Here is a 72,089-nt window from a genome sequence, read left to right on the forward strand (position 1 = left end):
ACAGATGCAAGCATTGTTAAAGTATTCTGACAGCTGTGGGTGCTGGCTCTCAGAATACAACAGGAGGCAGGGAGATTCCGCCATCCTCATCATTTAGAGTAGATGAAGAAATACACTATATTGTCAAAAGTATTGGGACACATGCCTTTACACACTCATGAACTTTAATGGCATCCCAGTCTTACTCTGTAGGGTTCAATATTGAGTTGGCCCACCCTTTGCAGCTACCAGGGCCGGACTGACCATAGGGCACAGCGGGCATATGCCCGGTGGGCCGACCTCCGGGCACATGTTATTTTATGTGTCCCAGCCAGGACCTAGACAGTGTCCCTCTCTCCGAGTCCGTCCCGAGCTGGCCGGCCAGCCGGCCGGCCGCATTACCGCATATTCTTCTGGCCGGCCGCCGGCCGGGTATTTCACTGCACTGTCCCCACTCCTAGTCCTAGGCACTAGTGGCGCTGGCAGCCGCCGGGCTGCGCTCACTGCGGCCGGCTCCGCAGGCGCACCCATCAAGCGTAGCTCAGCTTAGAACTGGAGGGGGAGGACTGGCTGTGAAGGGGGTGGAGCTAGAGGCGACCCCTTCTGCTTGATTCAGGAAGCGGGAGCCGCACCGAAGACACCGGCACCCAAGGCCTGCAACTGCAAGGTAAGGAAGAAATGGTACAACTTCATAAGACACTCTGCTCTGCTCCATCCCACCGCCATCCCTCTGCTCCATCCCACCGCCATCCCTCTGCTCTGCTCCATCCCACCGCCATCCCTCTGCTCCATCCCACCGCCATCCCTCTGCTCCATCCCACCGCCATCCCTCTGCTCTGCTCCATCCCACCGCCATCCCTCTGCTCCATCCCACCGCCATCCCTCTGCTCCATCCCACCGCCATCCCTCTGCTCTGCTCCATCCCACCGCCATCCCTCTGCTCTGCTCCATCCCACCGCCATCCCTCTGCTCCATCCCACCGCCATCCCTCTGCTCTGCTCCATCCTACCGCCATCCCTCTGCTCCATCCCACCGCCATCCCTCTGCTCCATCCCACCGCCATCCCTCTGCTCTGCTCCATCCCACCGCCATCCCTCTGCTCCATCCCACCGCCATCCCTCTGCTCTGCTCCATCCCACCGCCATCCCTCTGCTTTGCTCTGCTCCATCCCACCGCCATCCCTCTGCTCTGCTCCATCCCACCGCCATCCCTCTGCTCTGCTCTGCTCCATCCCACCGCCATCCCTCTGCTCTGCTCTGCTCCATCCCACCGCCATCCCTCTGCTCTGCTCCATCCCACCGCCGCCATCCCTCTGCTCCATCCCACTGCCATCCCTCTGCTCTGCTCCATCCCACCGCCATCCCTCTGCTCCATCCCACTGCCATCCCTCTGCTCTGCTCCATCCCACCACCATCCCTCTGCTCCATCCCACCGCCATCCCTCTGCTCTGCTCCCTCCCACCACCATCCCTCTGCTCTGCTCCCACCGCCATCCCTCTGCTCTGCTCCCACCGCCATCCCTCTGCTCTGCTCCATCCCTCCCACCGCCATCCCTCTGCTCTGCTCCATCCCACCGCCATCCCTCTGCTCTGCTCCATCCCTCCCACCGCCATCCCTCTGCTCCATCCCTCCCACCGCCATCCCTCTGCTCTGCTCCATCCCTCCCACCGCCATCCCTCTGCTCTGCTCCATCCCACCGCCATCCCTCTGCTCTGCTCCATCCCTCCCACCGCCATCCCTCTGCTCCATCCCATCCCACTGCCATCCCTCTGCTATGCTCCATCCCATCCCTCCCACCGCCATCCCTCTGCCTGATTCCATCCCTCTCACCGTCATCCCTCTGCCTGATTCCATACCTCCCACTGCCATCCTTCTGCCTGATCCCATCCCTCCCACTGCCATCCTTCTGCCTGATCCCATCCCTCCCACGGCCATCCCTCTGTCTGATCTCTACCCTTTCCATGAGGCAGTGGTGATGGGGGTGATAGGGATAACATCAGTAGCGATGGTGGTGGGGATAGGGATGACATCAGTGGCAATGGTGGTGAGGATAAGGATGACATCAGTGGCAGTGGACATTGTCATTCTTATCCCCACCACCACTGCCACTGTCATCCTTATCCCCACTGCCACTCATGTTATCCCTATCCTTACCACTACTCCCACTGATGTCAACCCTATCCTCATTCCCACTGATGTCATCCCTATCCTCAACACTGCCACTGATGTTATCTCTATCCCAACCACCACTGATGTCAACGCTATCCCCACCACCACAGCCACTGATGTCATCCCTATCCCCACCACTGCCACTGATGTCATCCCAATCCCCACTGCCACTGATGTCATTCCTATTCCCACTGCCACTGATGTCACCCTATCCCCACCACGACTGCCACTGATGTCACCCCTATCCCACCACCACTGCCACTGATGTCACCCCTATCCCACCACCACTACTACTGATGTCACCCCTATCCCACCACCACTACTACTGATGTCACCCCTATCCCACCACCACTACTACTGATGTCACCCCTATCCCACCACCACTACTACTGATGTCACCCCTATCCCACCACCACTACTACTGATGTCACCCCTATCCCACCACCACTACTACTGATGTCACCCCTATCCCACCACCACCACTACTACTGATGTCACCCCTATCCCACCACCACCATACAAAACTACATACAAATTTTGGGGGCGCCTGTGAACAAAAACCTTGATTTTACTACACGTGTAATATATCACCCTGCACACTGGAATGAGAGCAATAATTATAGGATCATTATTCATGGTAACTCTGAACTGATGACCTGTATGATCTTTAATAGCTTTGCCTATAGAAAATATAGGGTACTGAAATGTGTTGCTATTTTCGGGCATGCATAGTCTTAAGGTTTGACATGTTGGGTATTTTATTTACTTGACACAAACTCACCTTTTATATTTTACCCAAAAATTGGGTAATATATTTTTAATGTACCCTAAAATTACCTGTTATCTCTTAGCCTAGGTTCACACTAAATGCGGACTGCATCTAAATAGCAACCCGTCCATGCAAACAGATTTTCGCAATCAGTTTTCAAAACGCAGCGCGATTTGCAGAATTGGATTGCATGGGTGTGCAGGGTAAATATAACTAAAAAACATAGAGAAACCGGTAGTTGTTCATCATTGGTCATTTTGTTTAAAAAAAAATGGGCTGCTCAGCCTAAAATGCCCGGGCCTATTTTTTGTCCCAGTCCGGGCCTGGCAGCTACTGTATATCGACTTTAACTCTTCTGGGAAGGCTGTCTACAAGGTTTAGGAGTGTGTCTATGGGAAAGTTTGATCATTCTTCCAGAACCGCATTTGTGAGGTCAGGCACTGATGTTGGACGAGAAGGCCTGGCTCACAAGCTTCGCACTAATTCATCCCAAAAGGTGTTCCATCGGGTTGAGGACAGGACTCTGTGCAGGCCAGTCAAGTTCCTGCACCCCACTTTACCCTGCTAAGCTGCGAGTGGTGGCGCGAGACGGAGTGAAATTCTTTGAGAGCCCGTCAGCTGCGGCACAATGGGTGGAGGTGGAGAGAAAGGGCGCAGCGCCCTGACCGGTCTCCACGGCCGGGGGCTCCTTGAAGTCTGACCTGGTGCCTAGCTGTGACCTGTTTTTACTGCTGCTGATCCGGTGGTCCCTGCGATACCCCTCTATGGGCGCAAGCTGCCCTGTGTACCCGGACTACAATTACCACCTTTGTTGGTTTTGAACGCTGTTCTTGTGGAGACTGCTATTCCAGCTGCGTCTCCCACCGTTCTCCCCCCTATGGGTCCTGGTTGGACGGACTTTGCTGATGACCGACCCTCACTAAGCCATGTTGGCGGTGGGCGCTCTGAGGATCCCAGACCTTCTGTTGACTGTTACCCCTTGCCACCCCTGTTCTTCCTGATCTGCACCCCCTTCCTCACCACTGGAGATGACTGTTGCAACCTTGCTGTCCCGGAATGGGCCTCCTGCCCTGATGCCTGGAACCTTATCTGTGCCTGCTGGAGACTTGGACTGCCACTCACTATTCGCAGTGCCTGGCTGATGCCCCCCTCTTTTGCACGTGCCTTTTTGCCCCTTTTTGCTGTCCTAAGATGCGGTGAACTCCGTTGCTCTAAAATCATTTCATGTCCATCCTGCCCCTGGCTCTACAATGGCTGATGCTTTATGCTTTGTTTCCTGGAATGTGCGTGGCCTGAACAACCCGTTGAAGAGAACTGCTGTCCTCCAAAACCTGAAAAGACTGAAAGCGGACGTGGTTTGCTTACAGGAGACCCACTTAGCTGCTGATACCCCCCCCCCCCCAGTGTGGCCCCTGGCTTATATCCCCATCAGTACCATTCTAGTTTCTCTACGTATTCTAGAGGTGTGAGTCTGTTGATAAGGCGGGGGGTTAACTTTGCCTGCTCATCGGCCTATGCTGATCCGGAGGGTAGATTTGTGATGTTGGTGTGTACTATTGGGGGTTTGTCATGTGCAATAATTACAGTGTATGTGCCTCCGCCGTTTTCGCCTGGGGTAATTGGTTTGCTGGCGGAGAGGATTGCTGGCCTTCCGGCGGTCCCTCTGCTGGTAATTGGTGACTTCAACGCCACTCTGGACCCCCACTGGGACAGGGTCACCCCTCGCTCCGAGCCCCCTCAGTCGACCGGTAATGGGTCTCCCTTTGCTCGGTTGATGGGGGAGTTGGGACTGACGGATATTTGGCGGATGGGGCATCCGGGTGACCAGGTGTACTCTTGCTACTCGGCTGCACGGTCTGGCCTCTCCCGCATTGATTTGGGGTTTGTCAACCGGCCCTCTTGCCTCTGGTGGTTGGGGCTGAGTATGGGCCGAGATTGGTTTCGGATCAAGCTCCACTCCGAATCAGCCTGTCCCTGCCGTCTAGGTCGGGGAAACCCCTATGGAAACTGAACCCTTTCTGGCTCACGCTATTTCCTAGTCCTGATCCCATACCTGAGTTATTAACTTCCTTTCTGACAACTAATTTGGATACGGCTGAACTGGGGGTGGTGTGGGATTCTGCAAAGGCCTTCCTGCTAGGGCAGTTTAGTTATCTGATAAATAACATTAAATCTTCTACTAAGGCATGGGAAAACACCGTACTGGAAGAGGCTGGGTACACACTATCCAACTTTTGTGGTTAGATTTCCTTCAGATTTACCTTTTCTATGTAGTGCAAGGGCCTGCCAGATTGCATACAAATTGAAAGTGTTTAGGTTTGACCTCATATTATATGGTTTTGAAGTCTAAAGGAAAAAGTCTTCATAAAATCTTATAGTGTGTATGGCCCATAAGGCGGAGGTGGCTTATGTTAATGACCCTTCGGAGGAGTCTCAACGCTCCTGGCTGGCAGCCCAGTCCCTCTCTAAGACAGTGGTTTTACAGCGGGCTGAAAACAAGCGTTTCTTCCTACAGCAGAAACATTTTGAGGAGGGGGAGAGTACTGGTCATGTGCTGGCTATGTTGGTTCGTTCCCAACAGCCGGCGGCGTTTATTACCGCTCTGAGGGACCCTTCGGGTGCCCTGCTGAGTTCCACTCCTGAGATCTCTAGGGCCCTGCGAGAGTTCTACTCGGATCTATACTCCTCTAAGGTGTCGGCCACCAACAAGTGGTGGAGGACTTCCTGGACACCTGCGACTTGCCGGCGCTCTCTGCCCGGGAAGCGGAGGGCCTGGATGCTCTTTTAACTGCAGACGAGATACTCATGGCACTAAAGGCCGCCCCGCGGGGCAAGTCCCTGGGCGCGGATGGCCTGCCATCTGAAGTGTATGGGCAGTATTCTGAACAGCTGGTCCCCGTGCTCTTGAGGGTGTTTAATGACGCTCTCCGGAGAGGGTCCCTGCCTGACTCTATGTGCGAGGCCATTGTGGTCTTAATTCCCAAGCCTGGAAAGGATCAAATGCTAGCTGACTCTTATAGACCCATCTCCCTATTGGCCTCGGACGTTAAACTCCTAGCTAAAATACTGTCCACTAGACTGTCTGCGGTGGTACAGAGCATTATCCACAGGGACCAATTGGGCTTTATCCCCACGAGAGCTACGGCTTTAAATCTGCGACGCCTGTTTCTTAACCTCCAGCTCCCTGTGGATAATCCTGGCAATAGAGCGATCTTTTCACTAGACGCAGCTAAGGCCTTCGACAGCGTCGAATGGCCTTACCTCTGGGCGGTGCTGAGGCGTTTTGGAGTGGGGGACACCTTCATTAATTGGGTTAAATTGTTGTATGCCAATCCTAGAGCCAGACTTAGGGTCAATGGGGACCTGTCGGAACCCTTCTGTTTGTTCCGGGGCATTCGGCAGGGGTGTCCACTTTCGCCCCTGTTGTTTGCTATGGCATTGGAGCCGCTGGCGGCCTGTCTCCGGACTCATCCGGAGATTGTTGGCTTCCGAAGGGGCCCTCATGTGGACATGGTTTCTCTATATGCCGACAATACCCTACTTTATTTGGGGGAAACGGGGAGTTCGCTGAGCGAGGTCATGAATTTGATTGACTTTTTCGGTTCCTTCTCCAGGCTCTCTATAAACTGGGATAAATCGGTTCTTCTGCCTCTGGACCCCATCACGGCCCCCCTGCCGGAGAGGGCTAGGGATGTACGTGTGGTTGACCAGTTTAGATACCTGGGTGTCCAGGTGACCCCAGATTCGGCCGTTATTTGGAACTTAACCTAGTGCCCCCGCTTCATAGATTTCGACTTAAATGTACAGCTTGGTGTAAACTCCCTCTGTCGGTGGCGGGAAGGGTCAATCTGGTAAAAATGATCTGGGCTCCTCAGCTCCTCTATGTACTCCATAATGCTCTGGATCCCGAGACGCAGGTTCCTTCGTGTGGAATCCTTGTTTCGCGATCTAATCTGGAAAAAACGGGTGGCCCGTATTAGACTGACTACACTTCAGATGAGTAAAGACTGTGGAGGCCTGGCAGTCCCTAACCCCAGGGCGTACTTCCTCGCCTCCCAGGTTCAGCACCTGGCCGGTTGGGAATTGCCTGATCCTGCTGATCCCATCCGAGCTCTCCTGGTTCCCCCTGACTCGCCGTACACTGCATTTGCGCATTTGGAAGCAGGTTTCACGCACTTGCGGGTCTCGCTCCCGACTATCAGACTTCTCCTCACTTTATGGCACTGTGTGCGAAAAATGCTGCGAATACAGGGGTTCTTCCATAGTACCTTACTGTGGCGGAACTCCAACTATCGGGAGTTGTCTGGGTTGGAGGGAGTGGGGTGCTGGGAGTCGCGGGGCTTGGCATTCTTTGCACAGATTTACCGCAGGGACGGGGTTTTGAAGTCTTTTCAGGAACTTCAGAGTGAGTTTGACGTCCCTAGGCAGTTATTCTTTAGATATCTTCAGTTGCGGCATGCTATAGATGTCCAGTCACAGACGGTCCCCCTTAGATTAGAGGAACATACTCTGACGATAGATGTTTTCAGGTCTACTGACAGACGAGGTATGGTCTCTCGGGTTTACATTACTTTGCTGGCTGCCATACAGGACCCAGCCTCTCTTCCGGCCCGAGCCGGGTGGGAGAGGGACTTGGGCACTATTGATGGAGAGACGTGGGACCTCTGTCTCTCCTCGATCCCATTGGTCTCAGTGTCAGCGTCGCAGAAGGTTTCCCACTTATTTTTGTTTCATAGGGCATACCGCACTCCGGTTCAGCTGTTCAAATGGGGGCGTAGGGACAGTGATACCTGCCCCAAATGTAACGGGGACCAGGGAACGCTGATCCATATGCTTTGGAGGTGTCCCAAACTGTTTAGATATTGGGGCGAGGTTATTGACTCTATATCCAGAGTTTATCATTTCACATTGCCTAGAGATCCGATTGTGTGTCTATTTGAGGCGCTGGAGGATGAAGCGTTAACCCCGCATGCCCATACGGCGGTCCTCAGACTGCTCTATGTGGCGCGCAAGCTGATTGCTAGATATTGGATTACCTCCAGGGTCCCAACGACGGAGCAATGGATTGAACAAGTTAACAAATTGTTGATTAGAGAAAAAGTTACCTACCAGCATCGTGGGGCACACAAAAAGTTTTCCTCCTTGTGGCAACCATGGTTGGATGATCTGACCCGGGCCCCGCCCCAGCTGGTGATGGACAGGCTCTTGATGGGATAAGTACGGTATATCTAATGCTTGGGATATGTTCTGTTTTACATTGCTCTCCAGTGGTGCTGTCTTCCCCTTCCCTTTCCCACCCTTAAGCCCCGTACACACGTACCGATGGTCGGCATACAAATGTTCCTCTTTTCTCCCCGGGATGTCGGTGTCTGCTGAAAAGTGCAAAGACAGCACAAGGACAGCACAAGAATTTTGTCCGCCGACTGCAGAAGTGATGTCATGTAATGGTTAACTTTCCCTGTGTTTTCTATTTTCTGAGCATGCCCAGTCTTGCAAATCTGCGGTCTGTCGGCCGAATTGTGTACTGACAGGCGAACAATCGTCCGTTCTGGTGTCGGCATACAAATATTTTCATGTTTGCACGAAAGACTTTTGTCCGCGGATTGTGCGCAGACATCTGTCGGAGGCACCATACTAACACGCGTACAATCGGCAGATCCTTCGTCCACCGACGTTTGTATGCCGACGATCGGTACGTGTGTACGGGCCTTTAGTTTGTTTGTTAGTGTACTACTCTTGATCCTACACATTGTGTTTACCTACCTGTACGTGTTATGGTTATCTCAACAGTTTTGATGTGATTGGGCCACGATATTTGCAATGTGCTCACTCTGCTACTTTCGCACTTTTTGGTACCTGTGCCCTGCCTGTATGTATTGATCGATACCTTGAACCCTTTTGTATACCAGTTGCACTTTGTACCTTCTTCTGTTACTGTTTGCACTATGGAATCATTTGTGTGTTCAATAAAAGTTTATTTTCTTGAAAAAAAAAAAGTTCCTGCACCCCAAACTCCCTTATCCGTGTCTTTATGGCTCTTGCTTTGTGCAATGGTGCGCAGTCATGTTTGAACAGGAAGGGGCCATCCCAAAACTTTTCCAACAAAGCTGAGAGCATGAAATTGTCCAAAAATGTCTTGGTATGCTGACACCCTAAGGGCTCTTTCACACGGGCGTTCCTTTTTTTTTGCCCGATCAGGTCCTTTTTTTTTTCTTGTAACGGACACGGATGACACTTGTGTCATCCGGTCCGTATGTCCGTTTTTCATCCTATCCGTTTGCGGATGAAAAACTGACATAATGCATGTCTATGTAAATACGGATGTCTGCGGATGACACCACTGACATCAGTTTTTTTTTCCGTTCCGTTTTTTTGAAAGGAAGAAAATATAGGGTTCTCAAAAAAACTGAACTGAACTGACAAAAAACGGATGTCAGAGGATGATCATCCGATGACATCTGTATTTACATAGAGATACATTATGTCCGTTTTTCATCCGCAAACGGATGGGATGAAAAACGGACATACGGAACGCCCGTGTGAAAGAGCCCTAAGAGTTCCCTTTACTGGAATTAAGGGGCAAGTCCAACCCCTTAAAAAAACAACCCCACACCATAATCCCCCTCCACCAAATGATTTGGACCAGTGCACAAAGCAAGGTCCATAAAAACATGGATGAGCGAGTTTGGGGTGGAGGAACTTGACTGGCCTGCACAGAGTCCTGACCTCAACCCAATATAACACCAATAAATCATTGATTTATTTGCAATCAATCCCTACTGTTAGGAATAATTTGATAGTCGACAATTGAACAATATGCCACAAACAAGAAAGTGGTATTCAATTTATAGTTATAAGATACAATTGTAAGTTATCAATTAAATCTGTTTCCACCAGGCAATCCAATAAACCAACTGATCAAGTTTATGACCAAATCATCTTAGTGCTACTGAAGGTTACCAAACAATCAATTTTCTGCACTGACCAATCAACTCAGTAAATGGAATTCAATTTAAGCCAAGATAAAATTGATCAGAAGGGAAGTTTTGGTTATTTGGTTGGTTACCAATTTGATCAGATAATGAAATCAAAGCATGTTTGGCCACTTTTATACTAAGCTAAGAAGATGCTAGAGAAGGAACCTCCAAGTCCGTTTCACCCCAGTCCATCACCGAATCTTGACATATATATATATATATATATATACAGCCTTTGAGAGGCATAAGACATGCATCCCACTCTCCATCAATGTCTAGTTCTATGCAAATACCAACTTTCAGAAAATCTGTATATCAATGTGTGTTCTTTAGGAAAGCATCTTATTTTGATGCTGTAGAGCACTTATGCTGTAGAGCACTTTGGAATTATTGGCACGTTTACATATTTTTTGGCACTTTATGAAAGTGTGATCTATAAGTGCATCTATTACAATGGGTTGAGACAGAAGGTTTGTGAATAATAAGATTTGAGTTGATTTGCACTCTGGTGGAAATATATGTTTTAGCGCTGTACCTTGACTATTCGATGCACAAATTGGATATCTAGGGAGACATTTATGGTTAACTGCTTAGGTATTAGATGAAAAGTTTTTTACAATCTTATATGTAGCATGTCTTATATTGAACAGTCATCAACAAAAGAACCTGATAACTTCTATTTTTTAACTATACATTATTAGCTGCTGCTACAGGATATAATTCAAGCCCCTTTCTTCTAGTTCCAGTAATCAATGCTATCTCATCACACCAGACACGTCCTCAGCTGAAGACTGTAAAATACCTTGTGTACATGGTGTTTGAGCCGTGACTCACTCAGGAATTTGTGTAGGAGGGTTTAGGAAAAGGAAGACACAGAAAGGTTAATAGTTGCGCTATGTGTCCCATGGAAACCTATAGGTAACACGCAGCATAGGACATCGAAAAAAAAACTGTTTTCAGAAAATGTCACCGAGGTTCTGACTCGTCTTTCTACACTTTCAATGAATTTGCACATGTACAATGAACTGGAAGGAAATGTATTCAGCTGTGACTGGAAGGCTATAACACCCACAGGAACCTCCTTTCCAGAACTTTCTATCTCAGCATCCTGCCGTGTTATTCACAGGCCGTAATTCCCACAGGATGGGGACAAATAATTTGTCACAAGCCAAAATTCTTCCACAATAGCTGATTAAAACTGACAAGAAAGCTCTGGAATAGTCTGTAATGGAATAAATAAAGCTTAGCAATGCCTGACAACAAGGACTTTTACGTCAGTTATTGTGTCACAGTCTGGGGACAACTGAGTGATTAACTACATTTTTTACCTATTTTTATTTGGCGAGCCTATTCTTCTGTATGTGCTCTTAATGCGGTGGTGCATGAATAACTATGCGGATTGGCATGTGTTGGCCATACCAATTTGACTAATTTGTTGGCAACTTTGGAGCTTTGCACCAACATTCAACTACTGCAATCTGTTACCCAGCCCTATGCTTACTTAGGGTAGCCATAGATAAGAAAGGCTAGAAAAAACGAGATGACTAATATAGAAAACTCTTAAGAAATGCAACTGCTGAAAGGTCTCTCATGGTTTCTTATAAAAGATCTTTCAATAAACTTGCACAACAGTTTTCAGCTAAGCCTGCATGTTTATATACTGAGCAGATACAGGTTAACTTATCAAGTAATAGAGAATGTTAAAAAAAATAATTTAAATACCTTTAATTAAAAAGGTATTAATTAAATAACTTAATTGAAGGAGGAGCAAATCATTTTATCCAAAGACATATGATCATTTCCAGATCCAATAGTATCCCAGTCAGATCTGATGACCATTGTATCATAGCTATAGTTAGCATTCATTCTGCAGCTTTAGGGTAATATATTCAGTACACCTGGGTGCATTTAAAAACAGTCAAAAGGCCGCCTGACATAATTGTACATTTTATCCTAAATGGAAAGTAAACCTTAAGCATTACTTAAAAGAGAAGTATGGGTTTTTGGGGAAAAACAAAAAAAATGATTCTGCAGCTGTCCTCTGCCACTTCTAAGAGTGAGCACAGAGTGCACGGTTGTTAGCCTTCACTGATGTGCAGGGCTGTGGAGAGGGTGGGAGTAGCTGGCTCAGTCTGCCAGCGGTTTGCTGAGAGCCTGAGCCAGCTGCTGGTCCAGACATCTGGATGGATCTCAACTGTAAAGTCGGAATCTTGCCCGAGCCTGGACTGGCTGAGTGACTTTAGCCTGCTGTTGGCTGAAAACAGGTCACAGGAGTGCAGAACGAACTGCACTCCTGTGACCTACAAAAGACGTATGGCCAAAATAGCTTTGGCCTTACTTCCCCTTTAAAATGGACCTTTCCCCATTTTTCGAAATTTCACACTTCTCACAAACATCTCACAGGAAGACGACTTTTTTTTTTTTTTAAACAGAAGAGCGTAATGTTGTGCAGAGCATGTTCGACAAGAGGTGCATGATGTCACGCTATCCATCTTGAGTGACAACACTGCTTTTCCATTGATCCAGTACAGTGAGTGAGCGTTGTCAGCCTTAGACAGGAAATGTGACAGGATCATCAAGTGCATATAAAAAGAAAATTTAGACATTACTTGTTAAGTGTTTTTGCATGGCAAGACCACTTACTGTTATCTCATATATATATTCTTATTATTATAGCCAAATTTACCACCCTAACTCCTCCCACAGTTTTTACACTACATAGACAGAAATATACCAAAAACGTGCGGATTGTTCCCGATTGGTGTGCCATTACTTTGTGGAACATTTCGCCAAATGGTTCACGAAATATCTGAGTTTTTGTGGCGAAATTGGTCCCATAGGAATGAATGGCAGAATGTTTAAAACTAGAGTGGGAGCTGAAAAATCAGGACATGATTTCTAGGGGCTTTAAATAAACAATGCTATAGTGCTTTACTGAATATAACTTAAATAGATTTCATAAGCTTCCCTATCCCTTTTTTGAAAGTTTCATGTAGCGTGGAGAGGGATTAGGCCCCTTTCACACTGGTGGACCGATCGGGTCCACCTGTCAGTTTAGGCAGACCCGATCTGACCTCTACACTCCCCTATGGAGGGACAGATGTAAAGAGACATATGTCCATTTACACCCGCCGACATCCGATCCTATCCGCTAAAAACATATAGATGGGGATGCTTTCCCCATCAGTCTAGAAGATTGGATGGCAGTTGGGTGTAAATGGACAGGCAGTCCCTTAACATCCGACCAGCCACAGAGGACAGCATATGTGGAGTGGACACGGACCAGCAATCTGCCTGCTCAGTGGATAGATTCCCAGCTGAGTAGACAGACTCCGCCCTATGTGAAAGGAGCCCTAGAAAACCTGTTATTTGTTATTGCTGTCTGTGTCTCTGGTAGGGAGATTCACCCTCTCTGTATGAGTGGCTTACCGTAATCACTGAAAGTGAAAACAATATCTGCCAATGAGGACACTAGCTTTGGTGACAACTAGAGATTACCTTAATGTAAAATGAGTTTTCTTTAATTTCTTGCTTTGCGTAAGGACAGGAAGTTTGGAGAAATCTCCCCAATGGGACACAAAACACAAATGGCAAAACAAAAAAAACACTGACAACGGTTATAAACTCTCCTACTCTACCCAAACTTTTATTAAAAAAATTGAACCTTTAGTTCTGCTTTAAATTAAAATTACAGTTTGCAATTTTATGTGATCCAGCTACGGATCTTGATATCATTTCACAAAATGTCCTGTCTCAGTATAAACAAGTGAATGATGAAAACAATCGTAAACAGAAAGCAAGCGGTACAAAACTAGAAGCTCCGGTTTTCAAAAACATGTTTATTTTCAGTTCTATTTTTGAACAATTGGCACAAGAAAGTACAAAACACAAACCGTGCCAGAAAATGTCAAATTTTAAACATCCTTTTTAAGTACGAAAAAAAAAAGGTGTGTAAGTATAAGTGATTTGTAAACAATAGTTTTAATTGCCTTTGAAGCTACCAACCCATTGCACTGCAACTTGATTAGGCTCCCATGACAAAAACTTGACAGATAATTTTATTTACAAAAAAAACAGTTGTACAAATATAAAACAAAATCTGAATAACTACAAAAGTGAGTTAGATCACTAATTTTAGCAACAGACATATTGAGTAAAAGTAAAATTAAGCAGCTATCCTGGCTACTTAGATTTTTGAATATATACATATTTACTAGGACCAATATGGAAGCACCTTGAGAACAGCGACTAAAGGGAATCTGTTGGGATGCTGGTTTGTAACAGTTAAGACTTCCAGCCAGTTCTGCTGCCAACCAATGCCTGGAAATCAGCGGCAGAGCAGACCTAACAAACAATATGACATGCATACTCTGGAGCTAGCACTGCTTTCACAATTCCGGCAGTCTCCATCGCTGAATGGGAATGGAAACGTCCCGACAGGTTGCCTCTAAATCTAATTTCACACGGTCATTCTTGCAGCTGGTGGCAAATGAGTCAAATCTTGAGAGAGATAGAAAATATAGCTGCTGAAATGTGACTAACACCAGTAAAAGGAGTAAGGGGAAAAAAGGTTAAGAGGCAACCCATTTCTAATGCAAGTCCACAAACATTTATGGAGTATAGGAAAAAAAAAAAATTCACAGCAATATAGGTATTAAGCTAATGTGAGCACCTTAAGGACTATTTCACATTTTGCTGTTCTTGCGCGTTGCGTCACATTTTATTGTGCATTGTGTTAAAGTAGCCTATTCAAATTCAAGTTACCCAAGTGTGTTACGGTGCCATTGCAAAAGAATGGCACCATACGTCAAGGCATGTAATGTGCACTAACGTGCACAGCCGTAAAGGGTAAAGAGCACTTTGATGAAACGCACCTTTATGGAAAAAGGTAAAGAAGCCCTAAAGCAATCACATTTGTTGGTAGAAATAAAGAACGGAGTTCAATTCGTTTTTTTATAATTTAAAGAGTAAATTTGTGAAACAAATTGGTGACCTGCTTTTGATATGCGCTAAATGCCATTTCTGTGCTAAAGTAATAAAAGTATATTTGAAGGGTAGCTCCACTTTTGTTGGGAAAAAATAGCAAATAAAGAAAAAACAATATAGCATATACAACTGCGACACAAATCATATTGTGATTGAATGTTATTAAACATGACCTTTCCTTTTCAATCTGCAGCCACTGTAATTTTCTGAAACCGCAAAGCAATATGGCTACCTGGAGTTGTTCTGTACACAGAAGGTGTACTGTCCATGCCCCAGACACATTTCCTGCTTGTGTGATTGGCTCACCACTTTTCCCAGAGGTCTGCCTGAGATACAAGTCAGATTTCAGGCATCCCCTGCAACAAAAACTGGATTTTTTACTTAAAATCCTTTTCTCTGAAGATCATTGACCGACGTAGTTCCATATTCTTCTTAACCATTGGGTTATGCTGCCCCCTATAGGAGTAGGACACTAGGCAGGAAAAAATCTTTACTACACCTATGGGGCAGTCCCTAGGGGGTATACACCCACTCACTCTGCTATAGGCATTCCATTTTGTTGCATGCAGTGTCACAATTAAAAAACCCCAACCCACTCAGAAATAGAGGGGCGGGTGCTGCGTCTGTCAATGAACTGCAGAGAAAACGATTTACGGTAAGTCAAAAATCCAGTTTTCTCTATCGTTAATTGACAGACGCAGCTCCATATTCTTCTTAACCATTGGGACGTCCCAAAGCAGTATTTGCATGAGGGGTGGGAAAACACAGAAAAGAACGTAATTCCCAAAGGCTAAAGTTAGACAACCAGGTAACATGGAGCTCAACCAGTAATAACTAGAGCTCACCTAGAAACAACACACTGAATGCCTATAGCAGAGTGAGTAGGTGTTTTACCCCCAGGCACTGCCCCATAGGCGTGGTAAAGATTTTTCCTGCCTAGTTTCCTACTCCTGTAGGGGGCAGCATAACCCAATAGTTAAGAAAATGGAGATGAGTGTCAATGAACAATAGAGAAAATGCCATTTTTAGTGAGATACTCCCAATGAGAACACGTCTAAAGGGATGCAGGCCCAGCATATTTCCTCATTAGTGCTCTGCAGCTGCACAGCTGGCTGATAATTATGAAACCACTCCCATTAGACCTACTCAGCACAGAGCACAGTAGAAAAAACTGTTTTCTTTAGAATAACAAAAGGTAGGAATCTGCAACAAAGGTTGTTTTAACCCTTGCAATGTACATAGATCACCCAGAGGGAAATGTTTTTTTCTCAACAAAAAATGGAGTTACCCTTTATTGTACACTAAAAATTAAATGTAGAGATGGCTGACTTGAGATTTAAAGTGACTGTTACTACAGGCTTAAGGCCCGTACACACGTAGCGATTGTCGGCCGTAAATATTTGGCCGCCAAACGATCGGCCGATTGTCGGCTTGTTAGTATGATGCTTCCGACAACCGACTGCGACTTTTCGGCCGAACAGAATCGGGTGTGCAGGCTATAAAATTTTTGTTGGCCACCAGAACGGCCGATTGTTCGCCAGTCAGTACAGAATTCGGCCGACTAACAGCAGATGAGCAAGACTGGGCATGCTCAGAGAAGAAAAAACACATGGAAAGTTAACCATCACATGACATCACTTCTGCAGTCGGGTGTTGTTGGCTGACAAAATTCGTGTGCAGTCTTTAGCACTTTTCAACCGACATGACAGCACCGGACAAAAGACGGCCGATCGTTCGGCCGACATTCGGTACGTGTGTACGGGGTTTTACTTTTAACCTAAGAGGTCACCAGTAAACTAAGCCTTTTTTATATACTTACCTTTTCGATGGTTGGTGTATTCAAAGGCCGCTAATTACCCATACTTAAATTTTTCTTTAGAAGATATAGTTTTTGTCCGATTATCTTAATACAAATTATAGGCCATTCACAGAGATCAGTCTGAAGATTTTAGTGGTATTTAGTGGTATATACAACACGACCACTCAATAAATAAAGCAATACAAAATGAGAAATGCTTAAACCAAACCTACAACGTTAGCTTTAAATGTACAGAGGCCCAGGTAAAGCCTCAATCATTTTAATATGGACATCTTGGCAGAGAACTCTTTTAAAGAGCTTCAAAGCCTATACAGTAGATTACCAACATTGAAATAAGGATAAAGCTCAATTACATGGAAAGAACAAATTGTAAAAACATTTGGCTGTTAATTAAATATTTCAGTGCCTACTAAGCCAGTGTCTTAGGTGTCCCTATCCAAAATTATGTATAGGCATGGTATTGGTCAGAAAGCCAGAGAGAAAAAGTGCCAGTGTATAAGAGGGTTACCTTAGTATGTGAAAATGGACTCCAATAAATGTTGGATAAACATAAACGTGGTGCATACTTTTGCAGTTTCCAGTAAACAGCAAGTAAAGATACTAATTATGTAAAACATATTGAAAATTTAAATACTGGTGTATCACCTGCATAAATTGCAAAAGTCTAGATGTTAAATCATAGACCAATAATTTAAACTTCTATGGTTTATTTATTAAAACTTGAACTAAAAGTGCGCCTCATTCCCACTACTAGGACGAATGCAGGTGCCCTGGATGGTGATACAGTAATTCAGCTACCAAGAGGTTTGCAATGACAGCTTATGCCATTAGTCACCTGATGTTTGCTTCAAGACTGTTAGGGCCCTTTCACACGGGCGCTCCGTATGTCCGCAAATCATCCTATTTTTTTGCGGATGATTTGCGGACATAATGTAAGTCAATGGCATTGCGGATGTCAGAGGAATACCATCCGCTGACATCCGATTTTCCTCCTTTCAGTTCTGTTCCGTTTTTTGGAATGGAACAGAACCCTATTTTTCCTCCGTTCAAAAAACAGAAAGGAAGGAAAATCGGATGTCAGCGGTGTCATCGGCTGACATCCGCAATGCCCATAGACTTACATTATGTCCGCATATCATCCGCAAACGGATGGGATGATATGCGGACATACGGAGCTGATGACACAAATGTCATCCGCTCCGTGAAAAAAAAAAAAGTGCCGGAGCAGATCGCAATGCGGTCCGCTCCGTGTGAAACAGCCCTAAATGTGTGTAAACTGTAAAGGATAACTGAACCTAAACACAAGCTAATTTACACCAAAAAATATACAGAAATGTTTCCACACTTTCAAAGAACAAAGCAGTTTTTTTAAAACAGTGTTATGACTTTATGTGTACTTGTAGCTACAGCCTATTGCCTAAACGCACATCCTTCCAAATGCATGAGAGTCAGGGGAGCGGTTAAAGAGAAGCTGATTGCAAAAAAAAAAAAAAAACACTACACAGTAGGTCAGGTTTGTGTAGAACCCCTACAGAATCTCTCAGTTATCCTATATTCTAATAACTTCCTGGAAATTCACTAAAATATCTAGAAATGTCACCAATAAATCTTATGTAAATTGACTTTTGTATTAGTAATGTTATTTTTTCCATTTTACTCCAGCAGATACATAACGGTCATTCATCACCAATAATATACTGTATGGAACATTCCCAGCATGTTTCTCATGATAAACAGTAAGAGACCCTAACGACTTTGTAATCTATGGCATCATGCCCAGCATAAAACAGAGAAACAGATTCTGCTCCAAGGCCCAAAATGAATTGTTCTACAACCCACTGCTAGCCTTGCTGTAACCAAAATTGGTGGACTGATTCCATTATCTGGTTTCCGTTACGTAACAAGTTTAATAAGTTTCAGTGTTTTGTAAAGGTAGCATGGATCAGCAGATGCCAAGTACTGACAGCAGAGCCAGTCCTCCAGTGAAACGTTATGCTCTGGTTCCAAAGCTCGCTCTGCAAATTTCATCATCAGGAGAGCTCTCTTCATATCAATCCAGTTTTGAAGGGCACAGTGCAAAGCTTCCTCGTGACTAAATGGTTGGTCAGTTAAGTCCTTCCTCGGTCCCCACAAAAGACACTGAAGGACACGCTTGGCTTCTGAAATGCGTATACGTTTGATTGGATCGGCTTCTAACAACAAATGTGCAAGATGCTGCAGCCCACGAGAATAAACCGATAGGTTTTTAAGAGGTGGCAAGTCCTTCTGGCTATACTCGTGCTCATGAAGACTTGTGCGGACCTCAAATGGGTTGGACTGATGGAGAAGTTCATAAATAAGAATCCCTGTCTGGAACTCATCAAACTTTTTGTACTGGGAGGCAGCCATGATCTCAGGTGCCAGCCTGGTTTTATCCTTTTTGACTTTGGAGTCTTCAGACCCAGGTCTCTGCTTGGCTTTGGAAAAGTTGCTGACAATAAGTCTTGGAATATACTTGCCATCTTTAACCTTATCAGGTGTGGCTTGACAGTGGACTAGCAGCAGGTTATTTAAGCAAAGGTCTCGGTGAATAATGGCGTGTTCCTTCAAGTGCTCCAAACCGTTGCAGAGTTGTAGTAGCAAAAGGCAAACCTGCCGTTCATAAATTTCTGGCTGAGCTTTATGGCTGGACACAGATTCCCGAACAAAGTCTGCTGCTGTGCAATAAGGCACTTCTCGAGTAATGACCACTACACAGTCTTCCTCAGTTGATGTGGCAGAAGACTGAGAGGTATCGCTATTTGGACAGCCCCTGGGTGCATCTGGTGGACGTAATAAACTTGAAGGAACGGTGGCAAGAAAATGCCCACAGTCTTGCTGTATATTGAAGTGTACAGGTAGTGATAGGTTGCTGTTTAGTGGAGTATTTGCGTCTTCTGCTCTACACATCTACAAATGAAAACACAAGAAACACTCAATAAAATATTTTGGCAGAAGGATTAGCAGATGAGATGTACAAATGCATACATAATTCAAAAGCCAGTTGAAGTCTTTCAATATAACCATTCTTATTTAATTTACCTAAGCAAGAATAATGAGAGCTGATACCATTTACCAGATCAAGGATAATGGGATAGCACGAATTCAACTGCCAGTTATAAACCATATTTTAACAGTCCTGGCTAGAGAATGCAGTTGTTTGGGCACTATAGGTCACCGCGCAACTTCTTTACTCTTTACACTATTTTATTAACTGATGCCAATAATCTGATAATTCAAGTGCAGCTAAACCTAGCACAAGTGAAAAGGTGAATTTGCATTTTAAAATAATGCATGTTATAGGCTTAGTTGAGTTATTGGCAAAAAAATCTTCTAGGCAGTGGCCAGATAAGGTTTCCTTGCGTTTTTTAAAGCAGAATGATCACTATTGTGGCAAAAGTAAAGCTAGAAAATCCTAGAATTTAACACATAAACTTCATTGTTCTGATTTATTTGGGATAGTACAGATCATTTCTTCCAGCATTTTACAGTTTCATTTATTTACACGTAAAACCTTTTGTTATACAGAATGCAAAGCGTAATCATTCTAAATTATAACCCTTGACCTTGGATAGGTTCTGGGCTTTTTAAACGCAAGGTCAACAGATGGGTGCATTTATTATTAAAAAGATAAAGATTTAGGTCACAGGTGGCCCGCGCATCTCTCCTGCAGCACCCCCTTTGCCCCCCACCTTGTCTCAGCAGCAGTGAGGATAGAACTCCTCCAGAAAAGAAAATGAGCGCTATTCAGCACCTCACTCCTGCGCTCAGAACCCGGTCCTCAGGCTGCCTCAATCCCGGAACTCGTACTTACACTTGGCATCCAATATGGCTAGGCTTTGCTGCCCCTTACGACCGGGGCAGTCGACCAGACACTGTAGATATAAAACAAAGAAAAGGGCGCACCAGCCTAGCGCATTATCCTCAGCGAGTTTATTTAAAATATCAAGATAAAAATCGGCTACTCACAAACATACGTAGAAAACAAGCATATCAGTTCCATAAAGCCGCCTCATTATAGGAGTCCAATATCTCATAGAAGCAGAGGGCTGACGCGTTTCGAGGCTGTGCCTCTTCCTCAGAGCCTCAGAGGCTCTGAGGAAGAGGCACAGCCTCGAAACGCGTCAGCCCTCTGCTTCTATGAGATATTGGACTCCTATAATGAGGCGGCTTTATGGAACTGATATGCTTGTTTTCTACGTATGTTTGTGAGTAGCCGATTTTTATCTTGATATTTTAAATAAACTCGCTGAGGATAATGCGCTAGGCTGGTGCGCCCTTTTCTTTGTTTTATATCTACAGAACTCCTCCAGATCCTTTGCTTCTCCTGGCAGCCACGGAAAGGCTCGTCTTTTCCCCTCATCTCCGCATTTGACAGAAGAAGTTCCTCCAACAGATCCTGTGACACTCTGTGCAACAGCAGCACCCCTTCATTTACACCTCCCCTGATCTCAGCATTTGACTCCAGCCCTCCTCCAGACCCTGCACTTTCTGCTTCCCAGCTTCTTCCCTGCAGTAGCAAAAGGTAGGGGTGTGCACTGTGATATAAGGGAAGGGGGGTAATCTTGACTTCTAATAGGGAGAGGGCTCTTGACATCTGATGTAAGGTGGTAATTTGAACATCTAGTCTCACAGATACAACTGGCCATTTGAGGGGAAACCATAACGCCAATGATGAAAATGAATCTGACATTCCTGATTTAGGTGATGCTTAAACAAAAAAAAAAAAAAAAAAAAAAAAAAAAAAAAAAAAAAAGAAGGGTTGATTAAAAGCAAGGGCTTCTCTGCATTGAAAGATCAAACATACTTAACTACTTCTGCATGTTGGACCGCTTTGTAGAACTTTAGACAAGGGGAGAGGTCAAGGTGATGAGGTAGTCCTTTCTACAAAGGATCACCAGAAAACCCAATGCACTTTAAATTCCATGAAGCGCTCTGCTGAGAAGTTCCCCTGTCAGTGGTTTCCTCTTGCTACTTTTGTCGTGTGCTCACCCATCAGAATATATGCAGATTTTTTAAAGTTCAGGTAGGGGACTTTGAAAAAGTTGACACGTGAAGATATTCTCCAGGAGAATTTTATAGCAACATAAGGATTCACTTAACAAAATCTAGGATTAAGGCACCATTCACACCTGAGCATTTTGTAGCTTGAAACTCCAAAAAGCTCAACACCAAATATCCCTGGGTTTTCAAATGTGCCTGTTCACACCTCAGCATAGTGTTGCTTGAAGTTCGAAAAAGCACATAAAAGTTAAATGATTCAAACATTTTTGACCCCAGTAGGACTTCAAAAGTCTGTAAGAGGACCAAAAACGCTCAGCTTAAGTGTGAATGCAACCTAATGCTGAAATGAGTGGAGAAAAGGTGGGCATTTGCTAATTCTAAATATGTCACATTTACCTTTACTGCATAGGTATTTGCTGGGTCCTTGGCACATGTCGCACAATAATAAATAGCATCTCTGGCGCTGCAGCATGGTTTGTTGCTTGCCAACTTAAAGAGTGACCAACTGGTCTCATTGAAGTGCAGTTCTTTCTTTTGGTCTCGCATGAAGTAATCCTCACATTTGTTCATTAAGCGCCTTGTAGATTGGGCGTAAAGGCCACTAAGCTTAGCATACATGCCTTCTTTGCTGTCTATATTGCTAAGTAGATGGTGGAGCTGCAGGCTTGATGCAGATGATGTATGGCTGGATACGCTCAGTTGAGAGGTAGAAAGGGCTGATGTTCCTCGGGTCTGAAGACAGTTCCGACTTCTAACCTCATTTCTGTGTCCACTGCCTCTGCAGCATTGTTCTAAGGATTCGGAGGAAGAAAACATAACAGGTCTCTCCACAGGACTTAATGGATAGCCATGTGATGCAGACTCTTCACCACAAACATTGTTTTCCGATTGGCTTTGATTTAGCCTTGGACTTTTGAGGCCTACTTCATTTTTTGATGGAAAAGCCCGCCCCCAGGCAGAGTTATCGGGAGCTGAAATAGCCCTGTTCATGGACTTCTTTATAGGCAAAGGTGGTGGCTGCATAGGTCCATGTTGAGCTTCCATACCAGAGTCCACAGAGAAAGAAACTTGGGCAAAATGTTTTTTCTCACCGCTTGAGGAAACAGATGGGGAATTAATAATTTCACAAGACTGACCTATGAAAAAAAAAAAAAAAAAAAAGATTATTTACAATAACTTCACTGAATTTGCAACTTCCAAATGTAAAACTCATAAAATGAGTATGGAGTACCTGAATTGTTTTTTAAAAGACCCAAAATGGTTGTTCAGAATCATTACTAACTGATTCCTACCTTAAAGTGGTTCTAAAGGCAGGTTTTTTGTATCTTAATACACTCAGATAAAAAAAAACCTTTAGTGTGCTGCAGCCCCCCTCACCCCCCCAAGACTTACCTGAACCTCATCTTGAGCCAGCGATGTGCACGAGTGCCTTAGCCGTCCGGGACTCTCCCTCCTAACTGGCTAAGACACAGCATTGGAGCCATTGGCTCTTATTGCTGTCAAGGTCAGTTAGCCAATGAGGAAAGAGGGGGCAGGGCTGAACCACAGCTCTGTGTCTGAAAGAACACACAGAGCTGCAGCTCGGCTCTGGTGCCTCTATAGCAAGCTGCTTGCTGTGGGGGCACTCAACAGGAGGGGCCAGGAGCGCCAGCGAGGAACCAGAGAAGAGGAGGACCTGGACTGCTCTGTGCAACCAACTGCACGGAGCAGGTAAGTAGAACATGTTTGTAAATATTAAAAAAAGCAAAAAAAAACAGACTTTAGTATCAGTTTAATTTTTGTTCATTTAGATTTGTGATCACGTGATATGCTTTTAAGAATCAGTCAACTCAAAACGAATGAAAAAAGTATATGCAAACCCTAATAAGAAACGTATTTTATTTGGTCCCTTTTGGTCTGTTAAATGACAAGTTCACCCTAACACTAAAATCCCTGAATCTATAGTTATCCAGAATCTAACACTAACCTATCTAGCCTTGTCAGAGCTGTCAGCCGTGGCTTCGCTGTGTAGGCGGGTGCAGAAGACACAGCCTACAATGAAAGCCCCATAGGAAGTCAATGGGTGACGTCACATACCATTAATTTCACAGCCAATGTTGGTTGTGTCCTCTGCAGGGCTTCCGCCACTGGAAATTGGGTCAGATCGGCTTCAAAAAAGGTATGTATACAAATTTCTTCTTTATAGGGCTAGATAGGTTAGTCTTAGATCGTGGAGATCTATAAATGCAGGGATTTTAGGGTGGACTTATCAAATATACCATTGAAAGGGTTTTGTTTTATCTGTTTAATAGGTTCAAAAATGACTTGTTGATACTGCCAAAGAGCTTGTGAGCTGATAACTTCCTGTGCTAACTTATAAGTTACATTGTTCTCAGCCATCTCTGAGGACTACACACCCCTGATGTTATAAAGAAGAGGTACATTCTGATACAGAAGAGTGAGTGAGCACTGTCATACTAGGACATACTGTAAGTGTGTTAGTGGTGGCATTATCACCAGGCCAAAAAAAAAAAAAGCTTTAAAAATCAAAAGGAATGCAGCTACCACATATAAGGACCAGTAGGCTGCACCGTATTACTTTTTGTTTTTGTGTTTAATTTGCTTTAATTTTCTTTTTTTTACCACCTTATCACCTGCTTGGTACTTCTACTCCTAATCTGAGAGGTGTTTTAAAATAGCCCCAATTTCAATAACTTAGGGTTGCTCTCCTTGTGGCATTCTCCACCATATGAAATACGTAAAACATACAATAGTGATAGGTGTGCATTGAAAACTAAAGTCCCATACACAATATCGGGTGGTATCAGCCTGTGTGTACGGCAGCCAGTTCGACAAAAGCCAGCCAAAACGTTCGGCTTCCGTCAAAGGGGCATGACCGAAAAAGGTGTGCCAATTGGCATCCGGTGAGCGCTCTCAGCCAATGGCAGTCCCACTGTCAGAACACATTTGTGCAGTGGAGGAGATCGCTGTACAAAAATTGCATAGTTAGTAAAGCAGTTTCTCCTGAGCTCTTCAGTTTTTTCATTCAGTTATTAGCTCAAATGACTTATGGCAGAATAAAGTCATTGTTGAACTTATCCAACAGACCAGACAGGAACAAATAAGAGAAAATCATTGATAGATTTTACATATATTTTATGGTAAATCACAAACTGTGTAACCTAAACTGTATGTCTTTCTAATCATCTGAATTTCACTATAGCAGCACAGTTTTAGTAAGCTTATCAGTAGATGATAACCGGTAGACCTGCTGGCAAACACTTCTTTGTGCCAGTACAGCAATCCATTTGTTTGCGTTGCTCAGGTAAGGAGAGCAAAGCACATTCCATGGCTGCCTTGTGACAAGAGCTTCATTGGAATCAGATTTTGAATGCAGACAGGGAGTGGCAGCTTGTTGAACACTGATCTGGCAGCTTATTTTATTTTAAGCACATATTCCGAGCAGAGGGCAGATGTTGCAATAGAATTAACCGAAGCTTAGAGGATCTTCGAATCTAAATGCTACCCCCTTGCATAACCTTACAAAGTAAGATTTTCACCTTGTTCGTTATCAGGAGACCAGAGAAAAGTAGCTTACATGGCTGGCTGACAGGTGTCAAAGCCAGAGCCGACTAACACAAAGAATACAGTATACTATGGGAAGATGGTACCTGGTACTCACCTGAGCAAGAGATGAAAGACACCAATTCAAATTAGCAATAATCCATGATAGTTTGCCCTTTACTATCAAAATGAGGCTTGCAATATAAATCAATCCCATTAAGGCATAACCGCTAAATGGATTTTAAAGTACACAGAGATATAGGGCTGCAATACTGCAAATTCTGCATAGTAACACTCCCTCCAGGCAAGCCCTGTCATATTTGTATTGCCACTTCTACCAGTCATTCACATACACTCAAGGCAGCAAAGAGCAAATGGACTTTGGTCATTTCGCAACAGATAGGCAGGTATGAGGCAATGTTTATATACGCCCTAAAAAAATGCTAGATAACCTATACTGATTTCATTTTTAAAAAGAAACAAGTTTGCCATAGGACAAACTTTTGCAAGGTCATTCGCTCAAGTTATAATACACAGTTGCATTATGATAACGAATGCTAAAGTTGTAATGTTTATTTTAGATTGGTTTTATTATTTTTTTTTACATTTAGAAATTTTAAGACAGCAGCATGAAAACAATCCTGCTAATTAAAGGGCATTCATAGAAGGCGATACTAGTTGTAGTACGGCTTCTATGATTGGAACAAGGGCAGAAAGGACAGGCATTTTTGGGCACTATGAAAGATTGGTGGTGGAGAGAGCGTCAGAAGAGGAAGATTTCTTCTAAAACAAGGACACAGCAGCACAAGGGACATCTCACTGAAGGTAAGTAATGCCCCTTGTGCTTACTCTTCATATTTGGGGGGGGGGGGGGTGTTGTAAACTTAGGCTTTAATGAACAGATTGGGCTTCTAGGGTTCTTTAATTGCAATTCATAGCTTACGGTTACTTATAGGAAATGAAGGAAAGAATTGTTGTGACTTAAATTAAAGGCCCAATACCAGCCAAAACTTGGCCAGAATGAATCCATTTTAGAACCTCTATGAGGCTTTATTTCTGTCTATACCACCAATTGGTAGATTTTCGTTCACTCTTTTTTTTTTTTCTCGAGGGTATAAGATAAACACTTTTATTACTAGAATGCGGAATGGTTAGAAGTATTTTTATTATTGTCTGTGTCTTCAGGTCCTCTAATTCTTGACCTCATGCCAAAGGACATAATATGGAAGGCCTTCTCCCCAAAAGGGGGCCTAGGCAGGAATAAAACCTGATAGCAGTCCTTCTTTACTCTATCCCAAAAAGTTTTGGCTGCAGATTAGCATCATATAGTGGCTGAGTGATTAGCACCTTTGCCTGGCAGCACTAGGGTCATTGGTTGGACTCCCAACCATGGCACATCCTGCCTGGAGTTTGCATGTTCTCCCTGTGCGGGTTTCCTCCAAGTACTTCGGTTTCCCCCCACACTCCCAAAGACATGCTGGTGTTTAAATTGGCTCTAGTCTGTACATAAATGTGAGTAAGGGGCCTTCGATTGTAAGCTCTTTGAGGGCAGGGACTGATATATATGTGTGCAATATATGTAAAGTGCTGTGTAAATTAACAACGCTGTAGAAGTAGTTCTAATAAATATATAAAAATAATGTATGTTGTAAAGCTGGATCCTCCTCTTCTCAGGTCCCTCCCTCCCTTTGAGTGCCACCACAGCAAGCAGCTTGCTATGGGGGCACCCGAGCCAAGGCACAGCTCCGTTTATCCATTCAGACACGGAACTGTGGTTCGGCCCCGCCCCCGCTCCATCTTCATTGGCTAACTGACTTTTAAGTGACAGCAGTGGAAGCCAATGGTGTCACTGCTGTGTCTTCGCAAATGAGGAGGGGAGTCATGGGCGCCTGGGAAAGTCATGGACATCGCTAGATCAGGAGGGGGCTCAGGTAAGCATTAGTGCTGGTTCACACTAGGTCACTCCGACTTTGGGGGCGACCTGCGAAGTCCCGTGCACCGTGACTTCGGCGTGACTTGCACGAACTTCATATAATGAATGTCTATGCAAGTCGCTCCGAGGTCGCCCCGAAGTAGTACAGGACCCTTTTTCTAAGTCGGAGCGACTTGTGTCGCTCCTATTAGAATGGGTCCTGTAGCACTGCATGGACCACGACTTGTCAGGCTGACAAGTCGCGGTAGTGTGAATGGACACTTAGGGTAGCTGCTGCACACAGGTTTTTTATCTTTTTTTTTATCTTAATGCATAGAATGCATTAAGATAAAAAAAACCTTATGACTTTACAACCGCTTTAAGTAAAATATTCTATCTTAAGCAGGAGCGTGATCTATGACAATATAATAAACATCCCTTTAGAGCAGAAAACATGCGTGACCAGGTAAGACTTAAATGTTGTGCAATTTCTAAACTGTCCAATACAGGTAATGTTGTAAACTTAGTAATTTTAAAGCTTGTAAAAAAATAGCCTGTGTGGGATTACTTTTTAGGAATGTTGCATGCTCAGACAGTGCACAACATGGGTAATGTATAATTGAGTCAGAGATTTCAGCTGATCTTATAAAGGACTCATCCAATGGCAAGTAGCATTCCAGTGTTGCCAATAAACCTCTTCTATGTTTCCATTTAAAGAAAATCTGTACCAAGGGGAATATGTATGCTGTCATTGCTTCTGAAAATACTAGTTAATACTAGTAATACTAGGCTATCTTTCGTTTGAAAACCCTCTGATAATTAACCTCCAACAAGTATGCAGACAGTGAAGTCAAACCACTTGAACTGATACTTGATCTGAGCCAGTGACTACTGAAATCTTTGGACCAGCAACAGCAGTGCAAATCTCACAGTACAGTAAAGGGCCATACACACTTGACGAAAATAGGACGAAATATCCTCCTATTTTTCTCTGTCTTCTCAGCGTTCATAACCGTTTTTAGTTGACAGTGCATAAATGCTCACGAAATTTCTCGTCCGATTTTTCTTTTTTTTGGCACATTTGTTCCTAGACTTCCGGGTTGTCAGCAACTTAAGATCATGTGCGGTCTTTCGTATCTGATTTTTCACGGACGTACTGCATACACATTAAACGAAAATCGGTCGTCTGGGGACGGACGAAAAAATGTTGGTGTTTGTCCCTCCGTTTTTTTTCGTTGAAAATGTCGGCATCGGCTGCTGAAAGTTGTGTACACACTAGGCGAAAATTGGACGATTTTACCTCGGACGGGAATTTTCGGCAGATTTTCTACTAGTGTGTACCCCACTTTAGATTTTGAACACATGAATAGAGAAATGTTCCCGAAAGCTTGCCAATTCAACAATTCATGTGATGGTGCAAGTCTTTCAAATTTGTTGAAAAATAAATAATGACTGGATTGCCTGAATAATTAATGTGTTTGATCTTGCACCTACCAGATAGGTAAAAACGAAAAATAGTATAGACTATGTAAAAATAAATTGCATACGTACTAAACAGACAACAGATTTACTTGGTGTGCACCTTGATCCTCCTAGGATTCAAAGCTGTTGAGCAGTAACTGAGCATGGTGCCACTAAAGTCAAAAATAAAATGTAGATGGCGCAGTAACCTGCTGTAATCAATTAGGATACATCTTTCACTGAATTACTGCAGTTGCTACAGTTACTGCACTTGGTACACTGCCCATTCAAGGCAAAGTTACAGATTCTCTTGAAATATCATCTCCCCTCTACTACCCACTGATACTCAGCTTTGCTACACCGCCATTCTGTTCATCTTTCTAGAAATACCCAGTGCTTATGGAGGAGCACATGACCCTCACTTCCATTTAGGATGCAATACTGGGGCCTTAGCAGGCCAAACACCAGGCGGCCATACATGGTGGAGGGAGTGTAGGGGTCATTGACCCTTTGTAAGCTAGGACATTCAATTACATAGGGTTTAGACTCATGGCTCCAATGGATGACCGTAGCAGTGTTCATTTTTCACACTGCAAAGCAGATAGTAGTGACTAACTTGCACCTTAATCCAATACTTTTTTTTTTTAAACAAAGTTATTCAAAAGAGAAGGAAGAAAAAAAAAATCTTACTCCACAATACGGTTTGCATTTTAGACCACGTACTTGAACCTGTCAAGCATTTTATTGATTGTTAACATTAAAAGCTTACCTCCTTCACTGCATGTCCTGGAATCCAAGCTGTCCAAAGAACCTGTACTGAAGCTGGCGTTGATGTTCACATTTGAGTTGCTCACATTTGTGCCCTTAAAAGATTCCCCCAAGCTCTCCACTGAACCAAGACTTATATTTTCCAGTTCGGAGTTACTCTTTTTCAATTTCATTTGTCTTTAAGAAAAAACATGGTAATATTAATATAAATAATTAGGTTAGAGGTGATAACAAATGTTAAGTTAAGGTCATAAAGTATCAAAGGCTTAACATGAACTTGTGCTTTCCCATGTTCACTTTAATTCCCCATCCACAGCAGCACATACTCTGCTACCTTCTTCTCCCCACAGCTCTATTCAGCCATCAGGAGCAAGGAAGGTATGTATGCCTTGTGGTAACTCCATGCAACAGTGCTGAGCCAATCACCAAGCAGCAGTGCTGGATGGGAAGCAAGTTGTATGTCCCTCTATACCTAGAAACATGGGTATATACTTTGCTCCAATTGGCTGACCAAAGTGGGGGGATCAAAGAAAAGGCAAGAGTATAAGCCTGGAGAAGGAGGCATTACAATGCTCCTGTTGCTTTGCCTCGCATGGGAAAATCACGGGTTTGCCTTGATAACAAAATTGTATAAATCCACTGCTCCAGTTAATAATCACAGGTTTGCCTTGATAACAAAATTGTATAAATCCACTGCTCCAGTTAATAATCACAGGTTTGCCTTGATAACAAAATTGTATAAATCCACTGCTCCAGTTAATAATTGTAGGTATACCAAACAATGTACAAAATGAACACATACTTTGCCCATAACAGGTCCAATAGCAAACAGCAAAAGTATCTTATACATCCTTTCCCAATGATCTCTGCAGCTTTGATACCCTGCCACGCCCTGAGAAACTTCTATGCAGGTTTATGAAATATCAAAGCTAACCCAGGAGGAGGAAAGTTCTCTCCCATCTTCACATCACTGTATTCAGGCCTGGCAACTGGCCACTTGGTGTGTAACTATCCCCTATGGCTAAACTTTTCCATTTTTCTTTTTACCATGTGCCAATAGAGCACTGAAAGGTAAGTACAGGATGCCTACTCTGCCTGCCATAAAGGAAACATGCTCCTTAGCCTAATCTGAAAAATACAGGTTTACACTGAGCAGAAAAGGGACTTAACTTGGATTACTACAGTTGCTTTACTAGAACTGAAGGATTTCCTTGTAATCTAATTTTCTAGGAAAAAAAGACATCAGCTAGAAGAAAGTCACGTATGAGTACAACACAAATTCCTAAACCGAAGAGAACAGGATGTGTAAATGGGCAGATCCTGCTCTCTATCCTATAACTGTAAAATCAAAGAGAAGAAAAACTGGTTTTCCTTTTCTCAAAAATGCACTTTTCAAGTGAAGCAGAAAGAAAGAGTATCTGTACTGTCATGTTGAAGCCATCATAATGCATCTCTTAGATTGTAAGCTCTAAATGAGCAGGGCCCTCTGATTCCTCCTGTACTAAATTGTATTTTAACTGTACTGTCTGCCCTCAGGTTGTAAAGTGCTGTGCAAGCCGTTGGCGCTATATATAAATCCTATATAATAATACCTGCAATAAATAGGTTTACATCATAAATGATACAGTATATTAAATAGCTCCCAACTGTCCCTGATTTGGAAGAAAGTCCCTCTGTCCCTCCTTCCCCCTCACTTGTCCCTCATTTTGGTCTGATCTATATAGTTAAAATGCACTATTTTATCTTTCAAAAAGTGTTTCCCAGTGCTAAACCTTTCATCCGATTTCTAAATTGCTGCAATTGTAAATTTAAAAAGCTAATACAAAGGAATAATAGTGGTAAAATAAAGTACTTGTGGGTTTAACTAATCAATATTTTTTGCATAATTCTCCTTTAAAGGGGCGTAACCGGGGGTGTGTCCTATGCCTACATACTTTTGCCAATAGGTGTCCCTCATTCCCATCTCAAAAAGTTGAGAGGTATGTATATTATAATTTATATATTACAATATTTACAATATTGCAGATGGAACTGGAAAACTTATGAAAGTAATGATTCCAAACAATATAATTTATGATTCAATTAAAGAGAAATCCAGGGATGGAAAAAAAAAAAAAGGAAGGACACAAATCTAAAGGTGTGCTTGGGTAATTATGTACATATTTCTGAGAGATTACATGTGGACCATGTACAAAATGAAAAGATAAAAGCTTAGGTCTCTCTAGAAGTATGTTGCAATGTAACGTAGGCCTGGCATAATTAAAGTGGAACTACACTGCATTTGAGTGCCACAAACCAAAAATGCTATTCAATTCATTTTATATATTCAAACCAAACTTGCCCATCCTACTATGTCTCCATGCTTTAATTCTGCAAAGAAATCACTTTAAAAAAACAAGGCATTTTCTTCCTGGATTTTATCTGCCGTTAGCTGAAAAAACCTCTCCTCCCTTCCTGAAGACTCCTAGGATGTATGGCATAATTTTGGCCTAAACCAAGAAGTAACTAAATGTAAAAAAATAAAAAGTTTAAAACAAGTAAATACAATATATTTTCCTATCGGTTCACTAATGCTAGCAGCATAAATATTAAAAAATAGTCAATGTTGATTGAGAGTGTTAAGTTCCACTTTAAGGAGAAGGCCTCTGAATGCAGACATTGTCATGCGGGATGTGTGTTCTCCTTGGAACATCATCATTATCCCTCTTCCTTATATTTCCATGTTTTTAGTAAAAATGCACAGAAGTGGTTATTTTACGGGTCAGAAGTGAAGTTTATTTGCACATAGTGTGCCTCATGGTCTACATACTGATGAAGCCTTTAGGAGCTATTGTTGAACAAAGGCCACGCTACTTGAAGACTCAGGGCTACAAAATGGAATGCGACTAGGCCTCCTTCCAGGACCTTGCCATGGAGGTTGTGGGAAAAGGTGGAAGAGACAGTCCACACAGAAGGTAGAAGGTCATTGTATGACTCTGGATTCAAGGACATAAGACATTCTTTGCATAGCTCACATCCCCCTCTTACGCAGCTCTGCTACTGAGAATTATAAAACAAATGCCATGTAAGGCTTTGAAGTTGCCTGACACAAAAAGAACAGCCTGGACCCAGTAACTGGAAGAAGTTTTGTCTCTGAGAAGTGCGTCTCATTCAGTGCCAGGAAAAGTGTGTAGAAAGGGAATGCCATCTCCATAGCAGCTACTGAGATCTAAAAATGACTCATATGATGGATCACTTACACACTGCAAAAAATACAAAAAGCAAGCCAACGCATCTTAACAACCCATTAGTGGATGCACTAAAAAATAAACATCTAGCTAAGTTGCTACTAAACAAAGATGTCAGAATAGTTTTAGTAGCCGTCTTGGATTAGCACGTTAAAAAAAAAAAAACTTAATGCATAGGAACTGAATATTTTTAGAATCAAGTAATACCTCAAAAGGTTAAAAAACAGAGAAGGACGTGGTACTACCCACCTACTATCTTTTTTATACTGAAATTGCCACTAACATATTACAACAGGCAAATCTGTGCAGGTAGGACATTCCTCAACCCAACTTCCCCTTATAAATTGAATTCATACATATATAAAAAACTGTTCATCATGTTTTCACAGTTTAATTGGAAGACCAAAGTTCTAAATTTTACCCCCTGCCTAAAAACAAGAAAGTTGAATTTTCTTAAACATAAAATAAGGTCAGATAATAAAAAAAGGTTATATTTAAAAGGTACGGTCATTGTGAAGCCCGGGAGAGATGCGAGAAATTTAGATAACGTTCACAGCCTTCTGTTGATTTAACCAAACAGACAACCTTTTGTGCGTTAGGAGTCAATGATCCCATTCATCCCATGACACAGGTCAGTGACAGGAGCTATCAAGTCACACACTTGTATATAGTGTATAGATATACAGCCAGTCCCACTGCACAATGCCTCTAAGGAATGTTGTGATGACTGTTGAGAAGAGGGTGATGAGATCTCCCATCAGACACCAAGTTACACACATCATTAGGTGAAAGGACCTATTACATAATAACACGGCATTAGAGACTTAGACGGTATAAGCTTCTAGTGGAAAGGAAAAGTGGAAGTGAGATTATATAACTTAAAAGTTATATAACTTTTAAGTACAGGCTATCTTGGTATAGCCTAGGTCATCGGGAGTAAAGCCTGTGCTTGAGATGTACAAGTACCAGCTACATACATATGGCTTCATCCAAAGACTGAGTGGGATTAAGATGTCTTTTTTATTCTCCAACTAAAATCATTTAGGCCTACAAATACAGGTTTTGCCAGTATGACATGCCATAAGATAAAACCTTTCTGCTATAATTAACTACGGATCGACCGATATAGTTTTTTCAGGGCCGATACTGATTTTCCGGCCACACTTCAAGCCGATAGCGGATATCAGGTGCCGATATTCTGTACGTTTAGTTTTTATTTTTACACTGTCCTTTTACATTTTTTTTTTTAATCACTTTTATTGCTGTCACAAGGAATATAAACATCCCTTGTGACAGTGAGTGCCGGTTCACACTAGTGCGGCTGCGGCAATCGCATGTAATATCGGAGCGCACTGCTCCTTCATTAAATGCGATCGGCTGTGCGGTGCGAATTCAGCCATACAATTTGTATGGCTAAATTCGCACTGCACCCGCAGCAAAGTCGCACATCACCCTTTTTTTTAGCCGCATCAGGATCGGATCGCACAGTGGTTCACACTTGTGCGATCCATCCTGTGCGAACTGTAAAGATCGCACTGCGATATGCGATCAAACTGGGGGTGTCATTAACATTTCATTGACACCCCCAGCATATCGCATATGGCAGTGTGAACTGCCAAGCGTGCGTTTGCGATGCGGGAACAGACTGCGAATTCGCAGCCTTCCCGCATCGCATAAGTGTGAAACGGCACTAATAGGCAGTGACAGGTACTCTTTATGGAGGAATCTGGGGTCTACCCCAAACCTCTTTGCTCTGCACTTAAAGCATTCAAAACATCAACTTTGGCTACTTTGAATACTGTAACTTTTTTTTAAATTTGGCACCTTTAAGGCTCCAGTAACTGGAAGTATTGTCATGACATCACTTCCGGGTTACAACATCGGAGACCCGATCAGAGCAGATTTCGGCTTTGTTCGGGTCTTCAATCAGCCAGTGGACATGCCGGCTGGTCGTTCGGGCCTCCAGGTGGGACAGGAGACCCAGGCGGAGCAGCGGGAGGGGAGACATCCCGTTCCGCTGTTTGTAAATAACAGCTGAGTGGCTGATTAGCTGCATCAGTTGTTACTACAAGAAAGCTGACCGTCGACTAAAAAAACAGTACCAGGTTGATGCCTGTAGCTGCAGGCATCCCTCCGATACAACAACTTGAAGCCATATCGGCAAGTTTGTGACCGACACCAATATTTCAAGAAAAGTGAATATCGGCCCCACCAATAATCGGTCGATTCCTATTCGTAACCATAAAAATATCCTGGTTTTAAATGTATACTAACAAAAGTAAGCCTGTTTATTGAACGGGCTGAATGCAGAAGAAGAAATCACCACTGTGGTGGAGAGGTGGTGAGAAGATAGGGGTAAGGCACAGAGATGAGAGTAGGTGTGCAGGTGTGGTTGGGGTTAGGAGAATGGAAGTGAGCTGCAGTGGTGAGAGCAGGCTGCAGAGAGGTTTTGGAGCTCAAAGATACAGTGGTGGGGTGGTTTCAGGCATTGTGGAGATGTGTGGGGGCAAGAGAGCGGTCAGTCTTAGTGAGCACAGCGGCTGCACGTGAAGTGGTGAATCCGCAGTCCTCCAAGCCAGCCAGGAAGCTCACACAACCATCACCACAGTGGTGATGGTGGTGTACGCTGCCAGACCGAAATGTAAGGGCCTAAGTAAGCTGCAGCAGAAGTGTTGAGCCGACAGGGCCAGAAACTAGAAGGTAATTTCCTGTTGTAGCACAAACCCACCAATAGGGACCACTATGGACATTCTTTAAACTAGGTATGCCTGATGTGGATGGCACTGCTTTACATTTAAATGTCATTGTACTGCACATGCATAGTAGCAATACAATGGTATTACCTTCCTGCCACTACTGTGCATTTTGGCTTACTCATAGAAGTTATTATCAATGGGAGACTTTCTGTGATGGGAACCAACTGCTAGTAAGGCAAGGACAGCTGGAGGTTAAGAAGAGATCTGCAGCACGGTCACAAATGTGCTGGGCCAGGATCCTGCTTCCTATGCATGTGCAGCAGCATCTCACACACTTCTATGGGGCCGGGAAACAGATTTTTCTACTCGCCCCATAGAAGTCTGTGGGGTTCTACTACACATGTGCAGGCAGGGAGAAGTGGAGGACTCACTGGACCCAGGTAAATATTACAGCAGAACACTGGTGGGCTTGATGTCAGTACCATGTGAGCATACAGGGGATTAGGGGGGAGGGGGGTTATATCAGAACAACGGGGGGAGGGGTTAAAAATCATAAAGAGAATTCTGTTATGTTTTCCAATATATTGCACAATGATTCTTTTAAACAATAAAATTGTCCAACTTATTAATCTTGGAATGGCATTAAAACATAAATGCGAAGATCTCAAACATATAAGGATTGCTTAGGTAAGATTTGCATACTTACATTGATCCAAGCCAGATCAATGTAACTATGCAAAATTGTTCATACCAAAACTTCAGATTTAAATATTAAACATTTAACAAGAGCTTACAAAAGCTAAATGCAATAGAGAAAACCTGTAGGTTTTTCTATACCGAACTGACTTCCTCTGATTTGCTAACCTCTGGCAGCCTCTATTCTGCTAATACATAATCATGCATCTTTAAGTGCATTTTTCACGCATTTTCAAATTACTTTGTTTTGGCAAAAGAACAGCGATATCTAATGCGACATCAATGTAACTAGGATGATGAGACTGCATTTTAAGAATATAACCGGCCCCAAAAAACATACATGTATTTTTCATGCAGTCCAACTAAAGTATTATGGGGTCAGAAATGCAGTGTAGCACCAAAAGGCCGGTTTCACATGGACTTCAGCTTGTGGAAGAGCAGTACGAACAGCAAACCTTGACAAAGCATTTGCAGCAAGTGTTTCAGAAAGCTTTGTTAAAGCTTTAAGAGTATCATTTATCCCCACTTTGTAAATGTTGAACACAGATCCTAATGGGAGTGTTGATTGCCACTTTAAGCAAATGCTAGCAGGTTTCAGCAGGCTTTCATTAAGCTTCAAGAATGGAGGACGCCTGCTAGCAGCTTGCTAAAGCCCCGTACACACGATCAGATTATCGAACGATCTGTCGTCTGTTTTTTGTGGCATGCTAGTCTGATGTGGAAAGTGAAGAGGTTATTTTCATACAAATTTTCCCGTACGACAGAATTCTACTTCAGAAGTGATGTCATGTGCTGGATTGTTTTGTATGTGTTCTTTCGTCTCTGAGCATGCCTAGTCTTGCTCTTAAGATTTTTTTCCTTCGAAATCTGTACTAATGAGATGAAAAGCGGACGTTGTTTTGACAGAAGACAAAAATTATATAGCCTGCACACCAGGATTTTGTCAGCCGAAAAGTCGGAGTCGGCTGTCGAAAGCACCATACTAACAATCCGAAAATCGACAGATCGGTCGTCAGACGAATTTTCCCTACAGATTTTCTTATCGTGTGTACGGGTCTTAAGACCCTGTTTACACCTGAGCATTTTCAAGCTCATAAAACACTCATCTCTAAAGTTTCAAAATGCCCAACAAGCAAAATTCTATTCATTCCAATAGCCCCTGTTCACATAGGAGCGTTTTGTCGCCTGAAGCAAAATGCCTGAAGCTCAAAAAGGTACACAAGCTTCTTTTTTGGCAGATTACAAGCGTTTTCGTTAGAGGTCAATGCCTGACTCCAAACACCTGCAGAAAACGCATAAAAAAAGGCCCCAAAAAAGCCTGAAAAAAAAAAGCCCCAAAAAACACCTGAAAAAAGCCCCAATGCCTGAAAACAATACGCTCAGGTGTGAATGGAGCCTTAAAGTGGCATTCAACACTCCCATGTGTTTAGCTTCCATGTGTGAGCTGAATGGTATTTTAAAAAGCTCTGCAAATGCTTTTCCAAAGCTTGCTGCTCAAACAGCTCTTATACAGGCTGAAGCCCATGTGAAACAGGCCAAAGAAGCACATGCAACCTTTTCAATCGCACTGCACCACATTGTATTAACGTGAATGGACACTATAGAGAAAAATGTGATCAGTGTGAATGGGGGCATAGATCTGATCAAGAGCATGCTTTCTAATTGACTCTATGCTACTAGTGAGAAGTAAAAGGAAGAAAAATGTAGAACTTCCAACTATGATGTACAGTAAAATTTGTCACTCGCCCAACCCTTAATCTCGTTGCCCTGTCTCCTGAGGGAATTTGAGACGTACGGGGCCCTATCCAACCAGAAAATTAATTTTTCCAAGTCGGAGATCATGGGGGTGGCCCTGCCACCGGATCTGCGAGATTTGTTGGCCAGCGACTTTCCATTCCGCTGGGCCATGGAGGGACTCCGATACTTGGGCACCTGGCTTTCCCCGGATCCGGCAGATCTGTTCAGATTGAACTTCCCGCCCCTCCTTTCGCTGATTCGCACGCTGCTTGACAAATGGTCTAAGGGCTTCCACTCATGGTTTGGCCGATGCAACATTTTGAAAATGTCAGTCCTGCCGAAACTCCTCTATTTATTTCAGATGCTCCCGGTACACATTCCGGCGTCCTTTTTTGGGAAGGTCGACTCTGTCTTCACACGTTTTGTCTGGGCCGGTAGAAGGCCTCGCCTGGCCCGCAGACTCCTGGTCCTGCCCAAGCGACACGGGGGTGTTGCCCTCCCCGATATCCGCCGCTACTATCAGGCGGCACATCTGGCAAGGTGGGTGGACTGGGCGAGACACGCCGACCTGAAGCAGTGGGTGAGTCTGGAGGCCTCCTTGTTTCCGTTCTGTCTGCCCAGGGCACCCCTGATTCTGAAGGACCTTCCAGTCGAAGCGAGACGTCATCCCACCTTGGGCCCGACCCTTAGGACATGTGCGGTGGTGGTGGCCTCCAAGGGTCTAGCAGATAGTCACTCCCCGCTGTTCCCGATTTTGGGGAACCCGCGGTTCCCCCCGGGTTGTGCAGGAGATAGATTTGCCGCTCTATTGACAGAAGGGGCTTTCCAGGTCTCACACTTCTGTGAGGGCCATGAGTGGGTGTCTCTGTCCCGGTTGACGTCAATAACGGGACGCTTTCGCTTGACTCGGTGGCAGGCATTACAGCTTCTCCACTTTCTGAGAGGACTGGGGCCCCCGACGAGGTTCGGAAGAGACCACACCCCGCTGGAGCAAGTACTGGTATCGGGGGGAGCTCTGCCCCATGCTCTTTCACTGATGTACGAACTCCTCTCCGTGCCGCCAGAGGACTTTGTCCTTCCGGGCATCTCCAAATGGGAAAGAGAGCTTCAGAAGACATTTACTGACTCAGAGAGGCGCAACGTGATCAGATTTTCTCTCAAGTCTTCAATCTGCACCCGCATCCAAGAAAGCAATTACAAAATCCTCATGCACTGGTACTATACTCCAGACAAACTGAGCCGTATCTTCCCGGAGGCGACTGATCGGTGCTGGCGTTGTCTGCAGGATAGGGGCACCCTGTCCCACGTTTTCTGGAACTGCCCCCTGATCCGGGGCTTCTGGTCGGAGGTCCGTCGGATCTCCCAGCTGATGACGGAACGCGTCATCCCGGATGACCCGGCCTTCTTCTTGCTGCACTGCACTGGCATTGCTCCTAAGCGCTACAAACGCTCGGTGCTTAGGCACCTGATGGATGCAGCTAAATCATGTATAGCTCTATGTTGGAAGAGCACGTCGCCCCCAACGGTCTCTCTCTGGCTGCGTAGAGTCAAATGGCTTAATGAGCTGGAGGACCTGGTTCTTACGGCTCAAGGTAGAAGGGAGCAATACTCCAAAACCTGGGCATGCTGGAACTCTTTTGTCGTGTCTGCGGAGGGCATGGCCCTGGGTGGGGTCGCTGGTTCGCCCACGGACTGACCTGGGCGGTGGTCACCCGCTCGGGACGACTCTGGCCGTCTCCTACTGGCCGAGCTTCCTCGCCTCCTCCACCCGCTGTTGAGTCTCTCTACTCCGTCCTCTCCTCTGCTCCCCTGTCGTCTCCTATCCCTTCATGTACCCCCCCCTTCCTGCCACCCCCCCCCCCCGTGTCCCACCCGCCCTCCCTACCCGATCTGGACTTTACCTGATCGTCTCTGTCTGGTACTTGTGAAGTGGTTACCCCTGTTGCATATGTGTGCATCACTTCCTTTTACATATCACTTGCCCCATGGTTTGCTATCATGGGACTTACTGCTACACCAGTTGATACCGTGTCATTTTTTATGGAACTCTAATTATCTGTTACTGGTCTGATAACGTGGTTACTGGCGTTTTCCCCAGATGTTTCATGTAATCTGCATTTTTGACTTGTGTTCTACTGCATATTTTGTGTGATGACTGTATTATGTTTGATCAATAAAAGAAATTTGAAAAAAAAAAAAAAAATGTAAAAAAACGTCCGACATTCGGACAGTGTGTATGCCAGCCGACCGGCTCCTGTCAGACATGCATGCTGGAAAACCAGCAGCCGATCGGCTGGGGTGTTCCGGCGGGCCGGTCAGAACACAACCACTCAGTGGGGGGGATCGGTGCGACAGTGTGTATGCCAGCCGACCGGCTCCTGTCAGACATGCATGCTGGAAAACCAGCAGCCGATCGGCTGGGGTGTTCCGGCGGGCCGGTCAGAACACAACCACTCAGTGGGGGGGGAACGTTGTATCGTTAGTACAGCAGCTCTGACTGGACATTTTTTTGATCAACTCTATTAGTTGTGTACCAGGCTTAAGGGGCTAATCTAAGATCTTAGAAAGAAGATAAAATATAGGTATGCTATTTGTGACAATCAGTCAAACCTTTTTAAAAAAAAAAAAAAAAAAAACTTTGTTTATTTAGATTTTTGTGATACAGAGTCAATATCTTTTTAATATGAACAGGTACTTGGAGAGCAAATAAATGAAATAAAAAAAAAAAAAAAAAAAAAAAAATTTGTCTTAGGCTCGGTTTACATACATGTGAATCGGATGCGTTTTGAACTGCATCCGATTTGCATAACATGTGAACCGGACTGGCTTTCAATGGAGCCAAATCACAAATGTCTGTGGCGGCCACGATCCCTCTTTGAAAAGAGTCCTGTGCAATTTTCGGTCCGGTTCATGTGCCAATTCAAGTAAAAAATTTACACCTGAATCGGTGAACAAAACCGCACCAGACTCCAGACTGCAAACCGCAGCTGGATATAGGTGGACCTGGCAATCAACTTGCAATTATTGCAAAGTGGATATATATCACCCAATGTGAAATATTGTCTAGATATGGCAATATCTAAACATTACATAGGCCCAGAGAAACTTCCTAGCATTTAATTTTATCAGTCATAACTTTGAACACGTGATAACCCCAAAATAACTAGACAGATGGAGATGGTTTCTGTGAAGCGTATACAAGTAAGTTTCTTCAGGCATAAAAGTTTTCTAGATGCCGGTTTCAGCTTTCATTAGACCAGTATGTTCTGGTAATGAGAACAGAAAAAAACATCTTGTATCCCCAGGCTACAAGCAGTGAACACATTAATACAATCCACATTCCTGTAGTTATAAGGCTAACAACTAGTTGTTTACTGGTTGTACTCAACTTTCTTCTGCCCCATGACTACCAATTATTCTCACCAGCAAGACTCAACGCAGGTATAAAATTACTGTAAGCAATATACAGAGATGTGCTAATATGAAGGTCTTGCATTCCTGAAATTTATCTAAAAATGTATAATATTTTCCAATATTTAAAATAAACATCTCATTCGAAGGCCTACTAAAAACCACACCAAAAGTCATACGGCTACACTAAATGCAAACCAAGATTTTAGTAAACAATAAAAAGAAGAAAAAGAGACCCAACGGGTTAGTATTTCTTACCTGGGCTGTTTCTTTGGTGGAGGGGGTGGGGGCTGATTAGAGCCCTCGGCATCACTATTTACTTTTGAAAGTTCTACAGGACAAGAAGCAGATTTACTCATGCCTTTTCGACCCTTCAGGTCATGCAAGGTCCCATGGTCGTCATTAACAGAACTGACTGTAACAAGTTGTGCACTGCTTACATCACTTGTCCTTGACTGTGGCGAACCAGATGATGTCTCCTCCTCCTCTTCTTCATCAATCCTGCACTGTCGGCTCCATGTTGTCGGGAGCAACCTTTGCCTGCGTTCTCCATTCATTAAACACCTGTCATTCATCTCCAAAGATTCCTTTTTATGGGAAACAGGGGATAGGATCCCAGACGTGTGTGTTGGAGAGGACACTCTAGGAAAACTTAATTCATCAGGTTTGTTGGATTTGGATGGTACGGTGAAGCTGGTGCTGACCTGGTATTTCTGAGATAAGGAAGAGTGATATTTTCTATTTTCCTCCGATTTTGCCTGGCCTCTTTCACCCCAGACAAACGTGGGTGACAGACTCAGATTCTCGACAGATGATGGACTACTGCATGCCCATTCAACTCCAACCGCAGAGTCTGGACTGCTCAAATAGATTGTACGATTGTCTTCTTCTGTGTGGGCAGCCATGACAGTTATCCTGGCGGCCACATGTGTCACCGATTCTTGAAGCACTCGGTCATTGCTCACTAAGCGTTGATCCTTGTTGGCATTCTCCTCTGGTTTGTAACCAGCCTTCTCTGTCTGCCCTACACATTTTGTTACAGCCTTATCTGAAATAATTTTTCTTTTAGTGCTCTCAGCATATATTGGCTCATTGTTTTTTTCATCTGCAGGTACTGTAGACGAGTGAAACTCAGAAGTCTGGGAATCAGCAAAAGTTGGTGATGTAAGGGGACTGATGCATGACAGTGTCTCTGACTGGTTGTCTGACTCAGATTGCAGTGATACTTTCATTCTGCTAAAATATGTGCTCTTACCAGATCCCAGATCCGAAGTATGGCAGTTTCTGCCATCGTTCACAGGTCTTGTTTGGTTGCACAATCCTGCAGCAGCTCTGACAGAAGTTTCACAAGCTGCATTGCCTCTGGAAATAACAGTTCCATTTGTTGACGGCCTGTCATTTACACAACTGTAACCACTGGCAGTCTTTGGAGAAAGCAAAGCTGATGCTTCTTGAAAGCTCTTGAGTTTTCCAATATTTCCATCACTGTTTTCTCTCGAAATGTGGGTAAGTTCCTGTTGAGAAGGTGGCAACTTTTCCTTGAGAAATACAGCTTTGTCAACTTGACCACCAAAGTGGCTCACATATGTCAAATTGTGCACAGCATTTATTTCAATCTTTTTATCAGGACTTGCCAGTCCATTGAAAACATATTTTGATGGATCACCGGGAGAACCATAGCTGTGGTTAAAAGGCTTACCAAAGTTATCCAAAATAACTTTTGAGATATCCCCTGATTTCAAAATTGAATTCCCCGTTGATGACACTTTCCAACTCACCTAAGGTTGAAAAGAGAAAAAAAATAATCAGAACATATTTTTGTAATGTACATATCAGGATATTTCATTATATGCAATAATTTGGGAATTTATCTTACAGGTATTTATATTTAACCGTTACAGATTAAATATCTTACATTTTATCAGCCTATTGCCTTTTTCTACCCTCTTTCATAACACAAGCGCTAAACATGAATAACAATTTTGTAAATTTACCATTTACTATTTGCAATCTAGTATATTTGTTATATTCTGTCACATATCCCAAAGATAAAGGCATTATTCAAAATTTCAGGATAATGGGCAGGGCTATGCGCATTATTCTTTTTAACCAAGTGGCCAACTGTACAATTAAAACCACTAGTACAGAGACAGCCTAATATTATAGATCCATTTATTCCAAACTGCATACAGCTGTTTCAGGCTTTGTGTGGCCATCATCATTGCAATGTATGGCAACCATGGCTTCTATGAAGTAGGGCTTGGGATCCAATGAAACATTATAACCATACAGGTAATACTGAGAAGGGATAAAATGATCCAAAAAGACTTCCACTGAACAAGTAGGTTTTTGGGATATGTGATGAAATGAAATATGTGAATACCTTCTGCTTTCAGTGGAGGACTTTTTAATTCCTTTATCTTCACACTACAACCTTCATGGTAATACAATGAAAGTAGTCAATGCAACTCATACACATTCATTTGAAATTCAAGCACACAGCAATGATCAATAATATTATACACTATTCCTACTGGACACCACTATGTTCAGTTAAGAGATAAAGAAATGTGGAAAGTAAATAGTCAAGGGCACCCTTTGCCCTTTGTACCACCGAGGACTTCTCCTCTTACTGTTCTGCCCCACTCCTCCATCACATAAACATATACCTGAGTTAGAGTCTCTGTGCTGTTCATATTGGCCCACTCCTCTGCAGTATCTGAAGTAATCATAGTTGGTTTTACTGCTATGGTGGGCTTTGAATAAAGAGCTGCAGTTATAATGTCATCATCTTGGTTGTTGCTGTCTGACTTGGTCCTAATTCCATTAAGACTTGGCAAGGCTGGCAAGTTGCTGGTCTTTCCATCTGAGGGTGCTTGAGGCTTTCGGTGGTCACTTTTTGGATGAAAGCAGTTCTTACATGATCCAGGTTTCCAGATGTGTTCCACAAACTCGTTGCACACAGACATTTTCAGGCCCTGACCGATCAGTGTGACGGATCTGTGCATACTAAGGCCAGGATTACTTGTCTCATCTTGTGCACAGCAATGTGCAAGGAAAATAAAGGCTTTGTCACGAGTCTAAAAGAAAACAAAATAGTTTTTATTCAAAATTACGAAACTTTTTGCCATAGGTGATAATTGCGCAATACAATGTGCAAACATCGGAACTCTATAAATGCATCTAAATACATAAATGAAATACATATAAGAGAGATTTACACAGCTCTACCACACAGCATAGCCCTGTCTGGCAGGCAACCAGGGAAGCAGCCCACGGATTAGCTCATCTCCTTGTCACTCTGCACCTTATTCCTATTTATATTAAGTATGTCCCTGTCTAGCACATGAGCTTTAAAGTGGTAGTAAACTGTTACACCACTTGTACCTACACAGGCTTACCTGTAGATACTGTGCATATCTCCTAAACTTGCACAGTTAGGAGATATTCAGAGTGCATGCAGCCGATGACATCACTGGCTTACAGTGCCTGTGCCTTAAATGGTGGCTCATGCGCGCATGCCCGGAAGGAATGTCATTGCGCCCCCGGCCACTCATACAGCTGGAAGCCGTGAACCCAGAAGGAAGACAGGGGGGAAGAGGTCAGTCGTCTCAGCGATGGGCGGCATCGCGGCGCTGGAGGGCTTCGTTCTAAAGGTAAGTCTATCATAATGTAGTATGCGTTGCATACTTGCACATTATGACATTGCCTTGCAGAGAATAATTTTTTTCTTTCTTATTAACCACCTGCAGTTTACTACCACTTTAATAATGTATTAATGAATACAGCGCAGTGGTTGTAAAGGCTCATGGTTTTTACCTTCAAGATAAAAAAAAAACCTTCTGTGTGCAGCAGGCCCCCCCCCCTCCCAATACTTACCCAATCCCCATCACAATCCAGCAATGTGCACGAGAGCCTTGGCTCTCTGGGGACTGTCCCTCCTCATTGACTGAGATGGCAAGACAGCAGCCAGGGAGCCAATGAGAAGAGAGAGGGGCAGAGCTGAACCATGGCTCTGTGTCTGAAAATACACACAGAGCAGTGGCTCGGGAGCGAGCCTGTTGGGTATCCCAATTGCAAGTGGCTTGTTCTGGGGGCACTTGTTAGGAGGGAGGGGCCAGGAGCACCAGCGGGATCCCTGAGAAGAGGAGGAGAACTGGGGCTGTTCTGTGCATAACCATTGCACAGAGCAGGGGAGTATAAAATGTTTCTTATTTAAAAATAAAATGGTCTTTAATATCACTTTAATGTGCATACGTTCGATCTGTTTGGAGGTCAGGTTTAGTTTAGTACAACGTAGAGCTGCACGCTTAATCGTATAGGAATCGCAATCTCGATTCACCTCCCCCCTCCCCCCCCCCCCCATCTACAGACAGCTGCAGCCCGCATGCCAGAGACTTGGGATGTCTGGCTGACACACGGGCGATATTGCGGCTGTCTGTGTCAGAGCTAAGCTGACAGAATGGAGCCGATGCTTCCTGTGTAGTTCCGGCTCCGTTCTGTCACAGGCGGAGTGATATCAAATGCAGTCCACCTGTGAGAGGAGACCGAGGAGAACAGAGCTACAGTAAGCATCGGCTCTGCGCCACTCCTCACTTCACCAGCAGTACCCACCAACCAACAGTACCCACAGCAGTAACCACCAACCAGTTGTACTAGCCAGTGGTACCCACACCTTACCTTTTACTATACCCGTTTGGGTCCGGTCTCCAGTGACGGAAGCTCTGTGCAGGAGAGGATCGACGTCACCCATAGACTTACTATGGGGCTTCCGTTGTCGAGTGCCTCTCCTACACCTGCCTCCAAGGTTAGTACAGTGATTTCTGCTTTACAGGGTTAGATAGAATAGTCTTAGAATGTGGCACAGAGCAGGTTTAGCGTTAGTTACCTTTTGACTGGACTTATCCTTTAACAACATTTGCACAAGTCCAAACAATTTATTGGAATATTACTATATATGTTGACTTTTTTTTTTGTTTTAATATATATATATATATATATATATATACAGTGGGTACGGAAAGTATTCAGACCCCCTTAAATTTTTCACTCTTTGTTATATTGCAGCCATTTGCTAAAATCATTTAAGTTCATTCTTCTTCCTCATGAATGTACACATAGCACCCCATACTGACAGAAAAACACAGAATTGTTGACATTGTTGCAGATTTATTAAAAAAGAAAAACTGAAATATCACATGGTCCTAAGTATTCAGACCCTTTGCTCAGTATTTAGTAGAAGCCCCCTTTTGATCTAATACAGCCAGGAGTCTTTTTGGGAAAGATGCAACAAGTCTTTCACACCTGGATTTGGGGATCCTCTGCCATTCCTCCTTGCAGATCCTCTCCAGTTCTGTCAGGTTGGATGGTAAACGTTGGTGGACAGCCATTTTTAGGTCTCTCCAGAGATGCTCAATTGGGTTTAAGTCAGGGCTCTGGCTGGGCCATTCAAGAACAGTCACGGAGTTGTTGTGAAGCCCTTCCTTCGTTATTTTAGCTGTGTGCTTAGGGTCATTGTCTTGTTGGAAGGTAAACCTTCGGCTCAGTCTGAGGTCCAGAGCACTCTGGAGAAGGTTTTTGTCCAGGATATCCCTGTACTTGGCCGCATTCATCTTTCCCTCGATTGCAACCAGTCGTCCTGTCCCTGCAGCTGAAAAACACCCCCACAGCATGATGCTGCCACCACCATGCTTCACTGTTGGGACTGTATTGGACAGGTGATGAGCACATACCGCTTAGAATTAAGGCCAAAAAATTCTATTTTGGTCTCATCAGACCAGAGAATCTTATTTCTCACCATCTTGGAGTCCTTCAGGTGTTTTTTTAGCAAACTCCATGCGGGCTTTCATGTGTCTTACACTGAGGAGAGGCTTCCGTCGGGCCACTCTGCCATAAAGCCCCGACTGGTGGAGGGCTGCAGTGATGGTTGACTTTCTACAACTTTCTCCCATCTCCTGACTGCATCTCTGGAGCTCAGCCACAGTGATCTTTGGGTTCTTCTTTACCTCTCTTACCAAGGCTCTTCTCCCCCGATAGCTCAGTTTGGACGGATGGCCAGCTCTAGGAAGGGTTATGGTCGTCCCAAACGTCTTCCATTTGAGGATTATGGAGGCCACTGTGCTCTTAGGAACCTTAAGTGCAGCAGAAATATTTTTGTAACCTTGGCCAGATCTGTGCCTTGCCACAATTCTGTCTCTGAGCTCTTCAGGCAGTTCCTTTGACCTCATGATTCTCATTTGCTCTGACATGCATTGTGATCTGGAAGGTCTTATATAGACAGGTGTGTGGCTTTCCTAATCAAGTCCAATCAGTATAATCAAACACAGCTGGACTCAAATGAAGGTGTAGAACCATCTCAAGGATGATCAGAAGAAATGGAAAGCACCTGAGTTAAATATATGAGTGTCACAGCAAAGGGTCTGAATACTTAGGACCATGTGATATTTCAGTTTTTCTTTTTTAATAAATCTGCAACAATGTCAACAATTGTGTGTTTTTCTGTCAGTATGGGGTGCTATGTGTACATTCATGAGGAAGAAGAATGAACTTAAATGATTTTAGCAAATGGCTGCAATATAACAAAGAGTGAAAAATTTAAGGGGGTCTGAATACTTTCCGTACCCACTGTATATATATATATATATACACACATATACACATATATATACATATACACACACACACACACACACTCTTCTCTCTCTTCCTAAACTTTCCAGGTTACACATTTCTACATGTGGATGTTACAGAACATTTGCTTTACAGGCTTCAACAATATGGCCTACTGGACATCCTCAGTCTTTGTGTGGCTTGGATAGAAAACTGCTTTGTTTCTTAATAAAACCACTAGAAACGCTTAAACTCACACTATTGCCTCCTAAAAACCCACTGGTGTGACTTTCAAGGGAAATAAAAAAAGAAGTTCAGGTCTGGGAAGGTTTTAATGCCATGAAATGATTAGGGTGATTCATCGACGACTTAGCTGAAAGGTAGAGAGGAAGCCCGACCCTGTGTCTTATGAATCACCGTTACTTTTATGATGTGTCATGCAAAAGATATGCAATTCAGCTTTAGGCAAGTTTTATCAAACATGAACCCACCCCACCATCACGTCTATTCTGAAAAAAAAAAAAAAAGATTCCGATACTGAATAAGATATCAGCCTATGTTAAGCCACCAACACCCTTGTGTTCAGTGTCACAGTTCTTTGTAAAAACAATAATGTCCTGCCTTCTGTTACATTACATTACTTTTGTCGGTTTAATGACAATTACATGCAACACCTTGAGCATTTACCATATCAAAAAGTGAGCTTTACAATTTTACAGCCGCTTAGCCTGGCTGATTCAGCACTTCAAACAAGTGAATTCTGCACCAATTAGCCACTTTTACAACAACTCATTTTAAGCTAACAGCTTTATTTCTCAACACAATATTAAACTAGGTATAAACCTAACTCACATGTAGTTTGCTTCATCATTGTTTATCAACTGCCATTTCATTTTTAATACTTGTTTTCACTGCATCTCAGCGCTGCTGATCTCTTTCAGCCTTATAAACCTCTCCTTGTCTACATGCTTGCACTCAACTGTTGGCTGTAAAGCATTTGTCGAGATGGGTTTCCTGCATCTGGCATTATATATATATATATTTTTTTTTTACATTATTTTAAGAGAGGATTACATGCCATGCTGCAAACCATGTAGGCTAGATATTCCTTGAGCCCCAATCCTGGAATTGTGACAGCATTCGACACATGCAGACACACACACAAACATGCAGTTAGGTCCCTAATTATTTGAGCACGGGCACAATTTTCATACTTTGGGCTCCGTATGCCATCAGAATAAAATTAAACTAAACAATCCAAATTAACTTGGAAGTGCAGACTTTCAGCTTTTATTCAAGGGGTTGTTGAAGCTTAGTGAATTAACCCCAAAGGGTCTAATAGCTAGTGATTCTGCTGCTATACTACAAGTCGCATATAAAGCCTTTAAATATGCCTGGCTATATACATGCACTGTGAATGGTGGTTTCCAGTAGATGTTGTAGTTCTAAACTGAATGTCAAAAATGGGGGATCATCCCAGGCCCACACACACAATTTTAGATGCCCTCAAAAGATCTAACTTGCATGTAAAATTGAAATCTAGTTTTACAAAAGGGAGGAAAGAACCTCTTACAATCCTTCACCTTGGCATTATTGTGTCCTACAATCCCGGCTGTAGATGTACCACTTGTTTCTTTTCAAAAGAGCAAAAACTAGCTAATGTTTAAAGTGGTTGTAAACCTCAGACATGAAATATGAACAAAGCATATCCCTCTATATAGTGTGTACTTGCCTCAATCCAGAGCACTGGATGCTGCTTTGTTCCTCTGCCATCAACATGGATCCCTTCTGACAAGTTTTTCTAACACTAAAAGAAAAATGGTGACAGGGAAGGGATCTCCAGCTGATTGACAGCCTCAGCTCTGTTCCTGTGTGCAGTGTGGTAGGGTGGGGGGTGTCCCTTCCCTCCAATCAGCTCTCAGGGCTCTCCTCACTGATGTAACCTCATCTCTCTGCCCCCTGCCGGATGTAGAGAAGAGAAGACTGCAGATAGACCGATACAACTTGTGTAGGAGGACTTGTTTAATCGTTGTGTAAGGCAAGGGTCTTCAAACTATGGCCCTGCAGCTGTCCAGGAAGTACAATTCCCATCATGCCTAGTCATGTCTGTGAATGTTATAGTTTTTACAATGCATCATGGGATGTGTAGTTCCGCAACAGCTGGAGGGCCGTAGTTTGAGGATTCCTGCTGTAAGGGTTTACAACCCCTTTAACTGCCCACTGTAACCAAGATGGCTGTTTTCTTTTAAGAGTGTGGTATGAGTATATGATGGTGCACATTTACCATGGATTACTACCATCATTTTGTGGTATATCAGCAACATAAAAGCAGGACTAGTTGCAGGGCTGGGCCAAGAAATTGTGCTGCCTGGGTCCAAGAATGAAATACTGCCCCCACACATCTTGGGCGTCAATTTGTCACCCCTCTCAAAGTGCTGCCTGGGACCAATGGACCCAGCAGGACCCATGGTAGGCCCGGCGAGCTTCCAGTAAATGGATAGCAAAAGCTCAAAATACTACAGCTGGAAACCAACTGGAGGGTTTTGCTGCTACCAGTATATGCCAGTAAAATGTTTGCTAGACCTTAAGGCTGGTTCACCTACTGGCATTGCAGTGTGCTTTATTCCACTTGCGAAGGTATACCTGTATATAGTTCAAATTTCGGTGGTTACATGGGCTACGCTCCAACAATGTGCTCCCAGTTTGGGTGTAATTTACATAATGTGCAATGGTAGGAGTCCTCCAAGAACACCTTATCATTGCTCTTTGAAAAACCATGAGCCCTTTTGACCTGTGGTTTTCAGTTCAGATGTTGACTTGTTAATGAGTTCTACACCCAACCCCCAAACTTACAAAAACCAGCAACACTTTTTACCCGGCCTACCTAAAACAGCACAAACATGCTGATAGGATTATCATTCACTAGGGTCATGTGTCACATAAACTATTACACCTTCAATCAACTGCTGATGAATTGCATGATCCATCCTCCTGTGACACGTTTAAGGCAAATAAATCACGTAAAGATAACACAACTAATTATCAGCTGCCTTTAACTAGTGTTTTGGAGCCTCACTAAAATCCACCCTGAGTTATTTTAACCCCCTTCTGTTCGAAACCAAGCTGCAGACTGCAGGGAATAAAAAAAGGAACTCAGAGTTACAGAACAAAGTCAAAAGCAGAAACGTACACACGGATAAAGGAATATAGTACTACATACTAGAACTTGGTGACCATACAGGATGATTGTCTCTTATGGTGTATACAACATTTATATGCACTTATTTCAATCAGTTGTTCCCAAAGTGGGTAACTCATCTCAATTGTTGTTGTTGGATTTATATAGTGGCAACAGTTTGTGCAGCACTTCAATACAAGGCACTTTTACCCCCTTCCTACCCAGGACCATTTTCAGGTTTCAGCAATTTAAATAATTGCGTGGTAATGTAAAACTGTACCCCTCTGGGGAGTTTATCAGGATTTTCCCCTTTTTTTTTTTACATACTATACTTGCTTATAGCAGTGAATGTCACTGCTATAAGCAATTATTGTTACTCAATGACAGTGTGTAGACACTATATATTGTGATTAGTGATGCATGGTCATAGCTAATCACACAATAAAAATGGGTTGTGATTTGCCCTCTCTGTACCATGTGGTCACTGTGACCAATCACAGCTTGCAACACAACTGTATACAATGCATGGCATGAAAGAACAGTCTGAATCTCGGCCAGTTCAGCAGGGACCAGCTGAGATTCGATCCATGTATGAGCAGGCTGAATGTACCAAAATTGATCGATTGATTAACTCAGGTACAATCAGCCTGTTGGATTTTACATGTGATTACTGCCAGCAGCTATTATAGCCATTTTTGCTGAATGAAACACATTCAGTGTCGTTTGTTGTGATTAGCTGTGATTGGTCAAAGGGTAATCACATGGTACAGATGGGTTGTGATTAGCTAGTCTGCACCATGTGATCGCTGTGAACAATCACAGCTAGCAACAAAATTGTATACAATGGATACAGTTGAAAGAAAGCCATTCACGGTTCACAACGGTCATGTGATCTGCTGTGATTGTTCCAGTGGACACAGTGGGTGACAGATCGCGATGGTGTGCGGCCCGTTCTTGGGAGGAGGCCATTCAATGTCCTCCCAGAACAATAGGGTTCCTGCCCATCCATCATTTTACAATGATGCAGTTAAAATATAAAAGGGAGACAGTACAGTTACAATACAATAAAAAACAAGAGGGTTAAGAGGGCCCTGTTCATAAGAGCTTCCAATCTAATTATATCCAAATAAGTATGGACATTGCAGGACTTTAAAAATGTACTGAAAGTATCTTAATGAATACATCATATTTGGTTTAAAGTTTTCTTTATACTTTATTTGTACAAAACCACCTAAAAGCACAAAACATGGAGCCAAGCCCCCTAAAAAAATGTTTTTTTAAAAAAAAGTCTATAAATCTATCTAATAATTTGTTGCGCAAACCAATCAATATGCTCTTATTGGGATTTTATTTTTTTATCAAAAACACATAGCAGAATTGGTCTAAACTGATGTAGACATTTGATTTTTTACATTTTTTTTATTTGAAGTTTTAAAAAGTAAAAAAATAGTTTTTTTTTCAAAATTGTTGGATCTTTTTTTGTTTATAGCGCAAAAAAACCCCTCCAAAAAACAAATAAATAAAAAGCGCAGAGGTGATCAAATACCACCAAAAGAAAGCTCTATTTGTGAGAAAAAAAAAAAAGGACATCAATTTTATTTGGGTAGAGCATTGCACGACCGCGCAATTGTCAGTTAAAGTAACGCAGTGCCGTATCGCAAAAAAATGGCCTGATTGGGAGGGGGGGTAAAACCTTCTGGAGCTGAAGTGATTAAAGTCCATATCTATGCTTTTTTATGTGCACAGTTTTGTTTACATGTACACCATATAAAATAAAAGGTGCACTGGTCTCGGGTACAAATTCAGCTTAACAAGCTGAAAAGCTTGGTCAGTGACAGTTAGTACATTAAAAAATATTCAGTGAACGGCAGTTACCATTCAGCTTCTCATTGTGAAGCCAAAGAAGAGGACAATTCATGAGTTTTACTCAATCCCATGTCACCTAAACCAGGCTGCCATGTAATTCATGCATTGTGCTTTCCTTTTCATGAACAGCTTGCTGTAAAAAGCATTGCGGAGAGCCCAATAAACTTAATAGCTGTTGTTCCACTATGAGCTTAGACGTCTGCTCTTTACAGCAAGGCAAAACCACAGAAAGTACCTGCTTAAGAGAGGTATTTGCCGTGTAACACTTGACATGCCAGATGTAGCGCATTCTTTGCTGAAGAACACACAGCTTTTACTAATTTTGCCATTTCTGCAGAATGAGCGGCATTCAACTTTAAGGCTGCATTCACGCCTGAGCGTAGCGATTTACGTTTTTTTTTTTTTTATGAGTGTTTGAGCATTTTTAGAAGCCTATTTCAAGTGTTTTACAGCTGCAGGAATTTTTGTCTAGCCAATAGAAAGCACTAGGGGGAGGAGAGGTGGAGGAAATTAGGGGTTGAGAGCTGCTGTTTGAACAGAAAACGAACAAAAAGCTCGTAAAAAGCTCATGTCGCACATTTTCAGGCATTCCCATTAAAGGGTATGGGGCCCAATCTGCCAAAAAAGAAGCTCAAATACTTTTTTGAGTGACATGCATTTTGCTTCTAGATGGGAACAGGGGCCATTGAAATTAATAGGATTTGGCTTATTGAGCGTTTTAGAGCTACAAGTAGAAGATTGTTCAGGTGTGAACAGGGCTTTAAAAAAAAGAAGAAGAAAAGGGCGCACCAACCTGACGCATGACCAAAAATAGATTTCCTTTTTGAGTAAAAACAACAAGTGTTCTACTCACCAACGCATGGCATGTATATGCATATCATAGCAAGTGAGAACAATCACCTTCAGGTCTGCTGTAGTCCAGCAATAGTGTAGGAATACCAGGCAGCGTTTGTGATGGTTAACGCGTTTCAAGGGAGAACCCTCTTCCTCAGAGCCAACGTAGTAAATTTGTGGGTCTCCCTTGAAATTCGTTAGCCATTACAGACGCTACACGCGATTATTGCTACTGGCTGTTATAGCAGTAAACACCGTGTTCTTCCCGTCGGGAAAACACAATGGCCCCGCGGAAGGATTCCCCCATCAACACTGGCTTTGACCTGTGGTTGCAGGAAAGAAAATTGCTCAGTCTATGGCTGGCTTTAACATCTTCCCGCTCAGCCTATATTGGATCGGCGGCTGGAAGGGACTTTTCTCCTTCAGAGTGAACATTATAGGACGCCCTCTCAGAAGGTGCCGCACAGCGGCGCGATCTGTCACCAGCTGTGTCCACGGGACACAGCGAACGACTGATCGCTACACCAGCCCGCTGCCAGTATCTTGTAATCGCTGTGACCAATCACAGCAGATCTCATGACAAATGTAAACAACGGATGGCTTCCATTTATGCCATCCATTGTATACAGATGTGTTTTCTAGCTGTGATTGGTCACAGTGATCACATGGTACAGACAGGGTCAATCACAGCCCATCTGTGATTACCGTTGGCCAATCACAGCTAATCACAACAATCAACACTGAATGAATCAGTTTCAGTCAGCCAAAATGGTTATAATAGCTGCTGGCAATAATCAGATGTAAAATCCAACAGGCTGATTGTATCCAAGTTAATCAATCGATCATTATGGGTAGATTCAGCCTGCTCATACATCGTTTAAATCTCAGCCGGTCCCTGCTGAACGGGCCCAGATTGGAACCGTCTATGGCCAGGTTTAATCTAGCGACTGACTTCGGTCGAAAAGGGACTGCCATACATGGATCAAAACGTGGCCAGTCCCTGCTGAACCAGTGGAAATTCAATCCATCTGTGGCCAGCATAACTGAATTCTTCAACCACACGATTGTATTCTGACAGCTGGCACTGGCGACTTACAGAATACCCGAACAACGCCTGCATCTGTTTCCCCCAACAATTTTCCTCCCGACTCCTTCAATTTTTAAAAACAAAGAACAAGTTAGCATTTAGAGGAAATTAATTATTTGAAAAATGTTGGGCAAGAGGGTGGTGACAGGGTCACCCACTAAGCAAATTTTGTCTGGTTCCTAAATTCGCTCAGTGTACAGCCAGCATCATTTGGGATGTGTAGCCTTTAGAATATGATGCAGAAATGGACACAATGGGTATTCCTATAATCAGTGGTGAATCACTGATAAATAGTCTGCCAATGGAATGCCAAGAGCAAGGATCCTCAAACTACAGCCCTCCAGCTGTTGCAGAATTACACATCCCATGAGGCTTTGTAAAACTCAACATTCACAGACATGACTGGACATGATGGGAATTGTAGTTCCTCAACCATTGGAGGGCCGTAGTTTGAAGACCCTTGGTCAAGAGCAACACTGGCTGGGTTTTTAACATTGCAGGTGTTTCGGAGACATGGATTTTACCTTTAAAACTGCATATTAGGTAAAACAGTGGAGAAAGTGGCCATGCAGGTTGTAAAAATGTTGCAAATTGATTCAAAATATAGTGCATGGCCAGCAGTACTTTCTTTACCAAGACCTACAATGCTATCATTACCTTTTTACATGGCCAGAAACCGTATCCAAAGACATATGTTAGGCATCACCTGATCTAGCTGGGGGTTACAGATTGAATATACAGAATGGAAGGAGCACCTTTCTCATGATCTCAGCTGAAAGGTTTGGGCCAGGGTGTAACATTTATACAAAGCGGAGACTGAAAAAAACGGGAATTTTCACCTTTGGCTAGGATCAGGTGACAAATGCTCCAGCTTCTGGTTGTGTGGCCAGCTTGTGCTGTGAGATTAGAACAACTGGGGGGCATGGACAGACCAGACCATTGTCACCTTATCACAGGACGTGCCTGAACAATGACTTTAATGGTAGGATCACCAGGTGTGTTGTTCATGGTTAGAATTTTAAGCGTCATGCAAGACGGTAGGAGGTTTTAGATTCAGAGAATGGCGTTTATGTCCTGGTTTGTATTTTTTCATATTTCATAGGCGGTATATAAAGATTCTTTTTTTTTTTGGACTCCGTATAAGTGAAAAAGCAATAAGATGGCTTAGCAAGTAACATGGGGACCTGTTGTAAATGCCATCTGAATGCATGAGTTTGCTTTTAACCACTTAAGGACTGGAAAGGTTTTACCCCCTTAATGACCAGGCCATTTTTTGCGATACGGCACTGCATTATTTTAACTGACAACTGCGCCGTCCTGCGACGATGTACCCAAATAAAATTGATGTCCTTTTTTTCCCACAAATAGCGCTTTCTTTTGGTGGTATTTGATCACCTCTGTGGTTTTTATTTTTTGCGCTATGAACAAAAAAAAAAAGTGACAATTCTGGAAAAAACAAAACAAAAACACAACACAATATTTTTTACTTTCTGCTATAACACATATCCAATAAAAAAAAAAAAATCTAATTTTTTTTCATCAATTTAGGCCAATATGTATTCTGTTACATACATATTTTTGGTAAAAAAAAATCCCAATAAGTGTATATTGATTGGTTTGCGCAAAAGTTATGTCATTTTTATTTGATTTTTTTTTACTAGTAATGGCAGCGATCAACAAGTTTTAGTAGAACTGGGACATTGCTTTGGACAGATCGGACACCTAACTGACACCTTTGAGGAGACCAGTGACATTACTACAGTAATCAGTGCTACAAAATAAAAATGCACTGTATCTGTACTAATGACACTGGCAGGGAAGGGGTTAACACCAGGGGAGATTAAAGGGCTAAATGTCATCCTAGGGGGTGCTTTCTTACTGTATGGAGAATGTACTCAATAGATTAACATAGATACCTGTGTTCCTACATAGGAGGAACACAGGATCCCTGTGTTCATCTGTGACAGAACGGCGGTCTGCCTTGTTTACATAGGCAGTCCACTGTTCTGTCTGGGGGGGCGATCGCGGGTGTCCGGCGGACATTGCGTCCTCTAGACCCGCTGATTGGCTCCCCCTCTGGCTAATTGCCGATTGTGCATGCGCCCCCACTGTCTATTACACGAAGCAACGTTCAGGTACATTGTTTCGTGTAATAAAGCCGACCTGCCGCAATAACTGCGCCCGCTGGTCGGAAAGCGGTTAGAAAACCCCAAAGCCTCCATTTTACACAACTGATGTGGGGTTAAGCCAGACATACATGGATTAAAATTCAGCAGGGACTGGCCAAGCTGCGATCCATGTAAGGGTAGGCTGGTTATACTCAAGTCGATCTGCCATCAGATTACAATACCACAGTGGGAAGGATTCCACCATCCATCCCCCCACCCCACTGGTTGAACAGTAAAAAAAAAAAAAAAAAAAAAAAAAAAAAAAAAAAATGTAATTAGGCTTGGCGGGTTTACTGTGTTAGGATTCAAAAAAGTGATAAAACTACTGTAGATTGCAGTAGATAAGATATCACAATGCAATCTGCTTCACATACTGTGTGATGTGACAAATGGGCTGATTTCAAGCAGAAAACGGAAATTTGTGGCTACTCTGGTATGTCAGATCTGGAAACAGTTACAGGTGTAAGTCATTCAGATGGAATTTAGTCCAGTTAAATCTAAACAGCCCTGACCTGTTGAGGCATAGCCGATATTAAACTTCTCAAGGCATGCTGTGGTATCTGGCATCAAGCTGTCAGGAGCAGATCCATGGACCTCAATTGGATCAGACTTTTTCCCCGCACATCCCGCAGATGCTCAGTTGGACTGATATCTGGAGAATTTGGAGGTCAAGTCAACACTGTGAGCCTGTTGTGTTTCTCAAACCATTCTTGAACTATTTTTGCAGTGTGGCAGGGCACATTATCCTGCTGAAAGGGGTCACTGCCATCAGGGAATGCCATTTCCATGAAGGGGTGTACTTGGTCAGCAACAATGTTTAGGTAGGTGGCATGTATTAAAGTAGTGGCGGCTGGTGCTCGGAAATTCGGGGGAGGGGGTGGCAAACCAACGCAACCCCCCCCCCCCCCCCTCCCGAACGGCCTGTCAGCCAGCCTGCCTCCTTACCTCCTCCTTCCTCTTTTCCGAGCCGGGGAGTGCTGGATGACTGAGCCGCTGTGTGTCTCCTCCATCTGCCTGGCCAGTGGTCAGTAATATTGCTTCTCCTTTTGGCCAATTGGGAAAGGGGTCTCACAACCCTCTTCCTGATTTGGCTGGGAGGAGAATCAGTCTGACAATAGTGAATATTTATTCGCTATTGCCATACAACTGGGTGGGATCAGGGTGCAGTGCTCTGAGCCCCAAGCCCACCTTTTTTGAAGCCTATTAGTGCCTCTGGCTCTAATCACGTGCTTCAAAAATAAAAAATTAAATCCCCTATTGGAATCCATGCATCTGGCGCCCTGCATGTAGATTAGGGGGCCGGATGCATGGCTGGGGGGGGGGGGCGGTGCCCCTGTGCCCCTAATGGACGGGCCGCCACTGTATTAAAGTAACATCTACATGAATGGCAGGACCCAAGGTTTCCTTGCAGAACATTGCCCAAAGCATCACATTGCCTCTGCTGGCTTGCCTTCTTCCCATTCTTCCCATCTTGCATCCTGGTGCTAACTCTTCCCTAGGTAAGTGACGCGCACACACACCAGGCCATCCATATGATGTAAAAGAAAAAAAGTGATTCGGACCAGACCATCTTCTGGTCCAGTTTTCGTGCCAATTGGCTGTGAACGTGGATCAATATGGGCACCCGGACTGGTCTGCGGCTATGCAGCTCTATACGCAACGAATTGCAAAGCCCATTTTTTCTGATTTCAACACATCAACTTCAGGGACAACATGTTTACTTGCTGCCTAATATATCCTACTGGCTTTCAGATGCCACTGCAACAAGATAATCAATGTTGTTCACTTTACCGATCAGTTGTCCTAGACCTCCTTGACAATTTGGCTTATAGGAAGGTCATAAATTCAAAGACTGCTCACCAAAAATGAAAAGCTTTGAAAGATCATGATTTCTTTGTTGACTTTTCTTTCAATCACAGCTGTCAAATATGACAAGTTGCTCCATTGCAACTTAAGAAAGGCTTAAATACAGTGGATCTATATTGAAAGATCCATGTTTTTTCTTTTTCTACTGACCCATTTTTAAGAAATGTACTAAAAAATATATCCTTGTGAGCGTAAGTTAACACTACATGAATTTTACAAGTCCCACAGATTTGCACAGCCATTAATGCTGCACGATTCTGGATAAAATGAGAATCACGATTTTGTTGTTTAGAATAAAGATCACAATTCTTGGCGTAACATCATCTTTTACAGAATACAAAAATATGGGCTAACTTTACTGTTTAGTTTTTTTTAATTCATTAAAGTGCATTTTTTCCCCGAAAAAACTGCGTTTGAAAGACTTTTGCGCAAATACAGTGTGACATAAAAGATTGCAACGATCGCTATTTTATTCTCTAGGGTCTCTGCTAAATGATATATTATATATGTTTGGGGGTTCTAACTAATTTTCTAGCAGAAAATACTGATTTAATTTGTGAGCAACAAGTGTCAGAAAAAGGCTTAAGCCTCGTACACACGCACCGATTGTTGGCCGTGAATTTTCGGCCAACGTCCGATTGTCGGCTTGTTAGTATGATGCTTCCGACAACCGACTGCGACTTTTCGGCCGAACAAAATCTGGTGTGCATGCTATAAAATTCTTGTTGGCCCTCAACACAACGGCCGATTTTCCGTCAGTCAGTACAGATTTCGGCAGACAAAAATCAGATGAACAAGACTGGGCATGCTCAGAGAAGAAAAAACACACGGAAAGTAAACCAGAACATGAAATCACTTCTGCAGTTGGTTGTTGTTGGCCGACAAAATTCGTGTGCAGTCTAGAGCACATTTCAACCAACACAACAACACTGGACAAAAGACGGCCTATCGGTCGGCCAACAATCGGTGCGTGTGTACGAGGCATTAGTCTTTAAGAGGTTAAACTGACCTCATTTACAGACAGAAGTTAATTCCTTTGATCTAAAACAGGGTTCCTTAACCATGGTTCCTCCTGAGGTTGCTAGGTATTCCTTGAGCAATGGTCAATTTCTGCCTCTCAGATAAGTTCCCAATGACACCATTGTTCCTTTTAGCTCTCTGTAAGGGGGGAATTCTTCCCAATGATGACAAGAGTAAGGAGAATTCTTCCCACTGACTGTCACACTAATGAGTCATGAGTTGTAGGCTTTTAATTTTTAGCAAGGGTTCCAACCTGAGACCAGAAATTTACTTCAATGGTTCCTCTGTGCTGATCTAAAAGAACAAAATGATACATTTTAAAACATTGTGTTTATAGTTATCTAGCATCCCTAGCAATGTTGATAAACATTTGCTGGAGGCTTTTTTTTTTTTTTTTTTTAACAGCTGTGAGTGAGCAGAGAACAGCTCTGTAAAGGCACTTTTCCACTCATAGGCGTGCGCACAGGGTGTGCCGGGTGTGCCTGGGCACACCCTAATCACCCTGTGTCTGTTAGTGTAGGACCAGATCTCCATCTCTGCCACTGAGGGTAGTGAGATACTTGGTGGAGAGGCGGCTGTGCTGTTGGCTCCAGCAGACAGTGAGGCTTGCCAGAGCCGCTCAGTGTGTGTGACGCTGTCAGGTAATGTTACTGCTTGCAGGGGGAAAGACCAGCTGTCAAAACTCAGGGGTGATGTCGGGGGTGGGCGGGACTGAACAGCTATCGAACACCAGCCAATGGGATGGGGTCTGGGCGGCCGCTTTGTTTATGTGGCTCCGCCCCTTTCTTAAGCACCCCAATCATTGGCTGGTGTTTGACAGCTGCTCATCCCGCCCACCCCTGACATCACCGCTGGTCTTTCTCCCTGAAAGCAGCACATACATGAAAGTGTCACACACACAGTGGGGTATCAATGGGGGGACAAGCCCTGTGGGGTGTCAAGTGTCACACACACAGTGGGGTATCAATGGGGGGACAAGCCCTGTGGGGTGTCAGCCGGCGTGCTCTGAGATGAGATCCCGCATCGCAGCGTGAAGGCAGCTGCAGTGGCAGCTCCTTCAGTCCGTGCTGCTAGCGGGGGGCGGAGCCGCGATGGGAAGAAGGGGGCGGAGCCTCGGCTGGAAGAAGGAGGCGGAGCCTCGGCGGGAAGAAGGGGGCGGAGCCTCGGCGGGAAGAAGGTGAGTGTCCATTGCCCAAGTGTGTGTGCTGGATAGGAGGGGGATGGGGAAGCTGCATATAGAGGAATTCATATTTCTCTATTCTTTCTGCAGGCAGACTGAGCGCTTCTTGCAAGTCTCACTGTCTGCTGAATGTGAAACTCCCCCTCTCCCCTGTTAGTGTCCATAAGTGGTGCCCAGTAGTGCCACCTATCAGTGCCCACCAGTGCCACCTATCAGTGCCCACCAGTGCCACCTATCAGTGCCCACCAGTGCCACCTATCAGTGCCCACCAGTGCCGCCTCATCAGTGCCCATCAGTGTCACCTAATAGTGCCTATCAGTTCCCAGCAGTGCCGCCTCATCAGTGCCTATCAGTGCCACCTATCAGTGCCCAGCAGTGCCGCCTCATCAGTGCCGCCTCATCAGTGCCCATCAGTGACATCTAACAGTGCCTATCAGTGCTTCCTATCAGTGCCACCAATCAGTGCCCACCAAAGCCGCCTATCAGTAGCCATCAGTGATGCCTATTAGTGCCCAGAAGTGCTACCTATCAGTGCCACCAATCAGTGCCCATCAGTGCAGCCTCATCAGTGCCAGTCAGTGCTGAGAACAAGTGCCTATTAGTGCTGCCTATCAGTCCATATCAGTGCCTCACATGTAATTTCACCTGTAATACACATCAAAAGGAAAATAAGGCATACATCTTTTTCAAAACTTAGCAGTGATGGTGGAACCCCTCTACAGATATTTGCCATACAATTTAACTTAAGTGCAAAAACTTTTTAGTTGGAAGGTTCTCACCAGTAGAGCACTTTGGAATTTTTATTTTTTAGATTGTTACACTTAATTTTATATGTTTTAGTTACTATTATAATGTAAATGATTGCACTTGAAGTTAATTTTCCACCAACCATGCTAAGTCCATGTCTTTATGGACCTTGCTTTGTGCACTGGTGCGCAGTCATGTTGGAACAGGAAGGGGTCATCCCACAAATTTGGGAGCATAAAATTGTCCAAAATGTCTTGGTATGCTGACTCCCTAAGAGTCTAAGGGGCCAAGCCCAACCCCTGAAAAACACCCCACACTATAATCCCCCCTCCACCAAATGATGTGGACCAGTGCACAAAGCAAGGTCCATAAAGACATGGATGAGGGAGTTTGGGGTGGAGGAACTTGACTGGCCTGCACAGAGTCCTGACCTCAACCCGATAGAACACCTTTGGGATGAATTAGAGCAAAGACTGCGAGCCAGACCTTCTCGTCCAACATCTGTGCCTGACGTCACTAATTTGCTTCTGGAAGAATGGTCAAACGTTCCCATAAACACACTCCTAAACCTTGTGGACAGCCTTCCCAGAAGAGTTGAAGCTGTTATAGCTGCAAAGGGTGGGCCAACTCAATATTAAACCCTACGGACTAAGACTGGGATGCCATTAAAGTTCATGTGTGTGTAAAGGCAGGCGTCCCAATACTTTTGACAAGTGTGTGTATGTATATATATATATATATATATATATAGTGTGTGTATGTGTACAAAGTGTGTGTGTGTGTATATATATATATATATATATATATATATATATAATATATACACGCATGTGTGTTTGAGCTTTGGGGTGCACACCCTAATGCAATAGGCTGCGCACGCCTATGTTTCCACTGCAAGTACCGGCTCGGCTCTACTCGGCCCTGCTTGGCCCGGTTTGCTTTTCCACTGCTGGTACCGCATGGTACGGTTCGGTACGGTACAGTATGGTTTGCTTTTCCACTAAAGTAGTACTAAAGTTAAGTGGGTGGGATAACAATGATTCTCTGACCAATCAGTGGCTAGTAGTGACTGCATGCAAAGGATTGTGGGATAGGGTAACGGGTATGGTACCTCTTGGAACCACAATCGAGGTGGTACTGTTTTTGAGAGCCGTACCGTTCAGTTCCATGCAGTGGAAAAGCGCCACCGTACCGAACCATTCCTACACCGTACCATGCGGTACCAGCAGTGGAAAAGAACAAAAGCGAGCCGAAACGTTCGGTTCCATGCAGTGGTAAAGCGCCATTAGAATCGAGGAAATGCGTTTTAAGATCGTGAGGGGGGTGAATGGAGATCGTGATTTTTTTTTTTAAACAATAAATCGTGCAGCTCTAACAGCCATCGTACAACATCTGGCTCAGTTAAAAAACTACACAGGAAAGTAAGGATCTATATTATTGTCATGTGACCAATTTGTATATCTCATTTGACTCATTGGCTGAAAACAACTTTCCCTTCTGTGAAAATTCGGATCCTATCTTGGAGTGAATGGAGTCTAAAGCGTCATATTATCCAATGTAACCTTGCGTAAGAGAATTTGATTTACTAACAGGACAGATCACTCATAATTTAGGGCAACCTGTAAACATAGGACATTTTTTTCAGAAAGTGTCTCACTGTGAAAACAAGGCTGGAATTCCTGTGAAGTTCTATGTGCAGAGCCTGATCAGCTCACATTCCTGCATCCCTTCATGCACAGATACCGCTGTCTTTGTTCTAAACTGCTGGGGAGATTCCCATTCTGGTAGGATCTTACATTCCACACCAGAAATAGGTCAAGGCACAATTTTGAAGCAATTCTCAGGCAGGCTGGCTGGTAATTAACATGTTCGTTGGTTTAAATTAATCTAAACTGAACCTAGGGCTAGTTCACGCCATAGTCCATGTAGCATATGCTATACATGCCTTTCTAAGTTGTGTTGACTCGCATGCTATAATGATGCGCTGAAGAGCGTCACAAAATGCAGTATGTCCCATTTTGTTTTCAGGGCCCAAAAATGAGCATAATAGGAAATAAGACTATGGGGGAGATTAACTAAAAGGCCTCTTTCACACGGGTGCACCGCCCATAAGAGTCCCTTCTGCTCAGCAGGGGGATCGATCCGCCGATCCCCACTGAGCAGGCGGATGACAGCTCCGTCTCCGCTCTGTGTGCAGAGATGGAGCTGTCAGATCCCTGCTGTCCGTTCTCATCCGATCCTCCAGACGATGGAAAATAGGGTTTCCATCCGTCCGGATTTCGCGGACAGGATCGGATACGGATGGCAGCGGGTGTCAGCGGAGGTGTCTCCACTGACATCCGCTGCCCCATAGAGCTGCATGGAGGATCCGAGCAGATCCGCCTAAAAAACTGACAGGCGGATCTGATCGGATCGCCCGTGTGAAAGCGCCCTAAGGCTGCATTCACACCTTTCAGGCATTTTTGGGCGTTTTTTAGAGCGTTTTTTGGGCGTTTTATGAGGGTTTTTTGGAGCATTTTGATTAATGTAAAAAAATGGGTGGAGACCACCTGTGTGTTTGAAAAATGCCCGTGAAACGCCGATAACGGCCTTTTAATGAATTCCTATGGGACCAGTACAGCTCTTGATCAGCCCAATAAGAAGCTCCTGTACTTTTTTGAGCTACAGGCGTTTTGCTTCAAGGGACAAAATGCTCAGATGTGAACAGGGGCCATTGAAATGGATTTTCACAGATGAGCATTTTATGGGCTGAAAAACGTTCAGGTGTGAACAGGGCCTAAAAGTGGTTGTAAACCCTTAGGCTACGTTCACATCTTGGCGTTGCTATTTACAGGCGTTTTTTAGGCATTTTTAGGTTGACAAGTGACCAATGGAAAAAAATAAAAACTCATGTACTTTTTTGGGCGTTGGGCGTTTTGCTTAAAACGTCAAAACGCTCAGATGTGAACAGGGGCCATTGAAATGAATAGGATTTGTCTTGTTGGGTGTTTTTTTAGCTCATCCTAGAGCAGAAAAATGCCCCAAAAATGCCTACATGTGAATTTAGCCTTAGGCAGGCCATAGATGGTGCAAATTTCTTTCCTGCAACCCAAAATACACACGATTCCCCTATCAACACAGACAATGCTGACAGGGGATTCTCTCCTGCCAAACCATTGTCTTCTCTTGGCCGGGGGGGGGGGGGCTGGTGGATTCCATCCCTGCCAGGAGAGGACAGAGATTATTGCTAGCAGCTATAGCAGCCATTTGCGATAATCCAAAGCGAATCCAGCAGGCTGGTTGTACCCAAGTTGATGAATCGATCAACTTGGTACATTCAGCCTGCCCATTAATGGTTTAAACCTCCAGGCCAAGATACCGACCCTCTATGGCCGGCCTTACATATACAGAGTGAAGTGACTGGCCTCAGGTGATACACAGAGAGGAAACAAAGCCTCCTACATAAGTTGTACCGGTTTACCTGTCCTGCTGCCTTTTCTTCACTACATCTATTCAAAGTCCAGCATAAAGCTTGTCTGAGCTGTCAGAAAAAAAAAGGAGGCAGAAAGCTGAAAATTACATTCTGCAGAGCTCAGTGAGGAGAGCTCCCCAAATTTGTCAAATGCACAACAGCCCAGTGCGTTGTGTGGTGCATCCAGTGTCTACAATTTTCCGCAGCTCACCACATCAGTGTTGTAGTGTGAATGTGGTACACAGAATTTTTTATTCTCTGTGCTCTAGTGGGAACCTGTATTTATCCACTGCAGAAAATTGCAGGTCACCGCTGGTAGTGTGAACAAGCCCTTAGGCCCCTTTCACACTATCCATCCGTTGGACGGACTCCGTTTTTCTCAGCGAGGGATCGATCCGCCGATCCCTCGCTGAGCAGGAGGATGACAGCTGTGTCTTCGCGCTGTGTGCAGAGACACAGCTGTCAGAGCCCCATGCATCTCTATGGGGGAAATCGGATGGGAATGGACCGTCAGTCCGTTCTCATCGGATCCGATCCGCTAGACGGATGGAAAATAGGGTTTCCATTCGTCCAGATTTGACGGATCGGATGTCAGTGGATATGTCTCCATTGACATCCGATGCCCCATAGGAATGCATTGGGGCCGTTCAGATCCGCCAAAAAAACTGACAGGCGGATCTGAACGGTCCGCCTGTGTGAAAGGGGCCTTAGGGTCCATAGATTCATGCACCTGCAGAGAGGTGCATTTTTTTTTGTAGCATTACGCAGGTGCATTTTCATATTCCAATGTGTATTTCTTTTGTGCCTTTAATGTGTTTGATGCATGAGTCAACATGAGTTTTCAATTCATTTTTGGACTTTGGAGTGGATAGGGTTTACAGCTATTAAAATAGAAGTTCACCTTTGGTAACATGTTACACCCGTATTTAGGGTGTAACCCGTTACCAAAGAGCTCCTGCCTGCGCCCATTACTATGTTGTAACAGCAGGTGGGGTGGGGGGTCTTCTCCCTGCGCCCACTGTCTAAATTTAAACTATGTGGCTGTACGGGGCTCCACCCACCCGCCTGCGTCATTTATTCATAGTGATCTGTGAATGGCAGAACTACAACTATAGTCAGCCACCATGACAGATGGCTTGTAGTTCTCAATGAACTGCGAGGGCGCTGGTGAGTAACCTCTTGTAGTTCACTGATCCTCCTGCTCTCTAGTACTTTCTGCCCAAACTGGAGGTACATGCAAACAGCTGTGATGAGAGTGCTAAAAATTCCACCCATAATTTGCTAATCGCGGGTGCAATGCTCTGCAGACCCGTTAGGAAAAAAAAATAATAAATACACTTTTTTTAACCTCAAAAATATGTGCATTTATCACATCCACACTGAAACTGCATGGTACTTTTGCACCATGCCATTTCAAGCACCCAAAAAACACTCAGATGTGTGGGGGTGCCATTAAACAGGTGCCGTCCACCCTATAGCAGTTTTACTGCTACAGTGCGGCCATGCTGCGCAGGATCATGGATATATATATATATATACACACACATACATACATACACATTATATATATATATATATATATATATATATATATGTATGTGTGTGTGTGTGTGTGTGTGTGTGTGTGTGATTCCGCACTTCCGAGTATTGGGCGCGAGTGTGCCCCGCCAGTAGTTTGCTTCCGCTGTGATTTTACACAGCGTGAGCCGCCGATCAGTGGGTCTCACAGACTCAATGTCTGCCGGCACCTGCTGATCGTTCAGCACATAGGTAGAATGGCAGCCTGCCTATCTAAACAAGGCAGATTGCCATTCTTTCAGTATGGAAGGTACCGATCCTGTGTCTCTGCAAAGCAGGCACATGGATCTATGCATTCCCTTAGTAAAAGGCACCTTCCACACTACACTAAAACACTAGCTAGGCACACAATTAACCCCTTCCCAACGAGTTTTATTAGTACAGTGAATATTTTTAGCACTAATCATTGTTTTGGTGTCACTGGTACTCCAAAAAAAAAGTGTCAAAAGTGTCAGTGTGCGATTTGTCCACCACAATATCGCAATCCCACTTTAAGTCGCTAATCGCTGCCATTACCAGTAAAATAAAGGAATAAAAATTCCATAAATATATCCCGTAGTTTGTAGACGCTATAACTTTTGTGCAAACCATTCAATATACGCTTATTGGATTTTTTTTACCAAAAATATGTGGCAGAATACATATTGGCCTAAATTTATGAAGAAATTTGATTTTTTTTTTTTTTACAATACAGTTTTATAGCAGAAAGTAAAAAATATATATTTTTTAAAAATAGTCTGTGTTTTTTTATTGTTTATAACACAAACAATAAAAAGCAGAGTTGATCAAATGCCACCAAAAGGAAGCACTATTTGTGGGGGGGGGGGGGGGGCACAAATTGGCCTGATAAATTAGCGCAGTGCCGTATCGTAAAAAATGCCCTGGTCTGGTCATTTGGGGGGGGGGGGGGGGGTGTGTGTGTGTATCTTCTGAAGCTGAGGTGGTTAAAAATTAAAGGCACCCCTGTGCATCTGCTAAAGAGCAGCAAGGTGTGCGATTTACACACATTCCTGCACATGTGAACCTAGCCCTTATAAGAAATTGGGACATGTGCACTTTAGCGGATTGCAACGCGTTTTTTTTATATGCAGCAGTGTAGTTTGCCCCCTAAGGCTCAGTTCACACTGGTACGACACGGGAACCACTGCAACTCCTGTGCGGCTTCCTGCATCACACACTGACATCTGTGAACCGCTGCGGGTGTCAATATAAAGTAAATGACACCCCCAAATCAGTTTGCAGTGTGCACTGTGGAATCAGATCGCATGGGTCTTAACTCTGGTGGGATCCGATTCCAGTGTGGACCACAAAAAAAAAAAAAAAGGGTATGGCACCATTTTGGTGCGAATATGATGCAAGTTCAGCCATACAAACTGCATTGCATAGATGTGCACAGTAATGCGGTGCGAATCACATGCGATGTCTGGCATCACACCAGTGTGAACCCAGCCTTATGTGCAAGCTTCCTATACTGCTTACAGAAAAACACACAGGACACCATCTGCAGCTTGCCTGTGTTATTAGCGCACACCAATTTGCTGATTGTGTTGTCTATCCCCCAGCCTTTGTTATGCAACAGGTGAAATGATCAGCCTATGGACACTGGAGAGGGGGGGGGGGGGATCTAGGCAGCTCTGGAATGTTTATGGCATCAATAAAATTGTAAAAATGTTGACTCTGTCACTAGATTGTATTTACAAATAAAAGAAAAAGCTTAGTCCAAATGTAATGTTTGATACAGAAAAGCAGTATCGGTGTACTGGATACATTCAGGGCAGCACAAGGCTGGATGGATGGCAAGGTTTAGTGACCAGTTTATACACACTGATAAAAGACCAGCCCAAGTTCAGAGGTCTCAGATAAAACTCCAACCTCGCCTACTCCCAACACTGACATTACAGGCAAATCTGAAGGTACAGTGAGGCTCTGTTCACATCTCGCGATTTGGGATCCAAATCGCATGGCAGTTTTTGGGCACCCCAAAAGCCATCCGATTCTGCCACCATCGTCACGTGGCAAACTGCGCCATCACAAATCATGTGACGTTTCTCACCCGAAAAAGGGAAGGAGCTTCTTTTTGGGTGACAAAAGCACATAGAGCAGCTCATTCACCTAAATGGGCAGAATATCATAAAAATTGCGATCTCAAAAGTGCGCAGTGGGACGCTCTCGTTCCCACTATGCAATGATTCAAATGGGGCATCAATCTTTATAAAGCTGGCCATACACAGCCTAAATTTTGGATGAATCTGCTGAAATTTGAGCAACCGGCTGAACAAAAAAAAAAAAAAAGTTGAAGGAGCTGGCGTGAAAATGTTCAGCTGAACACTGATGGCATCCAATCAAATGCAGTCACTGTTGGGGTATTCAGGGGACATCCAGTCAGATGCAGTCACTGTTGGGGTATTCAAACCCCATCCAATCAGAAGCAGTCACTGTTGGGGTATTAAAACCCCATCCAATCAGAAGCAGCCACTGTTCAGGAGTTCAAACACCATCCAATCAGAAGCAGCCACTGTTCAGGAATTCAAACACCATCCAATCAGAAGCAGCCACTGTTCAGGAATTCAAACACCATCCAATCAGAAGCAGCCACTGTTCAGGAGTTCAAACACCATCCAATCAGAAGCAGCCACTGTTCAGGAGTTCAAACACCATCCAATCAGAAGCAGCCACTGTTCAGGAGTTCAAACCCCATCCAATCAGAAGCAGCCACTGTTCAGGAGTTCAAACCCCATCCAATCAGAAGCAGCCACTGTTCAGGAGTTCAAACCCCATCCAATCAGAAGCAGCCACTGTTCAGGAATTCAAACCCCATCCAATCAGAAGCAGTCACTGTTCAGGAATTCAGCATCACTTTTGGGCTATACACAGCTGCAGGTGATGGCTGTCAGAATACAACAAGGAAGATTCCTCCACCCATACAGTGGAATATGGCTGGGGGGCATGCATTGCTAGCTTTAGAAAAATAATTTAGATGAAAACTCCTTCCTATGTCATCCATCCATACAACAATAAATGAATGACCAATCACAGATCTGATTTTAAACAATCTTTTGTTACAACAAAATTCAGTTGTGATGAATCCACCTGTTGGGCCCCTTTCACACTTATGCTGTGCGGTTGCCCGGGTGTAGCACAGTGTACCCGTGGGTTTGGTGCAGGTTAGCTGCACTTTCTCAGAGTTCTATGTTGTCACACGGTTTTGGTGGGCTTTCTGAAAGTGCACCAAAACTCCAACATGGAGAACTTCTGGTGAGCTTTTTTAGAAAGTGCTGCAAAACTTCAGGACATAATAGAAGTGAATGGAAAAGAGCAGCAAACCCACAGGTACACTGCGGCCAAACCGCACCACATCAGTGTGAAAGGGGCCCTACTTGTATGTTCAGCTTTGAACACAGTCAGGAAAAAAAAAAATCAGTAAAGCTGAAATTATTTTGTTATTTGCCATTGGGTGAACAATCTCTTCACACTTCTTTAAATGTACGCAACACATATGCCTATTAAAGAGCCCTTTTTGGCTCATCATTCCTATTTAACTACCACGTGTACTTTGTGAATGCCAGTTTCAGCAGTAAAGACTGTTACAGTCAATAATAATATTGTAGCCAAATCTCTTTAGCATCCAGGTCTAGCCATTGATACGAATAGGCTGACGCCCATTCCGCCACTAGCAACCAGTTGGTGAGTTGCTGACATAACCACCAGTGGCAGGATTGCAAAGATTCTGCCCATTTGTCTCCATGGAATTACTCCCTCTGTAGCGGAGGCAGTGAGATTTTGCTCCCATCGCCAACAATCGAGATTCAGGAGTGACCTGGCCACAGAGCAGGTCTGCTTACAGACCGAGTGATTCTATAGGGACAGACAGGTGGCCTGCTTGCGATCTTGCTGCTGGTGATTTTGACTAATCACTAATAGCAGTCACCCATCCGACATCAACCTTTCCGTAGTAATGGCCGGGCATCGATGGCAGACAGGTGCCACCAGATCTGTAGGAGACAAACATAGATCTATACCAGGGTTACTCAATCAGGGTTCCTCCTGAGGTTGCTAGGGGTTCCTTGAGCAATGGGCAATTTCTGCCTCTCAGATAAGTTCCCAATGACAACATTGTTCCTTTTAGCTATTTGTAAGGGGAGAATTTTTTCCCAATGATGACAAGAGTAAGGAGCATTCTTCCCACTGACTGTCACACTAATGTGTCACGAGTTTTAGATTTTTTAATTTTAGCAGCCGTTCCCCTGAGACCAGAAATGTATTTCAAGGGTTCCTCTAAGTTAAAAAGGTTGAGAAAGGCTGATCTATACTCAGACAATAAAGAAAGAACAAAACAAAAACAAAACTATAAATAGCACACCTCCCAACTTTCTGAGATGGGAATGAGGGACACCTATAAGCAAAAATATGTAGGCATAGGACACCCCCCCCCCCCCCCCGTTACACCCTCCTTAAAGGAGAATGGTACAAAAAAAAATGATTGCTTAAAACCACAAGTGCTTTTTTTACCACTACTATTTCTTTATACTGGCTTTTGGAACTTTCAAATGCAGCAATTTAGAATTTGGAGGAAAGGTTTAGCACTGGGAAACACTTTTTGTTAGCTAAGTATATAGATCAGACCAAAATGAGGGACACATGAGGAGGAAAGGGGGACAGAGGGACTTTGTTCTGACTGAGGGACAATCCCTCAAAATCAGGGACAGTTGGGAGATATGGAATAGTAAAAAAAAAAAAGAAAAAAATGAATAATAATAATAAATAATAATATACATCTCCATTCAACTCAATGGACCACTTGGCCTTGTTGCTCTCATCACTTTTTCAGGTTTAAATGCATCCTGTGTCATCAGCCCATCTGTACTAATGGCTGGGCACTGATGGCAGACAGGTGCCACCAAATCTGCTTGGGACAAAACATAGAACTATACTCAGACAAAAAAAAAAAAAAAAAATAATATTATATATATATATATATATATATATATATATATATATATATATATATATATATATATATATATATATTCTTTTTTTTTCAAATAATGGTTGTAAAAAAAATAATAAATTATATATATATATACACACATATACACACACATAAAAAAAAGACAAACATTTTTTTTTTTTTACAACCATTATTTGTTATTACAGTATATATACATACACACAGTATATAAATAAATTATATTATATATAAATAAATATAGCTGTCTCAATGGACCACTTGGTCCTCTTTCTTCCTTTACTCGCTTACGTTTCTGCCACCCGTCAGACATCAGCCTACGTGTAATGGCTAGACCCAGACAGGTACCACCAGATTTGGCGATCCTG

At 43.7% G+C, this 72,089-nt stretch overlaps 1 protein-coding gene across 1 annotated transcript; it reads right to left on the minus strand.

Annotated features, from left to right (window-relative positions):
- Positions 1–17,968: 17,968 nt before the first annotated feature.
- Positions 17,969–44,247, minus strand: PRAG1 (PEAK1 related, kinase-activating pseudokinase 1). Its single transcript, XM_082270770.1, has 5 exons — positions 43,841–44,247; positions 41,430–42,949; positions 29,406–29,581; positions 22,117–22,856; positions 17,969–19,626 (listed from the first exon to the last, which is right to left on the minus strand). Exons 1-5 carry the CDS (start codon positions 44,177–44,179, stop codon positions 18,592–18,594), a joined length of 3,810 nt encoding a protein of 1,269 aa, XP_082126896.1. The 5' UTR covers positions 44,180–44,247; the 3' UTR covers positions 17,969–18,591.
- Between the last annotated feature and the right edge of the window lie 27,842 nt (positions 44,248–72,089).

Source organism: Pelophylax lessonae (genome assembly GCF_965119305.1).
Source record: "Pelophylax lessonae genome assembly, chromosome: 1".
Lineage (NCBI taxonomy): Eukaryota > Metazoa > Chordata > Amphibia > Anura > Ranidae > Pelophylax > Pelophylax lessonae.

Excerpts from the sequence above, each read along its gene's own strand:
- PRAG1 (XM_082270770.1), bottom strand. The coding sequence starts at position 44,179 with ATGCACAGATCCGTCACACTGATCGGTCAGGGCCTGAAAATGTCTGTG. Across the intron at positions 29,582-41,429 it reads CCACCAAAGAAACAGCCCAG|ACAAATGAAATTGAAAAAGA; the intron begins GTAAGAAATACT and ends TTTTTCTTAAAG. Across the intron at positions 22,857-29,405 it reads CAGGACATGCAGTGAAGGAG|GTCAGTCTTGTGAAATTATT; the intron begins GTAAGCTTTTAA and ends TTTTTTTCATAG.